The sequence below is a fragment of the Leptodactylus fuscus genome, chromosome 5 (genome assembly GCF_031893055.1).
Source record: "Leptodactylus fuscus isolate aLepFus1 chromosome 5, aLepFus1.hap2, whole genome shotgun sequence".
Taxonomy (NCBI): Eukaryota; Metazoa; Chordata; class Amphibia; order Anura; family Leptodactylidae; genus Leptodactylus; species Leptodactylus fuscus.
In genome coordinates, this window is record NC_134269.1 from 48,247,223 (window position 1) to 48,319,311 (window position 72,089).

Below are 72,089 nucleotides of genomic sequence, written 5' to 3' on the forward strand. Positions count from 1 at the left end.
GTCTGAAGGCAATATACCTGGATAAATATACAGTATATTGCACATTACATGTAGTACATGTGATCAAATGAGATTCACGTCTTTCATAACACATCCAAAGTATTTTTCTATGTTTTATAGTAGGTGAGCTAAAAATGATGACCCCCCAAGACAGAGTTTTTCTGCTTTATTATAGCCATTACACCCCTAGTCCAGTGAGAAGTCGAGAGATAAACAAGGCAAAGAATACAGAAGGGACAGGTGTGGATTGCAGTGTAGGATTTCATGGAAAGAAGCTAGAATCCATTAACAAAGTATATTACAAAATGTATTATTTTATTAAATATGTTATTATTTATTATGTTCAAAAGTTTAGTTCTGTAAGGAGATGAAGAGTTTGTACCAATTCAAGTCTCTCATGTCGGCAATATTTTTGGTACTGGCTCGTGATAACATTCCCAGCCTCTTGAGCAAAGATCTGGAATGCTTTTATGGGATGACAAGAAGATACATCAAAATTGTGTTCCCTGCAGTTTCCTTGCAGTAGTACCTGCCAACCACCTTCTTTGTTCTTCTGTCACTGGATACTGTTAGAGCAAGAAAAGTAATATGTGATTCATCAGAGGGAAAAATAGACTTTAAAACCGACGGTGTTGCCACCTGCCCACACAATACGGGGGCGGTCTATGCGGTGTCCATTATAGATCACAGACACTATAAGGGTTAATCTACAGTATGTCTCAATTATTATATGTTGCTTAACATTTATCCAGACCTTGTGATCAAATGCAAGACTTATGGTTGACCAAATGTAGTTTTAAGATCACCTGACTGTAACCATGTGCATGCTATGACTTAGAGATACTTGAAACGCGTAAGCAATCATGCTTCCCAATTCCGGTGGATTTTATGAATATAAAATAAAGTTGATGATTTTTATGGATACTCAATTTTCCTTACTATTATCTATTTCTCCAATGTTTCCTACACTTCCATATCAGGTGAGTTGTCTACGAAGTATAATGCTTCCCTAATGCCGACATATAGTATAATGCTCTCACAAAGTAATACCAAGCCCCATTCCCATGACATCAATATTACATCTCTCGACGTCCGACAGCCGGGACCCCATGCAGATCAGTTGTTCGTGAACAGCGCAGATGCCAGTAATGTTTGGTGCTCACTCAATGTACAAAGTGTAGCAGTGGGTTTAGGTGCTGCATCGCTGTCCCATAGACTTCAATAGGACAGTGCTGCAATATCTAAACCTGTGTTGCAAGTATGCAGCACAGCTCTCAGCATGTAAATATAATCTGGGGTCTGGGCTGTCCCCCGCAGATCTAATATTGATTGATAACTATTGTGAAGGATATTTTTAAATGAGATCATCAGTATTACAGGTGGATAATTCCTTTAAGTCTACATAGGCCAGCTGAAGATGCTAGAGTTGAAATTGGGACCTGGATGGCAGGATGGTGCCAGAGATCTATGACTTTCCTACTGGATCCAATAGGTCCATATCTTCCCAATGATTGCTACTTTACTACTGACACATCTCTCAGTGTGAGAGCCTCCAATACTATTTACATGCATGGATTGCTATTATATTAGAAGCTGTTTTCAGACGCTATGCTTTTATAGACCCAATCACATTTCCATGCTTGTTTTTCAATGATATGTGACCATAATGTATTCTCTTTCTTGCCTAGCATTCCTAATCTGTCCCTCGTCTATTCTAATCTGTAATTACACGCTTGGAAGCAATTCGTCCTTATAACAATTGCTGTTGGCTCAATGTTACCTCTAAATTGTATTTTTTCCCACTGGGCAGAATCATCTTTTCAAGATGGAAGACAAACTACCTCTAATATGACTGTAAAATCCATTTAGATACAATTTGATGCAATTTAACATAATGGCTTGAGCTGGAATGAAGTTCAATTGGTGATGTAAATAATGATTTTTTACGTGGAGACGACGGCGAGCTCAAACGTGATTATGTCGAGAAACTGGAACATCACAGGTTTCAGGTGAGATTTACTAGTAATTGGGTATTTTATAGGCAATAATGTAAAAAAATGTATTCTTATTTTGAGTAGTCAGTGACATCTGACAGTTAGCAGGGTCCTGTGTATGGACTTCATTTTCTATATGCTTGAGAATTTCCTTTATATTAAACACAAAGTGGACACAAGAGTTGATAATATAGATTCAGTCTATTGAGTTGTATTGGAGCCCAAGGAGAAGTGCTCCAGCTCTTTACAGAACCTGCAAAATGGTGATTGGAGAACTAGAAAGAAGTTCTTGCTTCACTTCTCTGCTACAAAAGATTCAAAAGGTAAAGCATCATATTGGAATTGACTTTTCTTGGATGGAGAATTGTGATGTAGAATAAAAGGTTAGATGATGCCAGGTGACTGTTGTAGAGAGAAATAAGGAATGTGAGTAGTAGTAGTAGTAGTAGTAGTAGTAGTAGTAGTAGTAGTAGTAGTAGCTGTGATGTCACTGATAGGCCAAGGACACTCAATCGACTCCTCCCGTCAACCTTCCAAGTAGGGCATTCTTAAGGTGGCCTGGTGTGTATCTGATGTCCCCCGGGGGACTTCTAGTTGGAGAGTGGACTTCTCCTTTACTGAGACTATGATAGTGTTTGGAAGGGCCCTGATGATAAGCACAGAATGACTCAGGAGGCGGCAATAAAGTTGATCCAATAATGAAGCTATTGAGGTAACCAATGCATCTTCCTGATGGAACTAGTAGTTCAAAGTTTCACTGTGGATACTGGTACTGGATTTGGTATGATGGGTATCCTGGATTAGATGTTAATTTAGTGTATTGTATCTCTAATCCAGTAAATTTAGACTGTGCTTCATCCATTATATCTATGGGGCTGATACAATGGCTGATACAATGAAGTCCCAAGCATCATCATCTACCTGTATTCAGCAGGATCCTTGCTGGGAGTCGCTGATAACCTCAAGTTCTCCTCCAAAATGTTTTTTTTTTCCTACAGGGAGCTTGACAGCAAATCTTCCCTGACTCAGATCTGTAGTGGGCACCTGTTCTGAAAAGAGCACAAAACTTTTCCATCTGGGGATGCATGGTCTCTCAGGATAGATCTGTTCTGAACTACTCTGAATTGATGGTCTCTGGAGACTTCCAGCCTCCGTGCCAAAGTCCTGATGATGCTGAGCTATGAGAAATGTTCTTCTGACAGTGTTGAGACTAATGGAACCAATATCTCCACCATTGGGGCACATACAGGAAAATCAACAGTGCGCTGAATTCAGGTATGTACCCTGGTGGTGGAGGTACCGGTGCCGGTGCAGCATCATTGCTGGGCTGTAAGGAACGTCCCACCAGACAGCACAAGACTATGTTAGAGTACAGTCAGGAGGCATTCCTCACAGTCCACGCATTTCTCATGCTGAGCTATGAAGAAAACCCTTCTGACAGTGGGGAGATATTGGTGCCGTAAATAACGGCACCAATATCTCCACCACCAGGGCACATACCGGGAAAGCTGACAGTGAGCTGAATTTAGCGCACTGTTGGCTTTCTAGCAGTGTATAAAACAGCAGTTTCTTGAGGACATGAAACATCCTCTTTAAGTACACTTTCACTCTTTCGTATTTTTGTCGGTTTTTCAACAGCCAAACCGGGGGAAAAGAATGATGGATAAACATACTCTCCTGCTGTGTATCTGAGCATGCTAATGGTTTTAGCCAATGGTAAATTACAATGTGGAATGGCTCACGGTGTCCAGTTATTTGCTGCACATTGAGGTTGTATTACTATGATGTGCATTAGTCCCAAAAGTATGTAGGATCTGTTACTAGAGGACATGATCAGAAAAGGGAAGATGATTAAATGAGCCGGTCTTGTTACTGTCGAAAGAACCGCAAGTCTTCATACTGTATAAGGACCTGCACAGATAACGTCACATGATCTTGTGTTTGCAGGTCCTGAAATGAAAGGACAAAACTGCAGGAATACAAAGTGTTTGTTTAGAGAGCTAGGCAGGATTATGGAACTGCCCAATGCCCACTGGTTTTTAGTCACAAATTTATTGAATAAAATACTGTCATGTGATTCTATGATGTTACAGATAAGAACAGAGCCTCATAATAATTGAGATGTAGTTAGTGAAAGTGGGGGAATGGATTAAGACAGGTGTCCAGAATGCCATCATATTCCCTCTTAATAAGTTCCAGTGTTACTTGTAAACAAACTTCTAGGAGGGGGTTAATAGCGGGACCTGGACATGAAGGTTACTGGAATAAATTAAAAAAATTTTAATCCAAGAAATATAAAAGTCACAATTTATGGCACGCGAATAACTTCGCACCATAGATTTCAAATTTTGGTCTTTTTGCTCCCTGCATGCCACTTTACTAAGTGTGTTGAGGATGAGGACAATTGCATTCACATTAGCACAGTGTAAATTAAATATATATATATATATATATATATATATATATATATATATATATACATATATATATATTGACAGCAGTGGAATCACAATTTTAGTAGAAAATTTGTCTGACACTTAGTTCACAACTGTGTTGCGATTTCCGCTCTTCGAGTCTAATTGGGGGCCTGAAAAATGGAAACCCAGTCCTCTTAAAAAAGGGTTACACATAGAAAACCGTGGACCAAATAGACTATCATGGGGTCTGCCGGGTTTCTCCCCCATCAGTATGTCTTTGGGAGGAAACCCACACAAACACGGGGAGAACATACAGACTCCTTGCAGATGATGTCCTTGGCAAGATTAGAACCCAGGACTCCAGTAATGCAAGGCTGCAGTGCTAACCACTGAGACAAAGTGCTGTCCATGTATTCTGCTGGGTTTGCGACCAAAAAATCCAGATAATTTCTTTCTTTATTTTTCAAGTGGAATTGGGGATGGAATATCCGAATGGGGATCGAGCATAAGTGTGCACCTAGATCAGAGGTTCTCAAACTTATTTTGTCTACCGCCCACTTCGAGAATTAATTATTTTCTAGCGCCCCCCCAATTTTTTTTACTTTACTACATCTTAAGAATCACAATCGCAGTCATTATGTTAATAATTAAATTATGTGTGTCATGAAAATAAGACCTTCTGATGAGGGTAATGTAAAGAATCGAGTATTTAAAAACTTGCTAATGACACCACTCACAGTATTCACCACTGCACGTACAGCACTTTACCTAGTCGCTAAATTCACTTGTTTTCGTAATATCGTCGAATGACATGACTGGCTGTGACATGATGGCGCGTGCGCTTTTATATGAGGCAGCGGGTGGGCCTAGTACTTTCAAGAATGGACTAGAAACTTCTCGCTTTGCATTGGAGCTTACCGCCATCTATGGTACAGTTTGACAACTTTTGGACAGGAAATAGTTACTGTCTAGTCCCCTAGATGGCGTTACACGAAGAAACACGCGTTAAGCGTAAAGAAGCGGTAAAGTTTGTGTTAAAAGCAAAAAAACAATTTTAAAGGGGTAGCCTCATGAAGCTTGATCTGCCTTCTAAGCTGCCTAAAAATCTTCTTTCTTCCTGTTTGCTCGCGTCAATTAGCCCCACCCCCAAATTAGTGTGTAGCTCCGCCCACCACATAGCGTGATCCTATGGGATGACTGAAGGGCCTGTGATGTCATCAAAAGGTCCTGTAGACTTGGATTTACCTTGTACGGAGTTTCCTAAAGGACCTGGCTCCTCTGCCCACTAGCAGCCTGCTCTATATAATAAAGCTTTATCCTAGTGAACAGAGAGACCAGGTCCTTTAGCCCAGTAGGATTTAGACTGCTTTATATAAGAAAGCAGCACTTATTCCACACCCCCCCCCCTCTATCTCACAGCAGGGAGCTAGGTGATGTGTATGTGATGTGTATGTGTGGTGCAGACACAGGCTGGCTCTGTACACTCAGCCCCCACACAGCAGGGAGCTACGTCATGTGGCTCCCTCAGCAATGAGCAGGGGGCCAGGTGCTAGTTTCCACAATGAAGTGAATAAAGTAAGATAGTGGACAAACAAAGCAGTTTTGCTGAAGCAGTGTATTTAGGAAAAGTCTTAAATCCACATTAACAAGCAGTATAGATAGAATCATTGTTATGATACCACCCCTTTAAATTAGCCATCACCCCCCTAAACCGCTTCAACGCCCCCCAATCTTCTCTGTGCCCTTTACTGCCCCCCTATAGGCCTCCAGCGCCCACAAGGGGGTGTTATCGCCCACTTTGAGAAAGACTGACCTAGATTAAGGCTCCTATTACACAGTATGATGATTGGCCGCACCAACCAATGATAAGCATCTCAATTGTCACCAACCTATTACATTGACCAATGCAAAGGACATAGGGATATGCTGCAGATACTGAATAAAACTGAACGGTGGTGGAATTATTGCAGTAGATAGTTGTATTTATTATGAGCCGCACATCCATCATATAATCATAGAATAAGCTGACCAAAGAGCGTTGCATGGCCTATGTGAATTAGGAGATTTTATATAGATTCAATTTAGAAAGACTCATTTATAATATCTCTCTATAAGTAAAATGGGAAGGATAGTTGCCAGTTCAAGACACATTATTACAGTACTTACGTTAGCTGGTTGTGAAGTGTTGTGGGGGTGTAAGTAGATTTTCTCAGCCACAATCCAAGTGACACTTTGACTGTATAATGTGCAATATTGTAACTAAAATGCTGCTTAGTATAGCATTAATAAATACTGTAAGTAGCACAATGTGGGTGGCATACTGGTGCAGTGCCAAGTACTGGTGGATTGCAATAATGGGAACATAGGCTTCTGAATCCAGAAAAACAACACATTGGAGAGTGCAAGTTCTCAAGATGTTCTGTTTCTTGTAGGGACTTCTCTCACAGTGTAAATTATAGTGTTCAATCAAGTGGCATAGAATGGAAGAATATGGCTTGTAGACTAGATACTGTCTATGGTGGAAACAATACCATTCATTCAAGGTTTCAAGGGTGGGATTCTTGAATTGAGGTTCTTTTTCGACCTACACAATCCCCCTCCCTTACAATGAATCCTGGTATTGTTGTCCTTCACTATAATGGGGTAGACCACATTCTAATAAATTACACCATATTCTTAACTCTGAAGGAAAAGTAAAATATTGCGATAAATTAATAAAACAAATTGCAACGTGAGTTGCGGAAAGACAATCGAGGACGTTATTGTGTTATTGACTATTTAACCTTTTATTTTTCCGTCATTTCTCATTAGCAAAGACAAACATTTCTTAACTTTTACATTCATTTACCAGGAATGGACGTATAATTGGTTCAGATTTGCAGCTAGAAAAGCAGTGACTTGTATGTTTCGGATGAGATAGACTGTCTAATGAATACTTGACATTTACAATCAATTTGCAGCAACTTTATACATGTTGACTGGCAGCAAGATGTCTACAAGAAGGGACAGCCCTTAAGACGTTAGTAAAGTCCTCTATAGTAAAAATAAACATCATGAAATGAAAGAATTGCAGCTGATGCACAATCTCTTAGAAGGCACATGTTTATCAATGTTACTCTCCTGTATTGTGAAGAGTCTACGGTCGCTGTGTTCCTTGTTGAAATGTTCATTGCAGTTGAAGCAAAAATGACCAGCAACCAGTTTTCAGTAGACCAGAACCACACTATTACTGGCATTGCTTGCCATATGTAGGGAGATCCATCTGTTCTACGACTCTCAGATTTCAAGGAAATACAATTTGGAGAAGTAACAAAGTTTCTTCTGTCAGCCTGGAGAAATATCCCACCGCAGAACGCTTGCACGATGACATGACTACTGAGTCTGCATATAGTGACTACGATAAGAATGCAACAATCAGACTGGCAGGTTAGTTTCATAGCAACTTTAAAAGCTATAGACACCCATGTAACCTTTTTATTATTAATTTACATGTATTTTGTGCTGCAGACATTTTTGTAATAGCTTTTGCACCTTCGACTTCTCTAGCTTTTATGTTTTATGATCCATTGAAAGCTGTAGAATGCCATTCTGGGATAAGTTATTCATACTTATAAGCTGATTTATGACCAAGCCATTTTTTTGGTTTTAACAAATCAGGCTATGGGGCATTCGGTATTCGTGCTTGTGCCCATGTCCACTGGGTTTCCATCCTCAACCCCGGTGAAACTGGACAGAGAATGGCACCTCCGTCGGTCAGCTTTGAAACCCATTCATTTGAATGTGTTTTTAAAGGTAACCGCCAGTGTCTGACTGCAGCCTCTCTGCTTGTAAACCGTTTTTTTTTGGCCGGACACAAAGTTGGACATGCAGAATCCATTCCCTGTCCAGGGCTGATAACAGAAACCCGGCGGAATGACACAGGCACAAGTGTGAAAGTACCCTTACATGTCTAAATAATAAACGTGGTTTTGGCCATGAATCCACTTATCAAATTTTTAAAGGGAGGAATGAAAGACTGGAGGATAGCCAGTTTGAAAGATTAACACAGACCGGCATCCTGCAGCTTGCCATGAATTGTAAAACAGAGTAGCTGCAGAAGCCAAAAATTTCTAATAGCCTATTACGTCAATGTATATTAGCTCAAAATACGTATAAATGGAGAATAAAAATGGCTCCAGACTTGTCCATAGGCTTTAGGGCTGGTTCACACGGAGTTAACGCGTGCACATTCTGGCACATATACACGTGTCAGAATGTGAGCGCTCGAAACAGATCCCATTCATTTCAATGTGTCGGCTTACGGGCGCTACACAATGAAATCAATGGGAGGCTTTTAGCCTTCACACAGAGTAACGTTCTGTGAATTTTGCGACAAATTACACGTGTAAAATGTAGTAAGTTAGTAACCATTGAGTTCAATGGGTTTTTTTTTTCGTGCAAAATTACGCACGTTATACGCCCATAAGCCGACACATTGAAATGAATGTGATCTGTTTTGAGCGCTCACATTCTGACACATGTATACGTGCCAGAATGCGCGCGCGTGAACTAGCCCTTAAAGTGTTAGGGTGTCTATGCTAGGAATGGTTCCCAGGATGACGTCTAGAGCATCACACTCACAGCCGCACAGTTGTTGGTTGGGATAATTTTCCTCTTAAAGGTGAACATCTTCTTCAGCTCACTGCGGAATCGGTCATGAAGCCAGGCATACAAGAAAGGGTTGCAGCACGAGGAACTCATGGCAAACCAATGACAGAGAAGTTGAATGAGAAGAAAATAGTGCTTATTGATGAGATTGATGTCAATATCCCGGATAATATTGAAAACATGGATAGGAAGCCAACATATTCCAAATGCTGTTACCACCAGCACAATGAGCCTGAATATCTTCCTCTTGCGGAGTCTATCAAATTCTGCTTGGCTTTGTGTTGGGTGGCCTGGGACCACTCTGTTCTTCAGCTTAACCGTAATGCAAATATAGGACAGTGACACTGCAGACAAAGGCAAGATGTATGTGATGATCAGGGTGCTATAGGCATAGGCCAACCTCTCTGTCTCTTTATCTATCCAAAATTCTTCACAGATGGCAAAGCCTTGCTGCTGGAACTCTATATGGTACGTGTGAGCAATGGCAGGACCAACCAAGGCGAAGGACAGGAGCCAAATTCCTCCCAGGACGTAGACACATGTGGTGACAGATATTCTTTTCTTCAAAGGATGTACAGTTGCATAGTACCTTGTGAGAGAGAGAAAAAAGGACAAATAATTAGAATTTCTCGGAATGGCGGCCATATTGCAATTAATCTGAAAACATCTCTAGACATTAATTACTTCGTACAGTTATTTAGCTTCAGAGAAAGAAGTCTGTGTAGTTACAGCGAAGCTTCATGTCATTCCTAGAGATGGCAAATAAATTATTTTGTCTAATTAATGTTTTATTCTAGCAAGTCTCAGAACGAGGATGGTTCTGCCTTGTGGGTGAAAATCACTTTCTGAGACATGAGATATCCTGATCTGTTAACAAGTGGCTGAATAGCTACACTGTCAGGGCAAATGTGGGGCAAAATGCACCAGATTGTACAGATTATGGCAAATTTCTACAAAAATCATACACACATCTGGGGTTGTTTCAGCAATGCTGGGCTCACACCTGCACTCGGGTTTCCATTTTTGGAAACGCAAACCCAATCTGCTTAGAAAACAGTTACACGCAGAAACCCACAGACAACCTAGACTGTAATGGGGTCTGCCGGGTCTCTGCTCGAAAAATACGAGGAGAAAGTACTCTTCTTTCCACATGAAATCCCCCAATGGAGACCGAGCGTAGGCCATGGGGAGGGTGGCATATTTGCTGATCTAAGCTGTCCTGGACTGGCTTAGGGTCACCGTCACTGAGTGGTGGATTGTGGAGACCGCTGGAGCAGCGCTGCTCCAGCGGCTGCCCCTCATGCTCAGGCAGAGAGCAGGTCCTCTCCGTGCCTCCTCTCTGCCTGTTAAAGACGATCGCTCCGCTTGGCCCCACCCCCTCCGCTCAACCCGCCCCGCCCCCTTCTGCTCAGCCCCAACCCCTCCTCCGGGGGGGGGGGGGTGTTGGGGGCGGTTTTCTGACGTCCGCTTCAGGCAGCAGAAAGCCATGTTTCACCCCTGGTCTTAGTGATTGAAGTTTGTGAAGTTTAGCAGTTGATAACGCCTGCACCAGATCTAAGGTGATAAAAGAAGAGGAGGAGGCAAGGATCCGCGCTCAATGGGTGACACCCATTATCCACTGTGGGAAGTATTTTATGCACTTGAAAAAGGGTCTGTTTTACCCGAAATGCGTTGTGCTCTTTCTGTACTTGATATAATTAAAAATCGACTCAACCTCCTCTGTCGATGGGTTTTCACTTTCCTGGCATGACCATTTGAGCGCGGATCCTTGCCTCCTCCTCTTCTATATTCATCCTCCCGGATAATCCAGTGTTCAGTCTCGGAACCGCTGCCACTCTCACCAGAAGTGACTACTGTCTTTTTGGAAGTTTAGGGTGTTGTGATCCTATCACAACCTCATCAGGTGAGAGGCCTACTGGTCATTTCTGTTTTTATAATTTTCATCATCACTATACTACTACTCTTAGTGCGCTCGGTGTCCCTCTTTCTTTCTTTTTTTGTTAAGGTGATAAAAGAGGCACTAAGTACTTTTTAAAAAATGGTCTCCCCCATCTAGTCACCCCCCCAGTATGTGTCCCTACATGATTAATATCACCACCTCTAGCTTCTGTGCTCCTCTTAATACTTTGTTTCCATTGGCCACTTACGCCGACACCATTCCACCTCTCATAACTGAAGTTCCAATTTCCTTGCATAGGCTCATTGGCCCCCTGGAAAAGCCTCCATCCTGGTCCATCCCACTGCCTTCCCTTGGCTATTGTCCTCTCAGTGACGTAACTGTAGTTTGCACTAGCCAAAAGTAATGGTAGAGCAGGGAGCACACAAAAATAATGGCAGATATTCTCTCTAGTCTGGTTATGCGGTGCCGTGAAGAGAGCACTCAGATAATAAATCCCAATTGCACATACACTGCTTATGGGATAGTTCCAAGTGTGGTCCTGGAAACCCCTTTAATGCTGGTCTTGGGCAGGAAAGTGTACCTGGAATTTAATGTTATATAACAAATAGAACCAAAAATCTTATAATGGTTTGGGTTCTGTTTTTTTTTCTTCTAAAGAGCACCAAGTCTCACGATTGTCCTCAAGTACCTGGACTATTACATGATTAAATTCCCTATTCCTGTAGAATGTAATTACTGGTGAAATAAAAAAACAATCATTAATACTACTAGTACAGGCAAGATGGTGAATAGGTGCGTTATACACATAAGACATCTTTTGTATAGTGTATATGTGGGTTATGCCACTATGGACTGACTCACTTTAGTGACTACCCATCCAGTCTGCAGCAACACACATGTCTTTATTAAACGCCTTCATATTTTCCAGAATAAGAAAAAGAATAATAAAGTTGACATATAGAAAATATCACTAGAGTATAACCCCTGCCTCTGTAATTCTGCCTTCCATTAATCACGATGGTAAGGTTACTGTACTGACTTATCTGGTACGTGCGGGAACAAGTGTTAGCTACATTGCAGTAAGTGAGTCAATGAAGAAATGCAATTCATTAACCATTTAAAAGATAAAACAAACATGGAATACTTCACGAGTGGTGCTAACTAGCTATTGAAGTCCCATAGACCTGTTTTAATATGCTAATAATAAAATAAGCATTTGTTATAGTATCATGTTGCTTTCATGGCATGGGTGTCACTACCAGTGTGGCAGACATAGCAGCGGCTATGGGGCCAACAACTAAGGGCCCCATTTTCACTGAGACCTACAGTGCAATTAGTGATAACTATGGGGATGATGGGACAGGATGTGGAAAACTGAATGTGTCTCCATGTGACATCATTATAATTACTTTCTTTCATATGCTGTGATGTCATAGTGTACACAGTGATCTTTTTGGGTGTGCTTATCCCTATGCTATGATGTCATAGTGAGCCTGCACAGTGATGTAACTGTGTGCAGTAATCGTTTGTGCGCAGCAAGCACATAGACTCCATTATAGTCTATGGGGCCCGTGCGCTTGAACTGCACAGCGCTTGCAGTTGCGCTTGTGTTCCGTCCGTAGGGGTCCTCATGTGGACTCTTATGGACGGAACACATCAGCATATGTGAACCAAGCCTTACATGGTTCATCTTAAAAGGGTTTTCCAGGACTCTTTAATTACTGTACTATCCCAAAGATAGGTCACTAATCTAAGAACCATATGGGTCCTACTGCAGCGTTCTGGATTGTGTTGTTATATGGCTCTTTTTTTGCATGACATAAGATACAGCTTTAATCTGCATTTGTAGATTGCATAAACTGTATTCATGGACAGTGATTTCTGGAAGTATTTCTGAACCCATCACCGATTCATGGCTGTTTTTTTTTAATGCACTGCCTTTTCTCTGAATTAGTACCCCAATCATTAGAGAGTGGTGAACCCCCTGAGAGACTTTGCCCCTCTAATATGCTATATTTTTATACACAGTCATGTGACTTTGCATTCTTGTTTTCTTTACATTTTACTCATCCCATCTTTTTTGGAATTGGATTTGTATTAGTAGCTGCAAACCGAGTTCATAATATTCAGAATAAATATATTCTACCTCATATGGAGGGTTGGGCAAGACCTGCAGACTCTGTTGCTAGAAAAAAGGGTTTCTAAAAACTAGGTGGGTGGTTGGATGTTTAAATTTAACTTAACCAGGCCATAATGTACTGGATAAATGATTATATTTTCCAGTATAATAAAATGGGTTCTAGGAAACAATTCCAGGGCATAATTTTAGTTACCAGGCTACTAAAAGCTCTACTATGACACAATGTAACTGGAAATGAGTTTGAACCCTGTGGTATAGATCTCCTGCGGGTCCATTCCGCCTCGCCAGTCCCGGTCAGCACTACAACACTCACAGCAGTATAAAAGAACTGACTTCTCAGATTAAAGAGGACCTTTCACCATTTTGCCCACAGGCAGTTCTATATACTGCCGGAAAGCTGACAGTGCGCTGAGTTCAGCGCACTGTCGCCTTTCCCGATGTGGGCCCGGTGTGAAGAGCTTACGGTCCGGTACCGTAGCTCTTCTATGGTCAGAAGGGCGTTTCTGACAGTTAGCCAGAGACGTCCTTCTTCACAGCACAGCCTATCGCGCTGTGCTATGAGAACCGGGAGGAACTCCCCCCTCCCTCTGCTCGCAGTACTAGTCCATAGACGAGCATTGTCAGGGAGGGAGGGGGGAGTTCCTCCCGGCTCTCACAGTACAGTGCGATTAGCTGTGCTGTGAAGAAGGACGTCTCTGGCTAACTGTCAGAAACGCCCTTCTGACCATAGAAGAGCTACGGTACCGGACCATAAGCTCTTCACACCGGGCCCACATCGGGAAAGCCGACAGTGCGCTGAACTCAGCGCACTGTCAGCTTTCCGGCAGTATATAAAACTGCCTATGGGCAAAATGGTGAAAGGTCCTCTTTAAGACCTAAGGCACATGACAAAACCATGTGCACAGAGGCTGTCTACAACTTCAGATACAAAATGTCCTATACTACATGTGCCGTCATACCATGGACATATGTAGAAATGTTGTTAGGGACACTACCTCTGTAATACAGGAACTGATGGAGCATGCTACGATTTGTATGTGTAAAGTGTCCCCCAAAAGAGACACTACTAAAGACTGAAATTTTATACACTGTCTACCAATAAGTATTTGGTCACCCTTGTAAATGATGATATCTGCGGTCGTAAAGTACGTCACACCTTCCGCCATTAAATAGGAAACAGCATTGGCATTAGTGCATTGGCATTAGTCACATGCAAGATGCCACAAAGTGCAGAGTTGCCCGATTTCAAGAAAGGGGTAATTGTGGGGTACCACAGAAATGGTCAATGCTTAAGGGACATAGCAAGCGAACTGAATTACCCAAAATTGACAGTGGCCTATGTGATTACAAAGTGGAAGGTGAATGGTGATTGTCGGAATGTGCCCCAAGTCGGCAGACCCCAAAAACTGGGAAATAGAGACCGACGAGTGCTGGCCAGAGAAACCGCACCCAACCGATGGCTCACATACACCAGGAGTTTCACCAGGCATCCGGGAGTATTGTGTCTATCAATACCATCCGTAAGGAAGCATCTGCTGGGTTCTACCAAGTATTGAATAGGAATAAATGTTGTTTTCTATTTTACCACAGTGTATTTCTGTATAGTTTGCAATGTTTTACATTGTTTGCATTGTTCTAGTACTGGTTATTTGCATCTTCCAGTTTATGCTGGTTACTCAAGAGTCAAATAGCCATTATTGTGCTGCTGTGCAAATAGGAGAGGACCCTGCTCTGGGTTTCTAGAAGGTGTGAGGAGTTTAATGGTTGCTGGGACCCCTTGGACTTTAGATTGTGTGCTACTTCCTGTACAGCTTAGTCTGTAGCTAGCCATAGAAGATGAATTTAGTTTGTGGAAGACCACCTTCACCTCTTCACCCTGGTTATTGTCAGATAGGGTTTAACAGGCACTTCCATGTCACTGGACCCCATGTAAGCACAACCAGGCTACCTTGCATTTATGCTAAACCAGTGAGGAAACTTGTCCACGGCCAACACATGGCCTGAATTTCCCCAAGTGTGGTTGGAAAGGAGAACAATGTCCCAGGGGTTATTGCAGATCACCATGGTCGAAACAGTTAGAGGAATGAGGAAGGGGTGGAGAGCAATAGCCACCTGATGCAGTAGTGCAGGGGTAGGCAATCTTTTTTTGTTTGGCGTGCCAATTTTAATTAAAAAATTAAAGATAACTTTTATAATATTCCAAGTTTCACTGCTCATTAGCTATTATTATACTGTGAGGTCTTTTCAGACCCTAGACCTTAGCGTATAATAAGCAGTTTTATTTCAGCCATGTTTGGTCCAATCAAAACTGATGATCGAGGACTCGAGCTGCCGTGCCACGGAAATAAGGCTCACATGCCACTCTTGGCACGTGTGCGGGGGTTGCTGATCCCTGCTGCAGTGAATTATGTGTATCCATGTTGTTCTGTAACTGGATGAATCTTGCTAAGTAAAATGAGCCACGAGAAACATGATTTTCAACTATCACCATGCCTCCTACACCCTTATGTGTACCTAACACCAATGGCACCCCAAAATACCATCACACAGGAGATAATTAGCAGGGAGAGCCCCATCCATTACCTCTTCATTACTGGGCCATCTCAGGGACTATCAAAGTATTTGGCAATACAAGCCACCATGGCCATAGAAGCCTCCAACTTATACCATTCCGGATAGTGCGGGCTTATATTTGTAACTGGGCTATTCAGAGGTTCAGTAGAGCCAATAAGTTGTTCTCATGTAATATTTTTCTGTATCGAATCAAAGACATGTGGAAGTATGGTATAGGTATTTGTGGACCAGATTACAGATTTGCACAACATACAGTCATAATAATAGTAATAATAATAATAATAATAATAGTGCAGACAAACTAATTTCAGTTTTACAAGCCCCCCCCCCCCCCCACCTACAATGGCAGTCTGTAGTCTGAAGCACATTATCCATGAATATCAGCCCCGGTCTGTAGCCATCTTCTGAGCGCGGTTACAGCCGTACTTTATCAGTTTCAGCAATTCTAGGCTATTAGATAAATATCATCTAAGTAATTTCCTATGTACTTGTGAACAGCGTAACTTCATAGTGGTCCTGGAGACAAACAAAAATAGATAGCTCGTCTCTTATTAGCCATTTAAGGAATATGTGCAGCAACTTCCATTATTACACAAAATGAAGAACCTAGGATGATGGCTTCAAGTACCATTTAAATATCCGAAGAAGCATCTAAAAGCATATATCTATGGAGAATCTGATGGAAGAGGAAGTGGATGTAGACAGATAGAATGAAGGTTAATTTAGGTATACGTGTAACATTAAAATAAGTCTAATAATAATGAGAATTTATAATACTAATATAAACTGGATGATCATCGTATATACTATATATACAAGAACAAAAGCAAGGATGGGGCTATTCATTGGATCCCGCATTGATACGTTTTATCATTAAACTAGGAAACATACTAAAACCTGATTTCAATTGAAGAAATAAAACAATGTAATCTGTAATCATTACATATAAGATAAGATGTTCTACACCCCTAGGGGGATGTTTACACTAATGCTATGAACGTCCAATGATCTCATTCACCATAGAATAAGAGCAATAGAAATTAGTGATAGTAGAGTGACTGATACAGACGGAGCCCTCTCATTTTCCCATTGACTATAATTTAAATTGACTTTTTCTTCCATCAGAAAAGTAAAAAAGCACGATGAAAGAAACCAGGGTGCTGTGTCACCATCAGTGATTTAAAGGGGTTGTCCCACGTCGCATACTTACCAGTCTTCATTTCTGTGAATTCTTCTGTCTTCCGGCTTTGTCTCAGGGTGTCGGGTCTGTATTCATATTGTGAAGGCTAGACTGGTGTATGAGTGTGCACGCAGGGCCGGCGGCATCTCGCCGCTTGGCTTTGCATATGTGACCCCGGAGCGGAATAACAGCATCGCTTCTGCCGCTGCTTGCTTCATGCAGGGAAGAAGCATAGCGATGTTGCTGGCTTCACCTGTGCCGGCGTCTAACTGTCCCCGGCATCCGCCTCTCTATTACAGCAGATGCTGGGGAGTGTAGACGCCGGCACAGGTGAAGCCAGCAACATCGCTATGCTTCTGCCCTGCATGAAGCCAGCAGCGGCAGAAGCGATGCTGTTATTCCGCTCCTCCGTCCCCCGCCCCGGAATAGCAGCATCGCTTCTGCCGCTGCTTGCTTCATGCAGGGCAGAAGCATAGAGATGTTGCTGACTTCACTTGTGCCGGCGTCTAACCCTGTATTGGCGGCCCCTTCCCCCAAAGGGTAAACTACCCCCCCCCCTTCCAGGCTCGCTCCCTTGCACTTAGCCCCTCCTCCCTCCCCCTGAGAGCAGGCAGACACATCACTTGACTCAGGAGCAGCTAGGTCAGGGCTGTGGCCACAAAAAAATGAATAAAGTAAGATAGTGGACAAACAAAGCAGTTTTGCTGAAGCAATATATTTAGGAAAAGTCTTACATTCACATTAACAAGCATTATAGATAGGATCAACGAAGAAGAAGAGAAATGGGCGTCTTCACACCTTGACTTCCTTAAAACTTAGCTTTTATTCCATGTTGAATTTAAAAATACAGAAGACGGTGCAAAAAGATATGAAAATACATGGTGAAAAAGAGTTTAAAAACCGCAACTAACGCGTTTCAGGATATGGTATCCCTTAATCATAGCATTGCTGGAGGAATAATCTGCTCTAATACTCTATTTTCATATCTTTTTGCACCGTCTTCTGTATTTTTAAATTCAACATGGAATAAAAGCTAAGTTTTAAGGAAGTCAAGGTGTGAAGACGCCCATTTCTCTTCTTCTTCGTTGATTTATACAGCTTTGCAAGTCCCAAAGTCGGGATCTCACACTCTGTGATCTTCCATCAATACCTGGTGAGTCGTAACCTCAATAGCACATTTTGTTTTTTGATTATAGATAGGATCCTTGTGACGGGACAAACCCTTTAATGTCGGTTGCTCTCATCCTATGACGGATGAGAGCAACGGACATTAAAGGAAGTTTGTCAACAGAAACGCCAGATTGAAATTAATGACAGTACCTTGTAGGGTGGCCTTTACACTTTCCAAAGATGTCTTCTTTATTCTACATTGTAGCTCCATTTTAATGAAAATTAGCACTGCTATCCCTCAGCTCCTCCTCCCATTGCTTGGGTGACATCTCCCACTTTGTCTGTGGTAAGGGGCAGTGGTCTAGAGTGGAGTGTAAGCCCCAGTAGAAGAAGAAAAGCCCCCAAAGCTATTTTGAGCTAATTTATATCCGAATAAAACACAGATTTTTATGAAAATGGGGCTGCAATCCAGAATAAGAAAGACATCTTTGGAAAGTGTGGTCCTACAGCATAAATATTTACATGTTCTTAGTTTGATGATCAAGTTGGAATAGGTGTTGCAATTGGGACACCATAGTTACTTTGTTATACTGTTAACCTCTTATAAGCCTCCATCTTGAGGCCGGAGCACGATGTTGTGAAAAATCGGCGTTTTAGCTGCGGCTGAAGTGCCATGGCAAAAAACGCTGCATCTCACATTACCTGCAAAGTGGATGGTATTCTGGATAATTGCAATTGATCTTGTTACTGGAGCGCCAGAACCTGAGACCTATGGAGAGGACCAAAGTCTCGCTGCCAGGACGCCAGGGCTGAGTATCATTTATTTTTTTAGTTAAACCTACCACTGAGCTAAGTCTTTTTTTTCTATGTCAGGCAAGCGCCCCCTTTTGTGCATAGCTGTATTATGGCTTACTCTTTGATTTTACTTTATTCATCTAGTAAGAAAATGTTGGTATTTTTCATCACATCCCGTCCAGTATATATAGAGGTATTCTTCATATACATGGTACCATAGGACTCAGTACAACAGCACACAGAGCTGTATGATTTCTTTTATTTCCATATAGGTTCAAGCCCACAGCTGTGTGGTGTACATAAGCCCTAAGACAAATCTTTGTGCTACATTGTCTGAAATAACAAACCCCAACCGGCCAATGAAACATTTCCCTTGAGCCAACAATTGTCAATATGAATATTCTCTGAAATGTTCTTGGCACATAAGCGGATCCAGTGATCCACAGCGGTATTGACTGTATCCAGCTATCCTAGTCCTGGCCCTGAAGAGCAGATCTGTGAGCCATAGTCATAAGAGGGCGACATATGTGATGTGCAGGGAGCGCAAGACTACTTATTATAGGAGGCCGGTGGGAATTTCTCTTGAGACTTTCGCTGTCCTTTAAGCTAAATGTCTTGACCCTTTCCCATAGTGCAGAGCAATGGACCCATTAATACACATTGATTTGCTCCTTATTTCTTATTGGTATTGTTATATAAATACTATTTTGTACCCACTTGTACAACAGTAGTTTGTTCTAAGCAGGCTCTGGCTGACAAACTGCAGGGCAGATCCATTTGCACCTTACCCCGGTTCACATCTGCGTGTGGGATTCCATTCAGGGAGTCTGCTTGGGGACCCCCGAACAGAAACCTATATGTATAGAAAAGTGGTTACTTGGGAAAACATGCAGACCCCATAGACTATAATGGGGTCTGTGTGGGTTTCCGCTCAGTTTCCACATGAATCATGCGTAGAGAAAAGTGCTGCAAGCATAGAACTATTATGCCTAATAGCTTAGGCACTGTTCTGAACCAAAAAATTTAGAGGCTTGACATCAAAGACTCAACCCAGCCCCATGGATAGACCTGAATCAAATGTTTCCCCCTTGTGAATCGCTTCCTCCAAATCCAGTCCCCCCAATCCTCCAATTTGACGCAGAGGTTTAGATAAGTCAGAAGAATTGGCCAGAACTTCTCAGAACAGGACTAGCTTGTGAGTGTGAACAAGAGTATTATCATTCATTGACAGCAAATATTGACGATGGTGACAAATTAAGACATTAAAGGGGTTGTCCCATCACAAGGATCCTATCTATACTTCTTGTTAATGTGAATGTAAGACTTTGCAGCTCCTGCCTCCCCATGCCAAGAAATCCCGGTGAGTACCCTTCTTTTTCTACCTATGAAATATTGGAATGTTTGTATTTATTTGGATGTAACTATATAATGTGGGCACCACATGGGGATCTGAGCTACCTATATTTGGATGTGTCACCCCTCTCCCCCCAATCTGATATAGAAGACTTATCCTAATGAAAAACCCCTTTAAGCAGAAAAATATGGAGTGAAAAAATAAAAAATAAGTTTGTTAGCTGGGGAGGAAGAAGCATTCTTCATCTCAATATAATGGAGGGTTTTAGGGGACTTTATGTCACTTGTCAATATTCTATGATTTTGAAAAGCTGAGAATAGTGCGGACAAGTACACTCGCACCTAGAGGAGAAGCGGCAGTAATGTTACCGCTCATCACATGATCTCTGACTAGGGGGTAATGAGATTTGATCAGAGAATCTGCTGCAGTTTTTCAGTACTTAATGGACAGAATTTCAGTCTGGAAAGCTAAGTAAAATATGTCATACCTCGAGCCTGCCCCGACCTTACCCAGCTATTAGTTCATTTATGATTTATTCTTAACATTGGTGAATGTATTTACGGATTAAGCAAAACATTATCTAATAGCTACAGATGTAGCAGAACTGAACTGGACAGTTACCGATACAGCAAAGACTCAAGTACAGTGTTTGGTGCAAGTATAAAGGCAATGATGGATTATGATATGGGTAATTTGGATGAGTATTTGGGGCCTAAGACTCCTGGGTGGGGGTCCATGGCCACCAAACTACTCACCAACTTGAAAGACTTCATGTCATAGAAAGAGGGCATGCTGTGGTGCGTTGCTTTAATAAATTAGAGGGGGTGTGTGGAGTGGGGCAGGACGTGTTCCCAGCAACCCTCCAAGAAGCCATCTCTCTTTGGCTTCTTCTTTATCATCATCTGGTTGCTGCCAAAAAAACGTCCTTGCTTTAGAGTCGTGATGTTATATGTCTAAGAGTATCACTGTGGGTAGATAAAAGTGTGCATATGTATGTAAAGCTGTAACCATTGTAAACATGTCTGCAGTCATGGTAGTTGTTTAAAATGGTACCACTGCAGCACTAGGGACATGAAGTCTATTGTTTAGCCTTTGACTATTAGAAAACAACATAAAGGTAAGTTTTCTGGTGCAATAAACTTAATATCTCCCCCCCATTGGGGCACAGACCCTTTCCCATCAAGTCTATTCTATATAAGCCCTGGTGACCTAGTTGCATGGACACTATCCCTTATGAGGGCTAACATGGCCGTGAAGAAGCAGCACCATGCATGAATTAGATAAGACAAACTCCGCAGTTCACATAAGGATTCAGAAGCAAAGCCAAGTTTTCCTTTCTAGCTGAAAGAGAATTTTAATTATTCAGTACAAAATCTCTATCAAGCTTCCATTAGGAACCTTGAAATATAAGTTATTAATATATTACTGTACATGTATTATTTTTTAACAGAAGAGGTTTCTGCCTTTTGTTATAATGAATGCTTTTTACACTTAGAAGTGTCAACGTAGCTGAGATGTTAAGCTTATAATGTTTGTTTTAATTGCCTAATGTGTGAATATTCAATCTAGCTCCCTGCAACGCCTCCATGTGATCCCCAAGAGTACGCCTTAGGTGACTTAGTAGTGAGAAAGGATGAGACGTGACAGGGGTTAATGAGAAGATTCAAGCTTGTTGACCTTACTTTTTCCGAAAACCTTGTCAAACTCCTCATTAACTTAAGCAAGTGAGTCTAGCGTACTTGGTGGCAATATCGTGTCAGCACATTTTCAAGTCCACTTTGAAGTCTAATGCAGAGAGAGGACAGACTTCATGACGTGTGCAGAAAGTTTATTGGATTTGTCGAATCAAACACTTCTGCAGCGTCAATCTGACACTTCCATTGAAGCTGCTAAGAGCTATCTGTCGTCCATTCAACTATACCTATATCATCCACATATTGATGACTGACACAGTTTGGAGCACAATTCTAGTACTGATAGACAGATGGATAAGTGTTGGACAGAGGACACTAGACGTCTATACTTTCGGAACAGCTTGAGAGCTACAGGAGGAATAGAGGATTGCTTAGACTTTACCTCTTCCTCCAAGCATATTTACCACTACCACTGTGCTATAGAGGTGTACTAGGGGGGGTGACCTTCACTAATTAAAATTATACAAACACACCTTCTGTATGGAGACCCCAAACAGGGCTGTGCAGTTGGAGTCAGAATTGGGGCTAGTTTTGGATGGAGTAGGGAAAATGTCAACTCTGTCGACTCTGATTTCAAAATATAATGAATTATTATTAATTCTAGCCTCTGCCCGCGAGTTCGCCTGCATGTTGTTGGCATGGATGATCCGCCTATATTCAGCAAATTGCTGCTGTCGGTGGCTCAGCCTCAGCATGTGGTCCTAGGCCCCATGCTCTTATCTCTCTACACAGCCCCCATTGGACTAACCATCACGAAATTTGGCTTCCGGTACCATCTTTATGCTGATGACACCCAATTATACACATCTTCCCGTGACGTCACCCCTGCACTAATACAGAGTACTAGTGACTGCATTGCAGTCTCAGTCTCTTGGCTCAGACCTTTCCTTCACCCCCCATATCCAATCACTAGCACGCTCATGTCACCTCCGCCTCAAAAACATCTCCAGAATACGCCCTTTCCTCACCAGATACACTAAAGACACTTATTGTCTCTTTGATTCATTCTCGCCTTGACTACTGTAATTCCTTACTAATCGGTCTTCCCCTCACTAAACTCTCCCCTCTACAATCTATTCTGAATGCAGCGGCCAGGCTCATCTATCAGGCGAGACGCTACAGCGATGCCTCTGGTCTGTGCCAGTCACTACATTGGCTGCCTATTCATTATAGAATAAAATATAAAGTTATCCCCCTCATCCACAAGGCTCTCCATAATACTGCACCTCCCTACATTTCCTCTCTCATCTCTGTCTACCGCCCAACCAGTGCTCTCCATTCACTCAATTACCTAAGACTAACATTGACTTCTCCCGAATTGCACCACTTCTCTGGAATGCTCTACCCCGGACAATCAGCATAACTCCCAATTTCTACAGCTTCAAGTGTAAACTAAAGACACATCTCTTCAGACAGGCCTATTACAACTCCCAATGTAAACCCTTCCGTACAGTAATTAGAATCCCTAAAATTAACCCTCCTCTGTTCCAGCTCCCACATTACCCCACATGATATGATGCCGTTTCAGGCTAACTTTATCTGTCCAAGCTCCATCCACATGTTAAAGGACACGACTGGTGATGGCTCATACAGTTTTATGTTTGTGTAATGACAGTCACCTCTATTACAAAATTGAATACTGTATAAGCAATGCCGCCCCTGCTACCTCTTGTGTCACTCCTTCTACCTCATAGATTGTAAGCTCTTGCAAGCAGGGCCCTCAGTCCCATTGTGTGAAATAACTATTTCTTTGTAATGTACCTTTCTGTCTGTATTTGAACCCTAAAAATTGTACATTGCTGCTGAATGTGTTGGTGCTATATGAATAAAATGTATTATTATTATTATTTTCCCTGCTCCAGTGTTTTGGCAGCTCTTAAGCTGTCCTGCTGCTGAACTTGTTCCTCATGCTGTGCCTGTGATTGTTCCGGCATCTCAGCAGCTCGCTGGGACGCCATATAATGAGTGTGTTCAGTGGCGTAACTAGGAATGGCGGGGCCCCGTGGCGAACTTTTGACATGGGGCCCCCCCCCATCCCAACTGACGCCGAAGACCTCGACCGACCCCCTCCTCCGCACTCTATTATGTCCCTTACTGGCCCCTGCACACAGTATTAACCCCAATAGTGTCCCCTGCACACAGTATTATAACCCATAGTGGCCCCTGCACACAGTATTAACCCCAATAGTGTCCCCTGCACACAGTATTAACCCCAATAGTGGCCCCTGCACACAGTATTAACCCCAATAGTGTCCCCTGCACACAGTATTAACCCCAATAGTGGCCCCTGCACACAGTATTAACCCCAATAGTGGCCCCTGCACACAGTATTATGTCCCATAGTGTCCCCTGCACACAGTATTAACCCCAATAGTGGCCCCTGCACACAGTATTAACCCCAATAGTGGCCCCTGCACACAGTATTATGTCCCATAGTGGCCCCTGCACACAGTATTAACCCCAATAGTGGCCCCTGCACACAGTATTAACCCCAATAGTGGCCCTCTGTGGACACCCATAAACAATTATTATACTCTGGGGTCTTTTCAGACCCCAGTGTATAATAATCGGAGACCCGGGGAATAAAAACATTAAAAAAAAACCCCCACTGTTGCTTCTTACCTGTTCCCCGGCTCCTGTGCTGTGCTGTCCTCCTGTGCTGACCATCGCTCGCGTCCTTCGTTAATGACGTCGGACGTCACATGACCCGGGAAGCATGCCGGGTTCATGTGACGTCAGAGACGTCAGACAACAGTAGGACGGAGGCCTGGCAGGATCGCGGAGAGGTAAGTAACAGTTTTTTATGTTCCTTTACCTCTCCCGATCCGCCGGTCATTATACTCGGGGGTCTGCAAAGACCCCCGAGTATAATGATAGCCCCTGTGGGGCCCACGGTGTCACTTGCTGATCCCGGCCCAGCCAGGATCGGCAAGTGAATAGGGCCCGTAACAGCCTATTTAAAAAAAACTGCAGCGGTAGCGGCTGTCACCGGGCCCCCTAATGGCCCGGGCCCTGTGGCAGCTGCTACTGCTGCTACCACGGTAGTTATGCCACTGAGTGTGTTGTTGGCTTTGATGATCCCCCTGAGCTCCACTTGAGGAGAAGTCTGTTGACTTCTGGCTTCCTTCATAGGTAGAATTTAGTGACAAAATAGATTTTCTTTTTTACCGCCATGTTTTAAATTGGCAAACTGCCAATTTGGATTAAAGGTGTTTTCCCATCCATTGTGTCAGCACTGCCTGGAGCAGATCAGATAATATACAAATGCATATACACAATGGACTGAGAGTTAGCTGTGTGTTTACAAAGAGAGATAACAGCCCTGGCTGAGATAAGGCTGCTGCAAGAGCAGTGTAATATAGTATATGAACATAAATTCACAACAGTTGTGAAGCCATATCATTTACCCAGATAAAAAGTAGCCTATGTGTTAATCAAGGTTACAATCTATCTATGTGCCAAATTTAATCTAAGTCCGTTTATCCGTTTTTTGCGTGATCGAGGAACAAACATTCAAACACACAAACATCCAAACTTTCACATTTATAATATAGTAGGATTATATAATTAATTAGATTTATAGTATGTTGCATATTTGTTTATCTGGGTACAGGCTCACTGGCTTCTTTCCTGAATTAGGGGCGTCTTAATGCTTTAGTCTGACCATGGCTGGCAGCCATTTATGGAAGAGTTGGAGCAGGAGTCAGAGCCTGTTGTTTGGTCTTCCAATTCCCCAGGCTTGCCCTCAAAGGAAAGTCAAAGGAACAACTGTCTGACACAAGTTTTCTACATAATCCATAATCTTTCTAGAGCTTAGTACTACTACTACTACATTTACTACATTTTATTTATATAGCGCCAACATATTCCGCAGCGCTGTACAATTTATAGGGTTCAGATACAGACATACATAACAAAGAACGTCATTTCACACAATGGGACTGAGGGCCCTGCTCAAAAGAGCTTACAATCTATGAGGTAGAGAGGGTGACACAAGAGGTAGCAGGGGCGGCATTGCTTATACAGTGTTCAGACAATTTTGTGCATTAGGAATTGTGATAGGCTTGTCTGAAAAGATGCGTCTTTAGTTTGCGTTTGAAACTGTAGAAGTTGGGAGTTAATCTGATTGTCCGGGGTAGAGCATTCCAGAGAAGTGGTGCAGCTCGGGAGAAGTCTTGTATACGAGCATGGGAGGTTCTGATAATAGAGGATGTAAGTGTTAGGTCATTGAGTGAGCGGAGAGCACGGGTTGGGCGGTAGACAGAGATGAGGGAAGAAATGTAGGGAGGTGCGGCATTATGGAGAGCCTTGTGGATGAGAGTAATAACTTTATATTTTATTCTATAATGAATAGGCAGCCAATGTAGCGACTGGCACAGACCGGAGGCATCGCTGTAGCGTCTAGCCTGATAGATGAGCCTGGCCGCTGCATTCAGAATAGATTGTAGAGGAGAGAGTTTAGTGAGGGGAAGACCGATTAGTAAGGAATTACAGTAGTCAAGGCGAGAATGAATCAGAGAGACAATAAGTGTCTTTAGTGTATCTCTGGTAAGGAAAGGGCGTATTCTGGAGATGTTTTTGAGGTGGAGGTGACATGAACGTGCGAGTGATTCAATATGAGGGGTGAAGGAAAGGTCTGCGTCAAATATGACCCCAAGGCAGCGGGCATGCTGCCTAGGAGTTATAGTAAGGCCTGAGACTGCAATGGATATATCAGGGACAGATCTGTTAGATGGTGGAAACAGTAGTAGTTCAGTCTTAGAGAGATTTAGTTTCAGATAGAGCGAGGACATGATATTAGAGACAGCAGAGAGACAGTCACTGGTGTTCTGAATGAGTGCAGGGGTGATGTCACGGGAAGATGTGTATAATTGGGTGTCATCAGCATAAAGATGGTACCTGAAGCCAAATCTGGCGATGGTTTGTCCAATGGGGGCTGTGTAGAGAGAAAAGAGCAGGGGGCCGAGGACCGAGCCCTGAGGAACCCCAACAGCAAGGGAAAGAGGGGAGGAAACAGAGCCCGCAAATGATACACTGAAAGTGCGGTCTGAGAGATAAGAGGAGAACCAGGAGAGCGCAGTGTCATTGAGGCCAACTGAGCGGAGCATAGTGAGGAGAAGTTGATGGTCAACAGTGTCAAAAGCTGCAGAGAGGTCCAGAAGAATAAGAAGAGAGAAGTCACCATTGGATTTAGCCTTTAGTAGATCATTAGAGACTTTTGTGAGAGCTGTTTCAGTAGAGTGCAGAGCGCGGAAACCAGATTGTAAGGGGTCAAGCAGAGAGTTAGCAGAGAGATAACGGATTAACCGAGAATAAACCAGGCGTTCCAAAAGTTTAGAGATGAAGGGGAGGTTAGAGACGGGTCGATAGTTAGCAGCACAGGATGGGTCCAGGGAGGGTTTTTTCAGTAGCGGGATTATAACAGCATGCTTGAAGGAGGATGGGAAGATTCCAGAAGAGAGAGAGAGGTTAAATATTTTAGTAAGGTAAGTAGTGACAGCAGGGGACAGAGATTGGAGAAGGTGTGAGGGGAAGGGGTCACTACTGCAGGTTGTGGGGCGAGATGAAGAAAGTAGCTGGGAAACTTCCTCTTCTGTGACAGGTTCAAAAGATGAGAATGGACAGTCTAAAGTGCGGCTGGTGAGGGGATCAGTACTATCGTAGGTGTGGGAGTCAATGCCACCTGGGGCTTGGGCAGTAATTTCCTGACGGATCTTATCAATTTTATCATGGAAATACATGGCCAGGTCATCAGCACTAAGGTCTGTGAATGGCGTCTGCACCTTGGGTGTGAGTAAGGAGTGAAAGGTTTCAAAAAGCCTTTTAGGGTTGCTGGAGAGAGAAGAGATGAGGGCGGTGAAATAGTCTTGTTTGGCAAGGTAAAGGGCAGAGCTATATGTTTTAAGCATAAACTTGAAGTGGAGGAAATCTGCAGGTGAGCGTGATTTTCTCCATAGACGTTCGGCACACCTAGAGCAGCGCTGAAGAAATCGTGTCTGTGGCGTGTGCCAGGGCTGATGCCTCCTATGTGGGACTTTACGAGTGGAGGGGGGAGCAACCTCATCCAATGCATTTTTGAGGGTATCATTATAGTGACTGGTGGCCAGATTGGGACAGGAGATTGAAGAGATGGGGGACAGGGAGGACTGTAGAGTATCTGAGAGGTGCTGGGTGTCAATAGCACGCAAGTTCCTATATGTGTGATGGGTAGGGGCGTCTTGTGAAGGGGAGAGAGCACTGATGGTGAGAGATAGAAGATTGTGGTCAGAAAGCGGCAGAGAAGAGTTAGAAAATTTAGAGACTGTGAGGAGTCGATGGAAGACTAGATCAATCGTGTTACCGTCTATATGTGTGGCGGAAGAAGAACATTGTGAGAGACCAAGAGAAGTGGTTAATGAGAGAAACTGTGAGGCAGCCGGGGAGTGAGGGGGGGCAATAGGGATGTTAAAGTCACCCATGATGAGGGTAGGAATGTCACTGGATAAAAAGTGGGGAAGCCAAGAAGCAAAGTGGTCCAAAAATTGGTAGGGTGAGCCAGGTGGGCGGTAGATCACAGCTACACGTAAGGAGAGTGGCCGGAAAAGTCTGATAGCATGGACTTCAAATGAGGAGAATGTGAGTGAGGGGACCGGGGGAATGGACTGAAAAATGCACTGCGGTGACAGCAGTAATCCTACCCCACCACCCTGCCTGTTGTCAGGCCTAGAGGTATGTGAGAACTGTAGGCCACCATGACACAGAGCAGCAGGGGAGGCAGTGTCTGCCTGCTGGATCCAAGTTTCAGTAAAGGCGAGCAGGCCGAGGGATTTACTAAGGAATAAGTCATTAATATATTCTAGTTTGTTACACACTGAGCGGGCGTTCCAGAGAGCGCAGCTAAAAGAGACAGGGGAGAGATGAGGGGAAGGAACACGGTAAATATTGATGAGGTTTGTAGGCCTTCTATGTGTGCAGGAAGAAGAGTTAGTGAAGGAAGGAGGGCCGGGGTTAGGAGAGATGTCCCCAGCAGCGAGGAGGAGTAACATGGACAGAGACAGAAGGTGGTTCAGGGATTTATGTGGGCGCTTCTGTTTGGTGTCACTGCTAAAAGAAATAAAGGGATGATTAAAGAGTGTGAAAAGTGTGTGAGAGCTGTACATGGGAGAAGGAAGAAAAGAGGGACTGATATGGATGGTGTGTACTGGTGGTAGAGATGGAGGAGAGATCTGCAGGAAGACAATGGCTAAGATAGTAAGAGACAGTGCAGCTACAGGATACCATGAGGTAAAACTTGTTGTTTTAGGTTGAAATTTACCTGGTGTTCTGCCATGGTTAGCCTGTTTCGTGCCCTGTTTAAGTGCCATGTATAAGTGCACTTTGGTTAATCTGCACTTCGGTTAAGATGCAATTTGGTTAAGATGCATGCTGCAGATGAGATGCCCCCGCATATGAGATGCACCCCATAAGCTATATCTTCTTATATAGGAAAGCACAGCTTCAGACTAGCACTAATTTAAGTCGTTAACTAATTAATCTACAAACTGTGACACATGAGGAGACTGGCAGTGTGGATCCAAGTAAACACTTGGCCAGAAACACCAATAAAATCAGTGAAGATCAAAAGACTGACACTAGTGCAGATAAGAAGACATGGAAGTGCAAAAAATATACAGCCTGGATGAAATGTACTAAACTATGTACTATATCTACAGTATAGCAAATTTGCCAATGGAACATTATACCGGCAGAGAAACATTTTAGCCCATTGATTGTAAATTATGTAAAAAAACACTATAACCTCATTGACCTGAAATTAATCCAGTGAAACCGATTTAAGACCACCCAAAATTCCCTTGGAAAATGACCTTCTACAGTAGAATGGGTGTTCTACCTAAGACGTATACATTATATATGTTAGAACTAGGGTTGAGCCGATCTTGACTTTTCAGGATCGATTTTAAAATCTGATTTCCGATCATTTTTCATTTGAGATCGGATTTTAAAAGCAATCCTATTCACTATACAGCATGGAATCTAACAATTGAATGCTTTAATTGTTAGAATCCAGGCTGTGTAGTGAATCACTAAGTAGCCAGAGGATTTTTTTTAATCCTCTGGCTACTTAGTCCCCCCTGGTGTCCACTTACCTCCAGAGATGGCTGCTCCGCTGCTCCGGTGTCCTTCTCACTGCCACTCCATGCTGCAGTCTTCTTTGCCTTGCTGCTCCCTGCCTCCCAGGTTAGGAGAATGTGGGCGGGTACTGGGAGGGGAGATGTCATGTCTCCCCACCCTGTACCCACCCACACTCTCCTAAGCCCCAAGCCCCGCCTACCTAGCTCTTTAAACACTATCCTGGGAGGCGGGGCAGTGAGGCAAAGAAGACTGCAGCGTGGAGTGGCAGCGAGAAGAACACCAGAGCAGCGGAGCAGCCATCTCTGGAGGTAAGTAACTACGAGACATGTTAGTTTAGTCTCCCTTTAGAATGAATGAAGGCAGTTGGCGCGCAGGGGGTTAAGGCTGTGTGCGGGCTGCTTTCATTCATTTCTATGGAACCGCAGCGGAGCCTTCACACTGAGTATACACTATATACTCAGTGTGAAGGCTAAGGGGAAATAGTGGGGAAATAATCCTCGATCTCGATCCCACCTAAATATATCGTGTTCGGAATTCCGATCGCGATCGTGAAATTTTCTCAATCGCCGATCGGAATCCGATCTTTTCCAAACACAATCGCTCAACCCTAGTTAGAACTGAAACTCTACCACTGGAGATCTAGTCTAGATAAGGAAGTAGTCGTCTGAAAGTGGTGGTCTTTTGGAGGGTTCCAAATCAGAAATGAGTGATTCAACAAAAGTCTGTTAGAAATATTTAATAACTTCTAAAAATAAAAAAAATAAAAATCCAAAAACTTGAAAAAAAAAAAATCAGTTCTCCAGGTTTAAGTGCATGGAGATTTAATAGTGACAGATACAAGTATCTGGCTCTGGTCTTCAAATTGCTTTTTTACAGGCCAATCGATATATTTATGTCATTGCTGAGAAAACATCTGGTAGTGGTGCCCGAGCAGACTGTCTGAAGCAGATCAATAGACAGGCGTCTGTGAACCCAATGTTCCAGACATGATAACAAGACAAATAGCCTCCTGCTAATTAAAACCAAGGGGGTTATTTATCATTAAAGCTCAAAACTATAGTAACCTATAGGCACTAATAAACCTTCATTAATTTAGAAGAGGTAGGCTTGACCATACAGGAAACCATCTTGCTACTTATCTTGAGAAATAAACACATGGATGACCTTGCGGTTTGGATATGCATATGGAGGGATGCATGAGCTTACATCAGATTTTATGTCCATATACCAGCACCTAGGTATAAAAGTACATTCACGCGGAGGAAAATGGTGCTGAATTTGGTATGGAATCCACGTCAGATTTAGCGCTGAAAAAAGCCTCCCATTGACTTCATTTTCCTCCGTATGAGTACACCCTAAAGCAGGGGTAGGGAACGTATGGCTCTCCAGCTGTTGCAAAACTACAACTCCCAGCATGCATACTGGCTCTGCTGTTCTGGGAACTCCCATGGAAGTGAATGGAGCATGTTGAGAGTTGTAGTTTCACAGCAGCTGGAGAGCCAAAGGTTCCCTACCCCTGCCCTAAAGGGTATAATCTGTTTGCACATCAGTACACCGGTTATCTATCCGCCTCTGAATAGGGAACTGCTGCTACAAACCAGCTAGGACATTTGGCAATCTCTGTTTCGAGACAGAGCAGGTATTGTCTATGTGTCTTATTCTGAGTAAGGGGTTATTTCCATTATTAGCTTTTCCTTGAGGTGGTCAGGAGTTGTGGTGACAGTGAGATGTGAATTGTTCTATGCTATTTCGAAAAGGCCAGTTGCAGACGACCATGTGCTTCTGGTCATGAATTAAAGGCACGGGTGACACATTGGGGACATGCAGATGCCAAGTCACCCGTCTGCTGCCCATGCATGGGCCATACTTCTGTGGCCCCTTTCATTAAATAAATAGGAGCCACAGAATCAGGGTTATAAAATAGGATAGAAATAGGACCTGTTATATATTGTGCAACCCGGACTGTCGGCCCGCACATGTCACCTTGTAATTCACAGTCATGTGTATGGGTCCATAGAAATGAATGGCAACAGAATGGGGCTCTCAGGGTCTTGACCAGTTTGGTTAGGAGGAGTGGGGTGGAAGCGTGCAGAACCCAAAAATTCACAGAAATTCTTCAACAAATTTATTAGGTATCAAGCACAACGTACAATTGAACAAGGTTGGTAGCCTATCCGATAACCCCTACTGTTGATGTCCACGCTACCTTGGTTAGCGCAAGGGGAACGTTACTGCCACCATATTATTTGAGCCTATATGCTGTTGTGGGGTTGTGACATATCATATCTCTTTGGAAAAGTTGCTTTTCTTTACAGGTAGTGACCAAGATCTTATTCCCAAAGTCTAAATCTAGTAGAACAGTATATATACAGTTTGCTACATCTCTGACAGGCAGTATATCATAGCAGACTATACTTGGTACTGTACTCTTTATGTCCTGAATTTCGTTTCTGCAGTCAGGGACGTAGTAGATATTGATACTGTACAAATCATGTTAGTTTCTATGGAGACTTACATTACAGAAATAAACTTACGGCTATCTTAGTTTACTAAATTAATTTCTGAAGCAGACGTTGCCTTTGGTTCCCTTGAAATTTTATGTTTTTCACCGTGAGCTGAAATCAATGCTTTTTCATCTCACATTACAGATGATGGTTATATAATAGCACCAGGTCTGATTTACAGCAAAACAGAATTTATTAGATTTTTGCTTTGATGGCTGGAAGAATGTTTGGATGTTTGTCTCATAAGTATCTCAATGGAGAAAATCTGATGAAAACTATGATTTGTCTCAAAACTGTGAAAACACTGTAACCAGATTATTGTCAGGTCACCTTTCTAATATATCAAATTAATGCTAGGTCTTTGTCATTCTGGTCCCAAATAAAACAGCAGCCACACATAGACCCCATTGACTAAAATGAGGTCCGCTAGGGGTCCACTGGGGTCCATCATTTCAAAACTGTCTCAGACAAACATGCTAAAGGGGTTGTTTAGGACTATTTTGACAAGTAGCTGTGAATAGGCCCAGCCCCTGCACCAATCAGTTGTTCACGACTGCTGTCTGCTCTAGTACTATACAGTCTACAGAGCCAAAAACAGATAGCTCCATTCATTATATAATGATTATTATAGCTCAGGTTCTGCTGTCTGCTCTAGTGCTATACAGTCTACAGAGCCACAAACAGATAGCTCCGTTCATTTTAAAAAGGTTTATTACAGCTAAGATTCTGCTGTCTGCTGTAGTATTATACAGTCTACAGAGCCAGAAACAGATAGTTCTGTTCATTTTATAATGGTTATTACAGCTCAGGTTCTGCTGTCTGCTCTAGTACTATACAGTCTACAGAGCCACAAACAGATAGCTCCATTCATTGTATAATAGTTATTACAGCTCAGGTTCTGCTGTCTGTTCTAGTACTATACAGTCTACAGAGCCACAAACAGATAGCTGTGTTCATTATATAATGATTATCATAGCTCAGGTTCTTGTCTGCTCTAGTACTATACAGTCTACAGAGCCACAAACAGATAGCTCTGTTCATTTTAAAAAGGTTTATTACAGCTAATGGATAATGGCTTTAGCAGCTCAAGTTCTTGTAATTTTGCATGAACAATATATACTGTAGGGAGTCCTCCATACACTGCTTAGTAACAGTCCCAGCAACAATCCCAAGCAGTTCATTGGTGTAGAGTCTGTTTCTTGACTCCCCACCGATGACATATTCATGACATATCGTAACAATAGGCCATCAAAAATCCTGAAAAACTCCTTTAAACATTTGGAACACATCCTCATAATCACCTTATGTGTAAGGGTGCATTCACACGATGTAACGTGCCACATGATATGGCACGTATACGGCTTGTGAGAGTTTGCACGCCGTAAACGCTCCCATTGATTTCAATGGGAGTTAAGATCGTATACGCCGCGTTATTTTGCGGCCGTGATTTTGCAACAAACGTTTAATGACTTTTACAATAAACCATAATTTTAACCGACCAATGACACTTGGTCAACATCTGGAAGATACCCCATTGTTTCGGTTTTTTTTTAATATCTAAAATAATATTTTCAGAATATTTTCAGATTTTTTGTCGTACACCCGGTGTCATTGAACATACAGTCCTATGAAAAAGTTTGGGCACCCCTATTAATCTTAATCATTTTTAGTTCTAAATATATTGGTGTTTATAACAGCCATTTCAGTTTGATATATCTAATAACTGATGGACACAGTAATATTTCAGGATTGAAATGAGGTTTATTGTACTAACAGAAAATGTGCAATATGCATTAAACCAAAATTTGACCGGTGCAAAAGTATGGGCACCTCAACAGAAAAGTGACATTAATATTTAGTAGATCCTCCTTTTGCAAAGATAACAGCCTCTAGTCGCTTCCTGTAGCTTTTAATCAGTTCCTGGATCCTGGATAAAGGTATTTTGGACAAACAATTCAAGTTCAGTTAAGTTAGATGGTCGCCGAGCATGGACAGCCCGCTTCAAATCATCCCACAGATGTTCAATGATATTCAGGTCTGGGGACTGGGATGGCCATTCCAGAACATTGTAATTGTTCCTCTGCATGAATGCCTGAGGATTTGGAGCGGTGTTTTGGATCATTGTCTTGCTGAAATATCCATCCCTGGCGTAACTTCAACTTCGTCACTGATTCTTGAACATTATTCTCAAGAATCTGCTGATACTGAGTGGAATCCATGCGACTCTCAACTTTAACAAGATTCCCGATGCCGGCATTGGCCTTGCGCTGTATAGTTGACCGATGCACAGTGACACCATCTGCAGCAAGATGATGCTGCAGCTCTTTGGAGGTGGTCTGTGGATTGTCCTTGACTGTTCTCACCATTCTTCTTCTCTGCCTTTCTGATATTATTCTTGGCCTGCCACTTCTGGGCTTAACAAGAACTGTCCCTGTGGTCTTCCATTTCCTTATTATGTTCCTCACAGTGGAAACTGACAGGTTAAATCTCTGAGACAACTTTTTGTATCCTTCCCTGAACAACTATGTTGAACAATCTTTGTTTTCAGATCATTTGAGAGTTGTTTTGAGTAGCCCATGATGCCACTCTTCAGAGGAGATTCAAATAGGAGAACAACTTGCAATTGGCCACCTTAAATACCTTTTCTTATGATTGGATACATCTGGCTATGAAGTTTAAAGCTCACTGAGGTTACAAAACCAATTTTGTGCTTCAGTAAGTCAGTAAAAAGTAGTTAGGGGAATTCAAATCAATAAAATGATAAGGGTGCCCATACTTTTGCACCGGTCAAATTTTGGTTTAATGCATATTGCACATTTTCTGTTAGTACAATAAACCTCATTTCAATCCTGAAATATTACTGTGTCCATCAGTTATTAGATATATCAAACTGAAATGGCTGTTGCAAACACCAAAATATTTAGAACAAAAAATGATTAAGATTAATAGGGGTGCCTAAACTTTTTCATAGGACTGTATGTTATTGTAATGGTCAACATGGACTAAAAATTGTCTCCAAAACAATTGTTCACCAGTCATTTCATTGGCCACCAACCTACTTATATGATATGGCCACATTAAGGGCCCCTTCACACGGTGTTTATGTTCCGTGTATTCTGTTCATTTTAGGGTGCGTTCACACGATGTAACGTTGCGCGTGATCTGGCACGTATACACGTGCAGGTAGATTACGCGCTCAAAATGCTCCCATTCATTTCAATGGGAGTTAGGAGCGTATATGCTGCATTATTTTGCGCCCGTGATTTTGCAGCCACAAAAGACGCGTGCATTAAGACGCGCGTTATACGAACATGCCATTGAACTCAATGGCTAACTACATTTTACACATGTATTTTTACACGTGTAAAATGAACAAAATGAGCGGAGTGTATACAGAATACACGGAGCGTAAACTCTGTGTGAAGGGGCTCTTAGATGTTTTTGTAAAACAGAGCTTCTGAAAGGGGTGCTTCACTCTGATTTTCATGGTGCACATATCCTTTTTGTGTGCCGCTGTGCACTTTGGTTTTCTATGTGCCTTGTAATCTGATTGCAACCAATAAACCTAGCAAAATGAACTGCTTTCATGCCATAGACCACACATCATGAACATACACTTGCTGACTCAATGGTATACAGTATCTCCAAGTGCTATACATTATCTAATTCTACATACCATATAAACTCTACATTATTCAACAATTGCTCCTATCACAAGATGTTTTCATACACCGAGGACTATGCTCAGACTCCTTACTGCATGTGTGAATTGGATCATCACATTCCAGGATAAACATATTACTGTCTGTGACGGTTTCTGGAAATAACTATATGTATTACGTATCTTCTCAGGAGGCTTTTCATGCTGCAAATTATTCATGTTATATATTTTTACCTTGTCTATCATATATAAAATATATAAGTCTATACTTGTACTTAAAGGGGTTGTGCCACAAAAAGTATTTTCTGAGAAATTGTAAACTGTCCAAATCCAGGCTGAATATATACAGTCCAGCCACATTAATGTGACCACCTGTCAAAATCCAGAATAACCACCTTTGGCAGAGCGGACCGCTGCGAGACGTGCAGGAAGGGAGGGGGTGTTGTGATGATGATCACTTGGATGTTGAGCCATGCCAACTCCAGTGCCGTGGCCAGCTGTGCTATGTTACGCGGTTGAGCATCCATGGCGCAAACAACCCAATCAAGGTGGTCTAACAGATTCTCGATTGGGTTCAAGTACGGGGAATTTGCTAGCCAAGGGAGTACAGTAAACTCATCCTGGTGCTCCTCAAACCACACACGTACACTGCAACTTTTATGACATGTCACTGCCATCATCCTGAGGAAAAACATTTCGCATGTAGGGGCGAACATGGTCCACAAAGATAGATGCATCCTTGTGTTGATCCATCGTGCCTTCCACAATGATGAGTGCACCCAGATGGTGATGAAACGTGTCTTCTGCGATTGGTTATTTAACGTTGACGTCAAAAGTAGGCGGTGGTCACATTAATATGACTGGGCTGTGTAGGTATACCCATGTATGAGGTGACCCATTCACACTCCTATTCACTCCAATGGATGCGCAGGAAGATAGCCGAAGTACAGCATTCAGATATCTCATCGGGAGTATAGAGATGTCCTGTCTACATATCTACATTCAACCTGACTGTGATCAGGCTTAATTCACAATGGAGGAAAACACCCCTGTTCTTACATTGGTGGGAGTCTCAGAAGTCAAACCAATCTGCTGGATGCTGGATGACTCTGACACGGATTCTGCGTTAAAATCTTGCCCAAAACCCCCCCCTCTGAACCCAGCCTAAGTGAACTGAGTCTTAGGGGTTCTGTGTCAAGACTAACTATGCCATATGCACCCGACAAAGGTCTACCTAGGAATATCAGAGAAAAACAACTATTGAAGGTGTATGGTCACTTTAAGTTGTTATACCAAGCTTTTACCATTCATCTATCCGCAGCTCTCAAGCTGGCCTGCCGCTGAACTTGTTTGTGGCACTTTGCCTAGGATTGTTCTGGCATCTCAGCACCTCGCTGGAACATCATATAATGAACGTGTTGGTGTTGATGATCTGCATGCTTTGGCGTTTCGGCAGCTGTCAAGCTGACCTGCTGCTGATCTCGTTCCTGGCTCTGTGCCCGTGATTGTTCTGGCATCTCAGCAGCTCACTGGGATGCCATATAATGAGCATGTTGTTGGCATTGATGATCTGCATGCTCCGGCGTTTAGGCAGCATTTAAGCTGGCCTGCCGCTCAACTTGGTTCTTGCACTGTGCCTGGGATTGTTCTGGCATCTCAGCAGCTCACTGGGAAGCCATATAATGAGCATGTTGTTAATGTCGATGATCCCCCTCAGCCGCGCTTCAGAAGAACTCTGTGACTTCTGGCTACCTTCATAGCTGTTGTTGTTTGTGACAAATTAGATTCTCTTTTTCCAGGCATGTTAAAATTGGTAAACTGCAAATTTGGATGAAAGGTGTTTGCTCATGTTTGTATGTACTGAAGCAGATCAGATAATGTGCAAACGTGTCTCCACACTGAGGGTTAGCTGAATTTTTACACAGAGAGATAACAGCCCTGGCTGAGATAAGGCTGCTGCTAAGAGCTGTGTAATATAGTATGTGAACCTAAATTCATAACAGTCATGAAGCCATGTCATTTATCGGGATAAAAAGTAGCCTATATTTTAATCGAGGTTACAATCTATCTATGTGCCACATTTCATTCAAATCCGTTCAGCCATTTTTGTGTAATTGAGGAACACCCAAACATACAAACTTTCACATTTATAATATTAGTAGGATATTCACAGCGTGAAAAATTACCCTGGATTTGCCATCAATTGTTTTCAGTAGAAGGAAGAGATTGAAGTAGAACACTGAAAAAGCAAGTGTCCTGCTTGATTTTGCCACAGAGAATTCTGTGACATGAACCCATGACCCACTCGGCTTATAAAGCCCATTCATCTTGCCCTAATCAGTGGGAAAAAGTTGTGGTGTAAAGCTGAAGCTCTGATCTGGCTTCCCACAGCGGGAGACCGGAGGGGCAAAAATGAAACAGGAATTTGAAGTTCATCTCAAATTCTTCATCTATTTCCACGATGGGAACATACCCTAAATCAAATCAATATTTGGTGTGATAACCATTTTCCTTCAAAACAGCATCACTTTTCCTTACACACAGTTTTTGAAGGAATTCGGCAAGGAGGTTGTCCCAACCATCTTGGAGAACTAAGCACAGGTCTTCTGTGGATGTAGGCTCGCTCAAATCCTTCTGTCCCTTCATGTAATCCTAGACAGACTGGACAATGTTGAGATCAGGGCTTTGTGGGGCTGTATCATCACTTCCAGGACTCCTCCTTTAAAGGGAGGTCACACTAAATATTGATGTGATTTTGATTTTTCTTTTCATTTTGTTTGACAACAATAAACTTATAACACTTCTACTTTAGTGTTGAGTAATATTTGGGCAAACTATTGGTCAATGGAAGATGTTGTGCCTAATATTCTCTCCATGATCAGATGAGCCACTGTCCACCATTGTGTGTTTCAGCTGTTAGTCCTCCTATGCCAACTGAAAGTGCGAAAACTCTTTTCTTCCTTTATTTCCACCATGTTACAGAAGTATTCTGTATTCTTAAAGTGTCTGTAATGTGTCCTTGATTTTGATTTCATCCTTTAAGTGACTGATAATTTCCTATTTGTTTACTATATTGCTCCATTGAATGTTCATTGGGTAGGTAGAGCATCCACAAATACAGTAACAAACTTGGGGGCATGGAAAGTTCACTAGCATGAGTTCGGGGAAGAGTGGGAGATGTATTATGCGGTGTAAATTATTGAATCTATTCAGCTAAACACTCGATAAGTTGTAAAGAAGCAGAATAATTACTACAAGCCTTCTGGCTAATAGAACAAAATTACTGACATTATGCACGCTTCATTGTGAATAGCCGGTACTCATGTGGCGTTCTGTTTCCAGGATATCCTAATTGGATTACACATCTTACCTATTCAATCCGATATAGGAGCGGGTGACCGGGACTGATAAATGAGAAAACAGTCTATCTATAGTACAAAGAACATAGACATAATTACTCTTCATTTAGGTGTTCTCGGGAGGATGTACGTTTCTTAATGTCCAAGATCATAAGTTTGTTTTTTCATTGGGGGAGGTTTTTAGCATTGACTACAGTGCAGATTAACCCCATTTGCATTGGAATGTGCAGCTATCTTACCTATAGAGATCTCCTTCCTTACCATTAATCGTGGTTGAACATGTACAGATATGTGTGTCACAGGATGACCAGCTTTTCTAAAGAATATGAATAAGTCACAAGATGTCTGGCATGCAAGCAGGACTTTTCTCTCTGCATTTTTCAGGTGGAAACAGGGCAGAAAACCAGCAGACCCCATTATAGTCTATGGGGTCTGCAGGTTTCTGTGGGTAACTGCTTTGTAAGTGGATTGGGTTTCCGTTTTTCGAGTCCCCAAGTGGACCTTGACAATGGAAACCTGAGCTCAAGTATGAACCTAGAGTGAGGGCCCCTTCACACGGAGTAAACGCGCCGCGCATTGTGGCGCGTTTACGGCGCGTGTACGCCGCGTTTTTTTACGGTGCGCGATTACGCCGCGTTAACGCGGCGTAATCGCGCACCGTAAAAAAACGCAGCGTACACGCGCCGTAAACGCACCACAATGCGCGGCGCGTTTACTCCGTGTGAAGGGGCCCTAACACGTTTGTATATTATAGTAACTAAAACCAGTCAGTTAGAAGGGATTGCTCTAATGTCACTTTATACAGTCATTTCTATAGTTTTGTAAAGAGTCTCTTCAGATCTACATATCTCTGTTAAATCTATAGGGAAAATGCTTTTGATTCCGCAGCTAAAATTAGCATGTTGCATAATTCAAAAAGGACATGTTTTAGAAAATAAACTTTTCTGCAGCTCTTCTTTTTCCACAATGTTTTAATGACATTATCCAAAATCTCATTCACTTTGCTGGTACTGTAAAATGCAGCATTTTTTCCACTGCATTTCCCCAGCAGATGAACATTCTGCACTTCTGCAATGTGGGGCCTTAGGGTGGGTTCACGCTACTGTTGTTAATGTCCGTTGCTGTCATCAGTCTTAGGATGACAGCAACGGACATTAACTGTGGCAGATTAACAGACAAAGACTGAGTCAATGTTCGCTCCCATTGATACTAAGGTAAACAACATGACAGGCACTGTCTTCCGTCATGTTTGTGTAACGTCTCTGCCTGTTTGGGTCACTGCACCACCCTCTGCTCGTGTGCTGCGTCGCAGGAGGCGGGTGCAGTTTGGTTCTTGGCTTAAAGTTTTTGGTCGCAGTGTGTGAACTCGGCTCTAGTTCTGTGATTGTATTTGCACCACACCCGTCTTCTGCCCTTGCTGCCTCTGTCCATTAAGTGGTTAATTTTGTCTTGTCTGTGATTGACAGCCTGCCTTCCTATCAACTCCAGGGGCGGATTCTTCCCCCCCTATTTTATCGTGGCTCTCATTCACACAAGTGCTTGCTATTGCCTTGTGCATACTCGCTCCGTACTGTCACTATTTTGCTTGCTTTCTTATCCTTGACCTTTGGCTTCCTCGCTGACTATTCTTTGGACTCTGATTTGGCACTGCATCGCTCAACTGTTACTGACCCTTGGCTAGCTGACCTCTCTTTTTTGTTGTCCGTCTTGTCTGTGTTTTGTGTCTCACCTATACAGGAAGGGACTGTCTTCGTGGTTGCCGCCTATTACGTAGGATAGAGCCTGGCAATAGGAAGGGAAAGTTGGGGGCTTCAGCTTAGGGCTCACTGTGTCTTGTGTCCCATTCCAGGGTTCAAACAGTTAATGGGGAATTGCTGTCCTAGCAATTACCTAACAGTTTGGTTACTTTTGTAACAAAAGAAAAACTCCTGCATGCATAACTTTGTCTTTCATCAGTCTGCTACAAATCATAGCAATGGGCATTAACACCGGTAGTGTGAACCCACCCTTAGCTTTAGGCTGGTGTTGGACATTAAACAGTGAGAACTAGAAAATGTTTAAATCAAAATGAATGTATAACAACAGAGAAGCGACTCATCTGTATTCCTCTACAGGAAGCTAAGTTCATTATACTTTTATTAGAATTTCAAACATTAAAATGATAAACTCTTTGTTCTCTTGAATTTATTTGACTCAGTTCCCAAATGTTATCTTTATTCAAGAGCTTTGTTAGCATGCACATTGAGCACTTGGACTTGGAGACCTTAGACCTTGGATCTTACTGTGCTTGTCTCCTGGGATGACTACCTGAGCATTATAGGAAACCAATTGACCATAAGTATTCTTTGTCCTTAGCAGAAGCAGCGAGTTCTTTCTGCTGCTATATTTGATATATTTCTTATTTTATATTTTTGGATATTGTTTCCATTCTCAACAAAATATTATTAAATCATGGAATATAAAGTACAGTTTAAAGTAGTTTCCATTCACATTGGAGAACATCCATTGAACTATAATACAATTACTGCTCGATACTTCGGTTATCTATACTTATAATATTCAGGTTTACACAGATTCTATACCCAGATTTATATGGTATCATTATCACAAGGGTATCAAAGGACAAAGCTTATTGATTATTAAAGTCCTTAAAATGATATACCGGTATATGAAAACTCTTGATAAAACTTGCTTATACATAAAGTCCTTCAAATTCTGTTGAAGTGTTTCCTAAATACATCTGTTTTATTTCCACAATGCGTTCAAAAGTAACAAAAATGAAATGGCAGTCACTACAATTCCTATAAGAGTTTTTAAAGTTCATTTCATACAACACAATACACTTTAGCTGTGAGTGATCAGCAAAGATGGCAAAAGTGCACCGAGTGTGAGTGTGTAAAGGTATGGTGAATGCCTACAGTAAAGAAATAATTGTAGACAGACATGATATAGATAGATAGATAGATAGATAGATAGATGATAGAAAGATAGATAGATAGATAGATAGATAGATAGATAGATAGATAGGAGATAGATAGATGATAGATGGATGGATGGATAGATAGATAGATAGATAGATAGATAGATAGATAGATGGATGGATGGATGGATGGATGGATGGATGGATAGATAGATAGATAGATAGATAGATGATAGATAGAAAATTAAATAGATAGATAGATAGATAGATCAATAGATAAATAGCAGATGGATAGATAGATAGATAGATAGATAGATAGATAGATAGATAGATAGATAGATAGATAGAAAGATGGATAGGTAGATAGATAGATAGATAGATAGATAGATAGATAGATAGATAGATAGATAGATAGATACATAGATAGAAAATTAAATAGATAGATAAATAGATAGGAGATGGACAGATAGATAGATAGAAAGATAGATAGGAGATGGATAGATAGATAGATAGATAGATAGATAGATAGATAGATAGATAGGAGATAGATACATGTGTTACTTCTCCCCCTTATCCCGGATCATTGTACTGTCTGTAATTTCAGAAACTCTGCACTCGCTGAAAAGCAACTTCTAAAGCTTTGCTCACATCTGTGCCGGAGTCCTCATTAAACACTCTGTCGCATTGTCTGCCAAAAATCAGCAGAAGCAAAAAGTCCTGCATGGAGAACTTGTTCCTCTGATGGTTTCAGTTTAAAAGCAACAGACACCTGATGGACCCTATTATATTTTATGGGGTCTGCTGGAGTGTATGTGTTCCCACTTTTTTAGGGGTCTGCAGCATCCCAGAGCAATGCTGCTATATGTTTAGTGTTTGTTCCATGTACCCCGGGGTTATCTTGTGTGTCTTGTCTGTGTATGTGTATAATATGTCTGCCATTTTATCGTACATACGCACTTATCTTTGCACCTTCTTGCTGTTTGATGCATACTACCTCTTGACCAATCACAGGCCATAGGGCGGGGGTTCATGGAAAGGGTTTATATTCTACAATACCTGTAGCAAAGTTAGTCTAGTGGTTGGAAAGTTTAGCGGATAACAGCCCAGTGGTACAGAAGTATAGAAGTTCAGATCTGGTTGCACCGTTTCAGCACCAGACCACTTACTGAGTAAGACAGCAGGAGAACTCATCCTGGAAGCCAAAGATAAAAGCCATCTTATTCCAAGGTACAACCGGAGGCTGCTCCAGAGTTAGTGAAAGAACATTGGGGGTTCCCGAAAGACATTGGTGTCCGTGCCATTAGGAGCTACAGAGGTACCTTACAGCAGTGTTCCGAATCAGGACCCATAGCCCCTTACAGACCCCTATCTGCTGAGTTAGGGAGTGGTAGAGGAGAGGAGAACAGTACATCAAGTACTGCACAGTGTCTATATTACCATGGCTAAACTCTTTAAGTCTTGGACTTTGTGCACTGAACTGTATGCTGTAACCATTTTGCAAAGCTGCTGGAGCATCTGTTGGCGTTGTTCAATAAAAGTTATTTGGTGTACCCCTACAACGGCTTGGACTCCTGAGTCATTGTCTGCATCACCATCAGGGCATCTCCTGAACAACATCCACACAGCTCAGTATCGAGAGGTCCTCTCTCCTACAAGGAGTGATCCGGGGAAAGACAAGAATTGCAGGTATCCCCTTTTTCTGCACAGCATCGTGGAGGATACGGAGTGTGTGAGTAGTGCACCAGGCCTAGCAGGCGGCAAAGCCCGTGTCGCCTCATTCCACACTCTATCCATTCTCCTCCGCAGGTCTACCTCACCGTTGTTCAAGCTCCCTGACAGGTCTGAACAATGGAGAGGCAACACTAGTGTGAACCTAGCATAAGCATGAAAATGTCTAGGCATTCAGACTCTCTGAATGATCTTATTACATAGAGCAGAGCTGTAGAGACTACGCGAAAGAGGATACGGGAATATTTACCCTGTAAGCATAGGTCTCTTTTGGAGGATTGCAAAAAATTCAGATATCCAGCACAAAAGAATATTCCAATAGTATTAAAACTTAACTTTTAATGATGATAAAAAAAATCATCCAAAGAAAAATTCACAAGATACTGAATAAAACAATGAAAAATCAGGCGAAAAAAACAAGACATGATAAACCGCTGACGCGTTTCAGGGCGTATAGCGATCGCCATACACTGCATAGATACATAGCTCAGCTTTGATAAGACAAGAGACAGAGTCAAACAGTGTTCTTGTAGTACATTAGTGCCCAGTGCCATATAGAACCATATAGTGTCATTTTGTGCCCACTTACTGGCATCTAAAACCTACATTTTTCTAAGACCTGTTCTTACATCTTGTATCATGCTCCCCCAGCGACACTATAGTGAAGGTCCCAGGAGCTGAATAGAAGATGCAAACATCCTATGTGCAAGAACAGGTCCCATGAGCTGCATTAGTAACTAGGTAAGAGGAAAGTGATATGTAGGTGTAGCTACAGCAGATCAATCTCAAAAATGGCTCCTTTGGACACTTACCGGGTATTGGACGATGCTCGTATGCTGCAGATTACAGACAGCATAGGTGCACCAGCTGACACCTAGACCTAGTGGCCTACAAAGGTCCTCATGACCGGGCAGTCCGGTACTGGTCCGTAGCCTGATCAATGGACTTCTACAATAGACTCGGTTATGCTAAGTTCACACCTGCGTTCTGGTCTCTGTTCTGTGCTTTCCGTCTTCTGCATGCAAGAAGACGGAAACCACAGACCGGGTCCGGCCGTGAGCGGAGGCAGGAGACGGAAACTTGCAGGACTCTTTCTCACCCATTCATTTGAATGGGTTTGAAAGCTGTCCGGTCGTGAGTGGCGGTGAGCGTTTTAGGCTCTCCGCCGCAAAACCGGTTTTTTAAATCCGGACACAGAGTACTGCATATCCGACTCTGTGTCCGCATTAAAAAACCCAGTTTTGCGGCGTAGAGCATAAAACGCTCACCGCCGCTCACGACCGGACAGCTTTCAAAGCCATTCAAATGAATGGGTGAGAAAGAGTCCTGCAAGTTTCCGTCTCCTGCCTCTGTTTTATGCAGGAAACGGAAACCTGCATAACGGAGAGGACAACGCAGATGTGAACGAGCCCTTAGTGACCAACTGCTACAGTGGGACAGAGGAGTGTATCCCCAAGGGCTAACAATCTATTGGGGAAGGGTGCTAGTGACAGTAGGTATGATATGTAGCTATTTTTACAAATGTGCAGAGATATTTTTGTTATTCTTACACATCTCATTTACTTTCAGGTATCATCTTATGTTATTCTGCTGTCAAAACTGGGAAAAGCAAAAGATAGAAGAAACCCAAATATAAAATTAGCAAGAGAAAATAACACTTTATGCAGACCTAAAGACCAGCACAGAGAGATGATGTCCACATGATTTAATTACATAGTATATATAACATCTCAGTGGTTCACATTCATTATATGATGAGAAATGTACCAAATCAGATCCTCAAGACATTCATTTATTTTCTATATACACTCAGTATGGAGACGGCAGCTGAAGAAGTGGAACAAATGAAATGAATAAGTAAACAAGCACAATTCCAGGCTATTCAGTTTCCTACTGCTAAGTATTTATGTGGCAGTAATCACTACATCTACAAATAAAACACATGGATATATTCCATAATGGAACGAAAAATAACAGGGATTTTGACTTTGTATTAACAACAGTACCTTCCATTCCTGTTTAAAGTCAACAGTTCTAAAGTACTTACATACTACATTTTCCTATAAGGCTAAGCCCCATATTGCGGAAATGCTGTTGCAGATTTTGTTGCGTTTTTTTGAGCCAAAGCCAGGAGTGGATTGAGCAAAGGGTAGAAGTATAAGAGCTTCCTATATATTTTCCATTCCTTTTGTAGCCATGCGTTTCTGCAATGTGGCACTTCAGCCTAGCAGTGGTTTGCTTCTTTTGTATCAGGTTTTATGTTCAGGTTTAATACCTAAAACTTTAAGGGGGATGTCCAAGACATGATATTGATGAACTATTTTTAAATCGATCAGTGATCGTCCTGATTATCTATGATCAGCTGCTGTTGCTGATAGATTTGCACTATATACGTAGCCAGAGAATAATAGTTCCGTATACTGTATAGTGGCTATGCTGAGCACAGTATCCTTATGCAACCACTACAGTTTGTACAGAACTACTTCCAGCTGTGAACACTGTGCAGATCCACTGGATATTGCAACTGATCTGTAGGGGTGTCAGGCGCCCGGAGCACTAATCTGATATTCTCGACTCTCCTGGATAACGCTGGAAGTACCCAAGGAAGCTAAAACTTTATAATAGTGATCAGATGGCCCCCCCTTGCTGAATTTTACATGCTCAGGTCCGATCAGGGCTGCTCAAGCAGGGTGTTAACTGTAAGTTAGTGGACATTCACACTACCGCTGGTGTCCGCTCTGCAGTGTCCGTGGCTATTGTCCGTTCTAGACTTTAGCAAAGGGCACTCACTTAACTGTCAGAAGTCCATTAAAATTTCCATTCATTTCAATGAGATTTTATCTTGTGTCCATTTATATCCTTTAGTGTTTCTGTTTGTGTCGGTTTACACCCATGTCCATTTTTTTCCAGTGGACAAAAAAATTCCTACATGCAGGACTTTTCTGCACGTGTCTGTTTTTTTTAACATTGAAGTCTATGGGAAACGGATATATATTGGACAGTAACTGATAGCCATCAGTTACTGTCCGTTCTTTGTCCATTATGATAGGTGTCCGTTTTTGTTTTTTTTTGTAAATGGAAATTTTCATAACGGACTCCAACGGTAGTGTAAACCCTACCTTACAGCTGACACCAGCTCCAGCACAGCCTGTTCAGTGACTGAGCAGGCAGGAGGCTTCCACTGTAATGGTACGCTGGTTTGCCTTTAGACCTGGATGGCCACGCCGTCTGGAGCTATATAACTACTGCTCGACTGATTTCATAACAGTTGGAATTTTTTATTTCACCCCCACCATTTCCAAGCAACTCATGCAGTAAATTTTGGTGCCTAATATGCCAATTAGGCTCTCTACTATCAATCAGGCAGTGTCAGTCAGAGGCAGGAAAGGAGGACATGATTCAGGGATCACATTTCATTAGACTGTTTCAGATAGCTTAGAATCACGCCCCCTTAACACCACCTGCTTGACATTAGAAGCCAAATTAGTATATTAGACACCAAAACTATCAGCACTTATTGCTCAGGAATGGTGGGTGAACTAGAATAAATTCCAAATGTGGAGTGTAGAGCAGTAGTTATTGAACAATGTAAAGAATGGACATGAGTGAAGGTAATAAAAGGTCTTCTTTAAAGGTAGTCTGTCGCCCGAGTGATGCAAATGTACTACTATAATATGTGCAGGACATACTAAATTAGACACGGTAGTATTTTTGATTACTGGATGTATGCTGTAATGTAAAACATGTGAGATGAAAGTATAACTACTGCCGAGCCTGTAATATCAATTATTAAAGGTGTGAAGATATTATCACAGCAAGGGAGCAATTCAAGCAATTCCCATAATAGATATTAAAGAACTCTTCACCTTATCTAATCCTAAATCCTTGTGTATTCTCGTAGGTTTAATAAGATGCCTTTTTATGGTAACTATCGTAGGTAAAGAGCAAGGACGGTGCAGTCTGTAAAAAGTACATTGTAAAAGTGACATTGTGACATTTAACAACGCAGCCAAAACTCCATAGAATGGCAAGTAGTAAAAAAAGACAGCGGAGGCTTCATCTTGTAAGACAAAAACATAAATCTTCCACCTTTCCATTATCTGATGCTCTTAAGTAATTTAGCATTTCCGTAGCTCAGGAGATTTACGCAGTTGGCGGTTTAGGGCAGCAGCCGGCCATAACTATTATGATTTTACAATACATTGGGTAAGAGGCCACTGCTTACAATTGCAGCATTTACGTCAAGTGTCTATGGTTTGCGGCTCAGCAGAGGGCATACGTTTGCCCCCTATTTTCTACAATTTGTAAAGGTAAAGTACTAAATGTGTCTGCTTCACCGCGTTGATTTCCCCTGACGCATAGTCAAACAAGAGGACTCATCTTCTCTCGGGCTCATGATTTATTTTTATAGTTATTGTTCTCTTCTTCTGACCTGATGGCTTGTTCTGCTCCGAGCATGATATAGGCATAATGCTCCATACATCGGGATACAAATACTGGGTCAGAGAGGGGGAAGTTCCTTCGTATAAGAACAGTCTAAAAGGGATGTCGAGCCATTGTTGTTGTAAATGTATATTAGTAAGTTATTCATAAGTTGTATCAATATAGATTTCAAGCACATTTACACAACTTTTTGTCTGGTTGGTCGATGACTTTGAAGAGTAACTCCAGGGGGAGTGCACGAGAATAAGGCTCTAATGAAAATGAAATGAGTGACCTGTTATTTTCACCAAATCTGACAGGGAGCAGAGATCACCATGACAAAGTTACATCTTATCATCAAAAGTAGCCCCTAAATCATATACAGTGAAACCTCTCCAGATAATTCCTTAGAGAAGACCCTACTCATAGAGGACAACGCTATAGAAGCTGTGCTTCTATAAACAGACACCCCCCCCCCCCCTTATTCAACCAAAGACCATTTATTTAAGCAAAGTTTTTAGTGGTAAACCCTTTGAAAGCAAAACTATTTGGACTTACATATTTTGGGAGACCAGTATGGACCTAGCGCTATACTGGCTGCATCACTGGACTGCAGCTAACATGAACAAGGGACTTGCAAGGGTCATCAAGGAGGAAAGTCACCAGCATCACCAAAAGAGAGTCCATGTTATAGGCCATGCAATCTATGTAACATGCTGATGAGATTCCTAGTTCTATGTAACATACTGATGTGATACCTAGTTATGTATGATAAACCAATGTGATACCTGAAATCTTGACTGACGATGACTGCCTTGTCAAGGAGAGCTTTAGCTGTATACTTCCTTTATGTCTGATAATGCCCCAGAGTGGGGCATTTACAGTGTTGGCCAAAAGTATTCGTACCCCTGCAATTCTGTCAGATAATACTCAGTTTCTTCCAGAAAATGATTGCAAGCACAAACTCTTTGGTATTATTATCTTCATTTACAAGGCTCTGCTGGAATTTTAGACCATTCTTCTTTGGCAAACTGCTCCAGGTCCCTGAGATGTGAAGGGGGCCTTCTCCAAACTGCCATCAAGAGATCTCTCCCCCACAGGTGTTCTATGGGATTCAGATCTGGACTCATTGCTGCCACTTTACAAGTCTCCAGTGCTTTCTCTCAAACCATTTTCTAGTGCTGACCTGAAGTGTGTTTTGGGTCATTGTCCTGCTGGAAGACCTATGACCTCTGAGGGAGACCCAGCTTTCTCACACTGGGCCCTACATTATGCTGCAAAATTTGTTGTTAGTCTTCAGACTTCATAATGCCATGCACACGATCAAGCAGTCCAGTGCCAGAGGCAGGAAAGCAACCCCAAAACATCAGGGAACCTCCGCCATGTTTGACTGTAGGGACCGTGTTCTTTTCTTTGAAGGCTTTTTTTTTTTCCCTGTAAACTCTATGTTGATGCCTTTTCCCATAAAGCTCTACTTTTGTCTCATCTGACCAGAGAACATTCTTCCAAAATGTTTTTGGCTTTCTCGGGTAAGTTTTGGCAAACTCCAGCCTGGCTTTTTTTTATGTCTCTGGGTAAGAAGTGGGGTCTTCCTGGGTATTCTACCATACAGTCCCTTTTCATTCAGACGCGGACGGATAGTACGGGTTGACACTGTTGTACCCTCGGACTGCAGGGCAGCTTGAACTTGTTTGGATATTAGTCGAGGTTCTTTATCCACCATCCGCACAATCTTGCATTGAAATCTCTCGTTAATTTTTCTTTTCAGTCCACATCTAGGGAGGTTAGCCACAGTGCCATGGGCTTTAAACTTCTTGATGACACTGTGCACGGTAGACACAGGAACATTCAGGTCTTTGGAGATGGACTTGTAGCCTTGAGATTGTTCGTGCTTCCTTACAATTTTGCTTCTCAAGTCCTGAGACAGTTCTTTAGTCTTCTTTCTTTTCTCCATGCTCAATGTGGTAAACACAAGGACACAGGACAGAGGTTGAGTCAACTTTAATCCATTTCAACTGGCTGCAAGTGTGATTTAGTTATTGCCACCACCTGTTAGGTGCCTCAGGTAAGTAACAGGTGCTGTTAATGACACAAATTAAAGAAGCATCACACGATTTTTCAAACAGTGCCAATACTTTTGTCCACCCCCTTTTCTATGTTTGGTGTGGAATGATATCCAATTTGGCTTTTTGACAATTCTTTTTGTTGTTTTCCATTGAAGACAAATTAAATGAAGATAATAATACCAAAGAATTTGTGATTGCAATCATTTTCTGGAAGAAAATGAGTATTATCTGACAGAATTGCAGGGGTGCCAATACTTTTGGCCAATATTGTACTTTCATTATGAATGAGAATGATCCACTCCGTGGTAGAATTTGGTTACGGTCCTTAAACTTTGGCTCTCACCTAATAGGGACAATCTGACATGTATTATATAATGTACTTTAAAAAGTACCAAAGAAGTGGACTTATGTTTACCCTTATATACAGAAGTCTTCAAACTACCTTATCAGAGAAGATATCCTTCCTTTACAAACAATGGTCCTCTTGGGTCCGGGAAACTATTTCTTTTTTTGGGGGGTGAGAATGCCCTTTATTGGGCGAATGGGGCTCGTAATCATATTGGGCAATGGCTCTTTGGGTAAAGATGGGGAATAAATTGAAAAAAGGATGCAATGGCAATGAAAATAGTGCAACATACCACCTGCTTTACACTCATTGACAAGTTTGCAATGCACCTAGACTAAGTAGAAGCTGTTTCTTCCCACCAGTTGGCATCTTGGTGAGTGTTTATAGAGAATGCTGCAGATGATTCCATTAACCGCTATGCCAAGTGTTCTTACGGCAAGCCCTGCACAGAAGCTGGTACCTAATGTGAACACCATTAGCAGAATGTAATGCAGACTGCTCGAATGAATCAAATATAAGATAATTGGCGGATAAGACAAGCTTTCAGCACATTACACAAAGAGGAAGAGCTCTGGGACCGCACAAAATATTGGCTTTCTTTTAACTAATGGCCAATTACCTCTCTAAGAACCATTTTTTTGAATTTACCTATCAAGTGCTGTGGCTTTCAGTATGTTGTACATTTAAATGGGCTTGTACACTGTCTATCATGGACAAAGTAAACGCGCAATTTTTTCTCTTAGATTGATGCAGACACAGGGTGAATTGGATCGCCTTTAAAGGGTTAATAGCATCGTTTCATTGCAGCACTATGGATGGTCTGGTGTACTTTTTGGAATCGGAGTGGGACTGTCTCAACATTAACCCTTTAAGAACACAGTGTGGTTTGTATGTTAATGCTTCCAAAATTCAGGGCTTGTTCTTTGTGTGATGAGTTGGACTTTTATTTGGTACCATTGGGGTACGTATAATGTTTTTTTTATCTTTTTTGTGGGGTCCTTGTGAAAAATCCATAATTCTATCGTTACTTTTTTGCTTTTTTCTCCTACAGTGTTCACTGCACTAAAAATGACATGGCAGCTTTGTCAGGGGGTTATTGCGATTTTGGCGTCGTCATATTTTTATTGGTTTTATTATGTTTTACCACTTATACTAATAAAATCTAGTTTTTGTAAAAATGAACAATTTTCCTGAGGTCCTGGGTTATCCTGATGACTATAACTTTTTTTTACTGTTTAGTTGATGGAGATATACAGGGTGGGGCAGAAAGGATGTACGCTTTTTCATTCACACAGAGTCTTTTGGCGAGGATTTTGGTGCTGAATCTGTGTCACAACGTACATGGAAAAAAACACCTCCCCATAGAGTTCTATGGGTTCCACTAGCTTTTTTTTCCTGCTAGCGGAAAAAACGTATCTGTATACGAGCACAAGCCCTGTACATTGGAAGAACTAAAGAAAGCTATTCGCGTGGAAGTCGCCCAAATTGCTAGCGGAAAAAAACTTCCTTCAGGTGTATTCCGCCTGCAAAAACCAATTCAGTCAATGGGAGGCAGAAAATACATTTGGAATTAGCAAAAACTGCATGGAAAAAACCACTAGCGTTTTTTTTTTTTTCAAGGTCCATACACTGTGCTGGAGGAAACAACCATTTTCTAATTCCTGAAGCTGATTTTTTTCCTCGCCAAAAAACTCTGCGTGAATGGACCCTAAATGGATGGAACTCCCCACCAGGTGGAATGACAAATGTGTGGCAGGTGGTATTAGGTTCATGAAGTCTTAGCATTTTTATTTCTTTTCATTTTATGCCTAAGCCATGGAGCTGTGGTCGATAGAACACCGCATTTTTGTGTATGAGAGTTTTGTCACGAATACCGAGTCTATCATGGCAGTTCAGCATGAATTTCATCGCCATATCAATATCCACAGAAATCAAGCTGTTCCCACGCATAAAACTATCCTATGTGTGGTTAAAGCACTTTGTACATGAGGTACACTAATGAATAAAAGACCTCTGGGAGCTACATGAGCGGCACGTACCCCTGAAAATGTGAAAAGCGCCAGACAAGCCCTCCAGCGCAGTCTGAGACGATCTGCTCGGAAGCATTCCCCTGTTACTGTGAACTCAGAGCGCTATATCGAGATGATAAATAACTTCTTTTTACCTGAACTACAACGAACACATATTCCCATCTGACAACAGGATGGGGCAATGGCCCACACAGCTAGAGAATAATTGGACGTTATTCGTCTTCTCTTCCCTGGTCACTTCATTTCCAGGTTTGGCTACATTCATTGGCCTCGGTCCCCTGACTTATCCATTTGCGATTATTTCTTGTGGGGTCATTTCAAAGTATATGTATACGAGCACAAGCCCCGTACGTTGGAAGAACTGAAGAAAGCCATTCGCGTGGAAGTCGTCCAAATCAACAGAGCAAAGTTGGCAAGACTGGATGCAAACTTCTGAGAATGCATTCAGAAAATTTTTTTTCCTGTCCCACAATGGGAAATGAAGCTATGATTTGCTGATCTCCAGTACAATGTACTGCAATACATTGCATTGCAATACATCACACACAGGAGAGGGGTCTAGGGGGTGGTGGTAGGGGGAAGGCAATGTTTCCTCTGTACCACCCAGATGCTCAGGTGGGTGGGTTTCCGAATCCGGCAGCTAAACCCAGAAGTAATGCTGAAGGCACAGTTTCTAATATGGAGAAGGAAGAGGTTAAATGAGTTGCCTTATGAAATCAAACTCTGTTCTTAGGTCCTATTATTGAAGACCACTGTCTCTATACACTAAAATTGAGGGACATTCAGATCCAAATAGTGTACCAAGAAAAGTGACTTCTGTTCTGACAGTCTCGGACCATTCATGTATTACATGGACAGCTATTCATGAATGTCCATCATATCATGCAACATGAATAATATAGATGACTGTGGGGTGTTGGTAAAGCAAGACAACCCATTTGGGTCATGCCCTTAAAGAGAACCTGTCACCACCTTCACCAACTCCGTCAATAGACTCCACTGATCCTGGCTCAGGTAAAAAATAAATTCTAGTCCCCACCATTCCTGAGAAATTGATGCTATTAGTTTCAGCATCCAATATGCTAATAAAACTATCTACTGTCAGGTCGGTGATTCAAGACTATCTGCTCCAGTTCAGGACTTGACAGTAGTTAGTATGCTAGTAAGCATAATGGGTGCCAAAACTAACAGCACCAATTGCTCAGAAATGGTGGGTGCTAGGGAAATAAAAATCCAATTGTGTTGGAATCAGTGGAGTGGAGTTTATTGACAAATGCCAAGAGTTGGAATTATTGGAGGTTGGGAAAGATCTACCTCAAATAACATACTTTATAGGAACTAGGGACAAAAAGAATCCATAACGCCCAGTAACTTTGGTAAAATGGTTACACAATATGTTGCCAGTAAGCGGTGATCATACTCATTATAGTAATGTAGCTAGGTGACTTCTATCTTCATAATGCATTATTTCCTTTGGACATTTTTCTATTTCTTCATTAAATTGGTGAATGGATGGATGCCACCATTGTACTTGTGTTATAGAAATCGACAAAACTATAATTTCTAATTAACAAAATGAAATCCAAATGAAATTCTAGGGTCAGCACTTAGAGGAAAGTATCACAAAGATGACTCAGAATTATCATTATAAGTCTGTCTGCATCTAAAGGTGACCGTCCATCATAAATTGAGCAAGATACAGTATTTTAGCATTTGGAAGACTGAAAAGTGTGACTGAATACAAATGCTATGCGATATGACACTTGCAAGATAAAAGGAAATCAGTAGCCTGTTAACTAGTCGTAATAAAATAGAGGTAAAGGTGTGTTACCTGTCCACAGCAATGGCCGTCAAGGTGAAGACAGAGACGTACACCGTTACTGGCTGTATCAGGAACACAAAGTAACACATAAACTTGCCAAATATCCAGCCCTGGGAGTTGAAGGCATAGGCGAGAGTGAAGGGCACGCACGTGGCACACATGAGCATATCCGAAAAGGCCAGATTTCCGATAAAGAAATTGGTGACATTGTGCATTTTCTTGGTTCTCCAGATGACATACAGAAGCAGGTAGTTCCCAAATATACCTATCAATACTACTAAAGTGTAGCAAGGTATGATCAGGGGCTTGTAGGACTGTATGAGCTGGACACCAGTGAACTCCGAGCTTGAGTTGGAGCTGTTGAGTTTGACCCTGTAGATGGTGAGATTGGCAGGTCCATAGCTCCTGCCACTGGTGCTTTCCATAATTTCAGCCAGTTTCTATAATAAATCCATATTACCGTTACGTAGCATATCCGTCACTGGGGGTATTTGCACATCTGACAAACTTGTTCTTGGTGTTCAATTTACTGATCTCAAACACCAGTAAATTTAGATCTCACTTCCTTTCTACGTAACTTTAAATATCTGCTCTATCAATGGTGACAGATAACATTGTATGATAAAACAGCAATATCATTCAATATAGAATTAGTATAGAAGGTTACTTCCACGACTAGAAATTTATTGAAGAGCATGTCCAACATTTTGGGTATTTGGAAATATAGCAGAAGAGTGTTTCCTCCAAGAAAAAGTGTAGTGCAACATCTGTCTCCTTCATGACATATACATTATGAGACAAGTGTTTCTCCGAAAAACAGATTTCACTGCTTCAGTTGTTTTGACGTGGAATTTCAATTCCTAGAAAGAACGTAAAGATATGTGTTAGAACTTATCTATAGTTACAACACTTAGAAGATCAGCAGTGACATTTTTTTCAGAGGACCTTTCAGCACTTCTACCAATTAGAGTTCTTGTAATAATCTAATGGGCTCTTCTCTAGGCCCCACCGTTCCTGAGCAATCAGTGTTAGTTTCTGTGCCTCATTTACAAACTAATTTCACTTATGTCAAGTGGGTGTGACTCAGAGCTCCAATCAGAGGCAGACAGTAACAGCGCTCTAATTCGTGCCTCCTGCCAGAACCTTTAATGGCTGAAAGAAGCTCAAGATGGTTGAGATGGTGAAAGGTTCTCTTTAAAGATAGACCCATTTAGATTATGTTTCTTTCTTGATAGAGTTCAGTGGACACTTTATGCTGGCTCAACCATTAGGCTAAGGCCCAACGTAGTGAGTTGCAATCAAAAAGCATTGCGGCGAAATCCACGGTGGAAACGCATCACATGGCTTTTCACAGTAAGTCAGCAGAGTTTTCCTCCCATAGGGAACCGCCAGCATTTCTGTAGGATTAATTGAAATGCTGTGATTTAGCAATTTTGAAATTGCAACATTTGCACTATGGATTTTTTTAATGCAATGTGTTTAGCTAGAATACCATCCACTTTGCAGGTACTGTAAAATCTGACAAATTGCAGCATTTATGGTATGTGGGGCCCCGACTTTAAAGAGGTCAACCATAGTGATTAAAACTATAGTCCTTAGGACAGGCCATCAATGTCAGGATAGTACCTGAAATGCAGAAGGTGTGAACCCACTGTCACATATCTGGTTTGGAGGGCACTGTATAAGTGTTCCCCTGGTTTTACCCTTTAATCCCTTTAAAGGGATCTGAACTTTGCTGCAGACGACCACCAGATCACTATCTCGAGTAGGTGATGGCTGATGTACATATTTCAAGGGACAGCCAGGAAAGTAAAGTACTGACTCCAGGTCAGGTCTGGCAGAGAATGTATACAGTCACTGATCAGGTAACATGTCAGGCAACATCAGATTTAGGTAACCAGAAGATTAGGAATCTTCAGGAACAGAGCCAGATAACAGCCAAGCTCAAATACAGGTATTTAGACAGAGCAAAAGTAAAACAACCCTTTGCAAAACTAGAAAGCTAGAAACCTATTCTGCTCAGGCACCTTCCTTTGGGAGAATCTGCCTTAAATAGTTCACAAGTGCAAGAGATTGGCTGGGGGCAGCCTGCAAGGTACAAAGTCACTGACCGAAGCCAGCAAACCCTACAAGAACTTCCCCGACACTACACAGTGTGTGAAGCTGTATGATGGCTGACCAGCAGGGGTGCTATGGGGTTTAACCACTATCACACTGATATTGATGACCTGTCCTAAATTGTAAAGTTGTGGACAACCCTTTGAACTATATTGGAGAAATCTCTGTTAGTACCGATTTAGCATATTTTATCCGAACACAAACAAAATCCTGCAACAATTCAAAAACAATTTCCATCCAAATTATATGATCATTGAAGCTGCCATAGATGATATATCACAGTAAATCTTATGAAGGAGCTTTGGTGTTTTATCCAACAATGTGCATGTCAGTGACTCAGGATGTTTGTAGAGCTAGAGATAGTGGAGGTAAAATAGAGATCCTTGACATCTATTACTGTCAGTCATTACTATCCTGAAATAATAGCATACCGGCACCGTCAATTGTGTTCAATCTGTCACCTTTGTGCTGTAGATTTCTCTTGTCTTCAGCTCTTTTGAAGAGTATATCTCAGGAAGTGTAAGTAAGATAATATATACAATATACATATTGTGGGAAAGTTAGCTCGGTAGAAGCAGTGGTGCGGACCCAAACAGTCAAAACAGGGACACAAAATAGGCAGCAAACTGGTTTATTTAGAAAAAAAACTGGAACATAAATAAACCTTGACTTCAGGCACAAAATGAGCAAAACAAAATACAGCCTTAACTTCAGGCAAAAACAAAATAAAAACCTGCTCGTCTGAACCATTAGCTAACAGAACGGATAACTTAACTATACATGTGGCTTACTACCAGTCACACGAACAGAACAGGAGCAATATAGTCTCACCGGACTCAGGGTTACAGGACAGAACCATACACCTCTATTCACCTTATGGAACTGCCATGAACTGCAGGATCTGCATTCTTTTATGGGTCAGGAATGAACCAAGGATCTACACCTGGGCTGAGGCCTACTCCAGATCCAGCCTAGACTATATATATGTCAGCAACCTGGGGCTGATATATCTGGCCCTGAGTTCTGTCATACTCACCGCCACCTATATTAGTAGTGCATGCGCAGTACATGTGACTTGGAACAAGAAGCCTAACAACAATACTCACACTCGACAAATTAAATAGCGTTGAATAATTTTACAGTGAACATATGAAGTAGTAAAAGAAGTGAAATCAGATAAAACAAACCACCAGTGCCCGCTCCATCCTGGGGCCTTGTTCCTTGTAGTCCTGAGACTTATTTGTCCGCTGAGACCAAGGAGGTCTCATATACATGACTAATTCCTTACCAGCAACTACTGATTGGTCTTAGCAATGGAAAAAGTCCTGGAAAGGGCACTGGCAAAAAGTTTGTATTTTTTTTTTTTTTTGCACACCTCTCCCAGTGGCCCCAAAAAATTGCTCTAACGGACAACCCCTATACCACCAAAGTCACATGTTCACCAGGACCAATGAAGATCTCCATTATATACATACCTCTCATTTTTATTATCGTTTCTGCATACCCTTGGAGATGTCAGGTCATTGTTGCCTAAGATTAGCAAAGGCGGTAGCAAAAAAAATAGCAATGGATTACCGTTTCAAAGGGTTAACACTCAGCAGGAAAAAAAAATCACTTATGTTTGGTTCAGTGAGTGATCATTGACTTTTCTATTTTAGTGTTTATGCGTTGTATTGATTTAATGTAGCATTTTATTAATATGTGTATCATATAGTAGAGTGATTGTTTATATGGGGCCGATCAATGCTATTAGATTCGAGAACTTCTTTCATATTTCTCATCCTGGGGCCAGTTTGAGTTCTTGAACAAAATACTTATTTATTCAGGGAAGTATAGATTTTTGACACCCGCAAATTCACTTTTAAGTAATTCTCACATCACGGTTATTGGTACAATAAGTACTGTCTGTTCTTCCACAAGGAAAGGATCGCAGCCTGATTTCCCACTAGGCGTGTGGAGAAGTGTAATGAGCAACAAAAAGCAAGATCAGACAAATGTTACTGCTTTAATGTTATGTATCCATATGAGATCAAAGCCGGGGCTGCAGCTTACGTGCAGATAGGTAGATAAAAAGATATAAATGAGACAGGTCTGAAACAAATGCGAATATGGAAAGGGGTCAAAGAAATGTATGCTGCATAACAGCAACAGTTTTTTTTTCAAGGTCTTTTCTAGTGGATCTTGAATAGAGACTGTTCGAACGGGTTTCAAACCCCATTATAGTCTATGGGGGGAAATGCTCGTTTCAGGGGTACGCAACATTCGATCAAATTCTACTTACCAAGTCCATAAGTGAGGGTCAGGCTGGATTCTTCTCCCTGCGCAGCGTCCCCGCATCGTCTTCCGGCCTTGAATTCACTCTGCTAGTAGAGATGAGCGAACACTGTTCGGATCAGCCGATCCGAACAGCACGCACCCATAGAAATGAATGGAAGCACCTGTGACGTCACAGGCATCGGGCACCTGTGACGTCACAGGCATCAGGCCTGGGCAGAGCCGACTGCGCGTGCCTGCACTACAAGCGGACATGCGCAGTCAGCTCTGCCCAGGCCCAATGCCTGGCAGAGTGAATTCAGAGCCGGAAGAGGACGCGGGGACGCTGCACAGGGAGAAGACTTCTAAAGGTAAGAGAAGAACCAGCATTGATTGGCAATGTATAGCATTCTGCCAATCAACGCTGGTTCTGCATCGAATCTTAACTTCGAACAGCTAGTAGTACTCGATTGAGTACGAGTATTTTGAATACCGTAGTATTCGATCAAATACCTACTCGATCGAGTACTACTCGCTCATCTCTAATCTTGAACAGTCATATTGCTTGTTCTTACGGAAGTGGCCAAACATTCACAGTCAATAGTAAGTAAGGTGGCTCAGTGGTTAGCACTGCAGCCTTGTAGCGCTGGAGTCCTAGGTTCGATCGCTACCAGGAACAACAACTGCAAGGAGTTTGTCTGTTCTCCCTGTGTTTGTGTGCATTTCCTCCCATTCTACAAAAAACATACTGATAGGTAAAATTGTGCATTGTGGTCCCTATATGGGGCTCACGATCTACATAAAAACGTGTTTTTTTTTAAAGGCATTGCAGCTGGATTTCCATGATACCTATCCAGCAGTGTTCCTACCTCATGTGACCCCAGCCTACATGTGGCCATCTCACCAAGCTGGAATGGGAATGTTTTCTGCGGATCACAATAGAAAACACATAAGCAAATTTTTGGGTGGGTTTATAACCCAAAATGTTACCTAGCGGTTGCAGAATGATTCGGACCCTGGGTTATGTGATGGAAACCAGCATCCCGCCTCCTCCTTGTGTTTAATGCTTGTTACCTATATCTGCACCATCCAAATTGACACTGCAACTTTGATAGTGTACTGTTTATACTGTGTTTGGCACATTGCTTTGCAATTTGTATATGGGTTTGCATATGGGTGTGTTTTGACCTTTTGTTGCATTGGTCCACTGGGGATAAGGAAAACTGAGTTTGGGGATTCCATCTAGTGGGTTTTGGAGTAGACAAAAAAGTCTTCATATATCTTTCTCCAAGACTAGTTTTCCTATCCTGTCTCACAAGAAATCTGGCCTGACTGGCAAAGCTATTTGCACTTGAGAAAGGGCTGTGGAGAGCCCGAAACGCGTTGTGCAGTTGTATCAATAAAGAGTCTCAGTGTAACCCTTTGGTTGTCTCCTTGAGTCTGGACCAGTGAGCGCGTTTTTTCCCTCTTAGCCCTTGTGACTCCCCCCTCAATTCATTTCACAAGAGAAAGCTGGGTAAGTTAGAGATGAACCTCTGCAAGTTTGCTGGAGTCACATCACCAAGCTAACCCTACACCTTCATTGGACCTCTATGTAAGACCTGTACCTCCATCTATTGTGCAGGCTGTTTGGCATCGGTTATTCAGTAGAGTTTTGTGAACTGTTTCCCCTGACTCATTTGACTGCACTACCATCATGGGCACTCCAGCCCCCATCTGTCTCAGCAGGGCTGAAGATTGTGAAGATATGTTTCAGAATAAAACTACCAGTACCATGAGACCCCCTTAGCACTACACCAGCCCCACAGAACACCTTAAGATTGTGCTGGTTTTTGGATGTCTTTCAATTGGTTGCTATATATCTCAGACAGGCTGTATACATCATTGTAGTAGTAAAGCTAGAGCAAATGATAGAGGTAACCAGTGCACACAAGAGTAGAGAGAGGAGGTGGAGAGACTTGAGAGATAGGTGTTTGTTCCAATCATGTGACCTTGGGTTGGAACCAGAGCAAACCCTTTGGTATGTCACATATAAAGCCTTGGAGATAATAGAAACACATAAAAAAAAAATCACATGACTCATCAACAGTGCCCTGACATTGTCACCATTTTATCCTAAGGTAGACGTGCTTATCCCAGGTATGGTTACATTCACTTATTGCAGATTTCCCAACCATATCTTAGAAATGTATTCCAATCCTCAACCACTTTTTCAATTAAATAATATTTCCTAACATGACTTCTGATCTTCCTCCAACTAATTTCAGATTGTGCCCCATTATTCTTATGCTCAAGTAATGATAGACTCCCTGGAGAACCCCTTTAATTTTATTTTTTGCATTGGCCAAATGTATGTGCAGCAGTATACTTTCCCTGGCGGCTGCCAACTTTGTTTGTAGAGTCTATGTATCTATACAGTATGTACTATATATGTTTCTCCTGTCATGTGTGTTGAACATGTACATACACTGATTATAACTGGATTTATTCATATGATAGTCATTTAGCAATTTTTGTTCCGTTTTTCCATTTGTAGTCTTCATTGTAATCCTCCTACTTTTATGCCCCCTATTCCTGATGATCAGCATTTTCTGCTCAGGTAAAACATTGCCTTAACAATCTTTGGCCATGTAAATGATGCGACTTGACTCCTACGCTGAGAAATGCTCATTGCTACAGGCTTGGTCTTTGTAAGCGCACAACTTTAGACAGCTGGCATCTCAGAAGTGAGCAAGGAGTGAGATAAGAACGCCTGGTTTAGGAAGGTTGAAGCATGAATATATGCCCATGGCATCATCGTGACAGCAGGGGGATAATTAGGATGGTTATACACTAAAAAATTATTCAGAGATACTTAGAAAACAGAAACAGAAGCCTTGGGGAAGCGTCTTCACTGCATAATATTATAAAGAGGGAGCTGGAGAGGTCATCTTATAATAAGCCACGGAAAAAAAGAACTTGTGCAGTGCTACATGAAAACTACGGTTATCTTAATCTAGTCCAAGGTGACTACCAAACTTAAACTAGGAATACATTCCAATAGATTTAATTTTAGATATGGGATGATTTTTTTTTTCCCTGAAGAAACTGCCCTAGCTGTTCATTATCTATCATTTTTCGTTATTATTTGTCTGTAATTTGTAGCTGACAGCCCAGAAATAGAGTCCTAGCCCTGGAAATCTATAGCATAACTATTACACCAAGTTTTAAGCATTTGCAATTTTTGGAGCCCACCAGGGATTTTGCATAAAAATTGCATCATTTTATCTTTTTTTGTGTGTAGAGCAGGTAAGTGCGGGCCAGGGGTGCCTTGACCTAACAGCAAAGCTCCTGGGACCCAATGCTAAAGCTGTAAAGGGGCCCCTACCTACCTTGTACCATTTAGAATACTGGTATACGATGGTGTAAGTTACAGGTAACATCTATGCCAGCCTATGCTTGTGTATGTTTCATTTGAGGACCACCGAGACATACCAGAATTATTTATAGTGGGACCACACGGTGGCTCAGTGGTTAGCACTGCAGCCTTGCAATGCTGGAGTCCTGGTGTTCAAATCCCACCAAGGACAAAAAACCATCTGCAAGGAGTTTGTATGTTCTCCCCATGTTTGCATGGATTTCCATCCCATATTCCAAAGACATACCAATAGGGAAAAAATGTACATTGTGATCTCTATGTGGGGCTCACAATCTACATTTAAAAAAAAAAAAAAAGACTTATTTATAGTCACCCTGCTGCATTTCTCACGGCACACAAAGCTCTGGTCTTAATAAATCACCCCCGATGCCTGTTACTTGATGGGAAGCTGTTATGTTATACAAGCTGTTGTAGCAGCAGGCATCTTGGAGAGAGCAGAAGGAACTGAGCAGAGTGAGACTTAGTTCATCAACAGACTAAACACTGCATTTTTGGCGGGTGCGGAAACACAGCAGAATAAACACTGTGTTTTGCAGCACCAGCAAAGTAAGGCCAGTTGGAGACGAGCATGCTGTGGGTCAGTGCGCTATCCAAGTATTTTACGGAGAGCATACTGACCCATTCTTTTCTATAGGCCCATACACACTACCGTGATTTTCATGGCTCCGTCTACGGGCCGACATTCCTGGCCACATCAGATAGAACATGTCCACATGTGCACATGTGCCCCATGCTTTTAAAGGTGTTGTCACATTTCAAGGATCCTATCTATACTGGTAGCGTATGTAAATTAAAGACTTTTCCTAACTATATTGCTTTAGAAATTCTGCTTTGTTCTCCTGTAATGTGACCTTATTCCTCCCATTGTTTACACTGTGTTTCTATAACCACGGCCTGGGAGATAGGACAAGCGACATCACTTACTCAGTGCTGGCAGGACAATCGTTCAGCTAATTGCAATTTGCTGATAAAGCCCGATTTGTTATGTCTGTATGTAATCACACAGATAACACTGAGTCCATTCTGCATATTATCTGATCTGCAGAAGTGTCTGTGTCCTGTTCAGTCAGATGGAGGGGGGGGGGGAGAAATACAGGAAGTGAGAAGAAGACCCTGCAGGCAGCCTGCTGAGACACTGAGATGGGAAAACCCCTTTAAACCACGGCAGGCCGGTTGCAGCACAGTCGTCTGCAACTGGCCTGAATGAGATTTTGTTTAGTCTCATCCAGACATTGCATTTTAAGAAATACAGCATGTTAAAGTTGGTTGGGGAATTGCAAGTGGGAGCAGGACTAGGTATAAAAGGAGTTGCAGGCCATGCCTATAAAGTACAGTGGGGGGAATTTATTAACATTGCTATGCCAAAAAACAGGTGTAGCCTCTTAGGCACATGGCCATGATTTGCTCCTATAGTGCACCATAATAGCTATTTTACCAAAGTTGGCAGGAACCTAAGGGGACAGGGGTAACATAAGCAGGGTAATGGATTAAAAAAAACCTCAGCATGACTCAAAGTAAAACCTAAGGCACATTGAGGCTTATACAGGACATTATTCAAGATCCACGTTCACTTGTGACCATATGCATGGCTCTTTAGTATCTGGAGACAACTTTATATTTGGATCTTTTTATCTTTGGAATTTTTGTCATCTCATATTCATTTTTATCTTTCAACAAAGTAAAGTCTCTGACTTAGGGCTCTTTGGCTTTTTTTCTGTGACCTGTTAGACTATCAGATTTTTTTTTCTAATATATGAATATATATTCAGAAACAAGTTGTGCACTTTTTTTAGTATTCGGCTGGGGCCACACGTGGTGTAAGTGCTGCAGTAAAAAACACTGTGTTTTAAGTCACTACAAGGTGGAAATTTCAGACACGCGATTCCAAAACTGTTACGGTAATTATACCTATGGAGATGTCAGCAGTTTCCCTATAGGTACAATGGAAGCAAAAAAATCTGGAGAGGAAACCTCTGCACATTTTCTGTGAAAACACTGCAGGAAAAACCACGATGCGTTGTCGCTGTGGTTTTTCTCGCAGCGCTTTTTTGCTGTTGCCTGCAATGAGCAGAATTTTTAGCACTTATAACTTGCAAAAGAGCACAGTGTGAAAGTGCAAGACTGTCACATATAGTGTAGATGCGGAACATGAAGCTTCTGGGTGTAATGCAAAATTTGTAAGGCCTCATTCGCATCTGCATTGGTATTCTGTCCGGGGGAGTCTGCATGAGGATCCCCCAGAACGGAATACCAAATGCAATTGCAAACGCTGTGCGGTAAAAGTAGTTCTATTCTTTGGGGTCAGTGTGCTTGCCGTGCACTGCCCACACGAATCATGCGGACAGGAAAGTAGATTGTGAACTACTTTCTTGTCCGCATGATCCCTGCTGAGATTGGGTGGCAAGCACACGGACCCCATTATAGTCTATGGGGTCCATGTGCTTTAACTGGCACACCGCTTGCAGTTGCGTTTGGTATTCCATGCAGACTCCCCCGGACGGAATACCAATGCAGATATGAATGAGGCCTAAGGGAGTTACTGTTACCACTTAGCATGCGCTATTTTTAAAATCGGGCAGAGGGTCGCAGAGCCTCCTTTGTCACCAGGACCCAACTGTAATTGCTTCATTATATTTATTACAAAAAAGTTTGTAGCTGTAATTTCTGAGTTTAGAAAGCACATCTGGAGGTCACTGAGAAAAATCTGGATATTTACATTTAGAACACTCTAATAGACTGTTGTTATAAATGGTACCAATGCTCTTACATATGACGGATGAGTGACCTTACATCTGGTTGTACATTTAGTCCATTTTCTGCTAGTAATACAATACATCAAAATATGGAAACATATTGTAACCTATTCATACTTTTGAAGAGTTCTGGTAAGCACAGGAAAAAGAGCTCAGGGACACTCAGCACTGGAAATAATGAAGTGGATCTTTTGTCCGCCCTTCCCCCTTATTCTGCCAATGACCGTATACTGTAACTGTAGACTTAATGGCTCTTGACAGTGCACTGTATTCCTCGGCAAAGATTTAGTCATGAGTATGAACCTATGATACTATATATATATATATATATATATATATATATATATATACACACAGTATGTCCTAATTCCCTAGACAGTTATCGTAGGATTCAATCTCACACTTTATTTTAAAATGTCAATTTCCAATCCTGCTTACTACAATATAAGCCTGTGTTGTCTTTTCATTATATAGCTATAATAAAAATAAATTATGGGATTTATAATACTACATATATTTTATGATATATTATCTTACACACTTATGCAAGGTTCACACTAGTGTTCAATCATACCACCACTGAATCCACATAGATTCGGCAGAGAAAGTTTTCTCTTATGGTTTTCTTATAAAATTGGTGGAAACTGGATGGAAATCTGACAGACCCCATTATAGTCTATAGCAGAGGTGGGCAATTAATTTTCCCATGGGGCCGCATAAGAAATTGAACCTATGCTAGAGGGCCGTGACATGGCAAATTTAGCTCCACCTACTTCTACGTTGACTCCGCCCATTCCCAATCATCTTTCCATGTGCCCCCACAAAGTATAATCCTCCTACAGTCACCGATACACTATATGCCCCCACATTGTAATGTTCCCTTCCAACTGCCCCAGAGTATTAAGTCCCTCACCTGGTGCCTCAGTATAAACTGGGGGAAACTAGAGGGGACATGAAACTGGAGCAGATGGAGGGGGACATTAAACAGTGGGGGTAGTTGGAGGGGGGCAATAAATTGACAGCTGGAGTGGGACATGAAACTGGGGGCAACTAGAGGGGGACATTAAAATCGGGAAGCAGACATTAAACCATAGGGGTAGCTGGAGGGTGACATTAAACTGGGGGTAACTAGAGGCAGACAGGTCCCCCTACAGCTTCCTCCACGGTTTAATGTCCCCCCAGTCTAAGTGCCCTCTTCATCTACCCCCAGTTTCATGTCCCTCTCCCCCTCCATTTCTCCCTCAGTTTCATATCCCCCTTTATTTTCCCCATTTCATGTCCCCCCCTCCATCTCTCCCCCAGTTTCATGTCCCCCCTCCATCTGACATCTCTGCCCCAGTATAACATTCCCCTTCCATCTCTGCCCCTAGGTTACTGAGACACACACATACAGACAGACAGACAGACAGACACATATAGACAGACACACACACATATATAGACAGACACATAGACAGACAGACACACACACACACATATAGACACACACACATATATAGACAGACACATAGACAGACAGACATAGACAGACACACATATAGACACACACACACACATATATAGACAGGCACGCACATATATAGACAGGCACATAGACAGACAGACAGACAGACAGACACACATATAGACACACACACACACATATATAGACAGACACATAGACAGACACACATATAGACAGACACACATATATAGACAGACACAGACAGACAGACACACATATAGACACACACACATATAGACACACACACATATAGACACACATACATATAGACACACACACACACTCTCACACTCTCTCCACCCTGCAGCTCACCTTACATCTCTCAGTACTTTATGACACGCTCCACATCTCCATCTTCGGCCGGCACTAAGACACGCCCCCTAGACACGCCCCCTAGACACACCTCCCTAGTCAAAGCTGTGCGGGCCGGACTGAATCAGTCAGAGGGCCGGATGTGGCCCGGGGGCCGGACTTTGCCCAGGTCTGGTCTATAGGGTCAGCAGGTGTCTGTATGTAACTGCTATTTGGGTGGACAAGATTTCCGTTTTTCGGATCCCCATGCAGACCCGAAGGATGATAACCATTATGCTAATTTGAACCTAGCATTAGAATACGCCATAGGATGCGCCATAGTTCAGGACCAAATAGAATAATAAATTGGCCCCATGAAGCCACGAGTGACAAAGAATTTCTTGGTATTTCAAGGGAATGTTTCCAAATGGAGTGTTTTCCTATGGTGGTAGGGATGATTGATTGATTGTTTCCAGCTGGAGAAAAAGATAGGATACAAGACTCTATGGCATGCATGAAGTCTTCTGAATAACTTCACAATAATATATATATATATATATATATATATATATATATATATATATATATAGTAACTGATCTTATTATTTAAAAATAGGTTTCATCCAATGAGATTAATGCCTTTAGGCTCTCACTACCATCCAGAATTACCATAACATATGATACATGCATACATTAAATGTATAATGCCATGTATGAAACACTTTGAACAGACAAAATGACTATTTTGTTCCATGAGTAGACTGGGGCTAAAGGGGGACATCTGAAATCTGTTAGACACTGATCAGCATAGTACCACAGATGTGAAATTATGTTTTAACTCTTATATTTTCAACCACCTTATCAGTGTTTGACAGAAGAGAGAGGATTAATCTGTCAGCTGCTCCAGAGATGCCATAAGAATCTGACTATTAAACCATCCTTGAGGCTTGTCCTAATAGATTGCAGTATAATGCTTTGACTTACTGCATTTCAAGTGATCAAAGGATTAATATTTTGCATGGGTGCAAAAATGAGTGCAATAAAGCTTAATAAAGAATGCAATAAAAGTATCCAATCATTATAAACATTTTAATTTAAATGCTAATGTAAACGGTGAGCCTCTACTTATTTGTACCGATATACAGAACAAACTAAAGGGGTACTCTGATCTCAAGTATCCTATCTATACAGGACTATTCCTAAATACCTTGCTTTAGAAATGCTAATTTGTTTGCCTGCTATGTTAGACTATTCCTCCCATTGCTACCATAGTTTTTCCGTCACCGTCCTTTCCTGAGTTCTCTTACTGCTCTGCTCAAGACAATCAGGTATGTTTGCTATATATATATTTACTTTGCATATTATTTGATCTGCATTTATATTAGATTTCTAGTAATCATAATAAATAATCACTCATGGTAAAGGCAATGTCAATATCTGGTGAAGTACTTTATAATGTCCTGTTCATCAAACCGTCAAAGCCCACCCACCAGCTTGCTGAATAATACAGGAAGTAAGAATAAGAGACTGAAAGTAAATTGGTGAGAAAGGGAGATGGAAAACCTCTTGAACTTGTCATTTTTACTGCATTGTGAAAACTTAAATATACCCTTAAATGGGGCTATTAAAAATAAGACTAGTCCTACAAAAAAACAAACCCTCATGCAGCTATATCAATGAAAAATACATAATTCTACATGTATATGGAAGGATCAGAAGTAATATTGGAGAATGAGCAATCATGTAACAACTATTAATGGACAACTTTATCGATCTGCTGTGCATCGTATATATACATCGTATCTCCTGTCTAGCATCAGATAAGGCATTGGATTGGATTTGACCAGCTAATGGATTAGGAGTACTCAGCTCTGATTTACTATATTGCTCTATTGATGTGTCACTTCATCTGGTATTGCCTTCTTCCGTGTCAGTGTTGTGACTGCGTTATTTACCACTTTGTTATTTTTACTTCCTGTTGGTGTAATTATTCTACTTCATCAAGGAAATGCGATCCTGACATTTTAATTGTTTAATTATAAAAACACATAGAACAATATTCCCGCTTTGCTTACATCTTCCTTTTAATTATCGTCAATGTCTCTGCCTGCTCTGCCATTGAATTCTGTAAAATGGTCTCATTAAAATGGATACATGGACATGGATACGTGCTGGAGGTTGTCTGCAGATAATTGATGCTGGGATGAGATGGATATTTACAAGCTTTTTAATTAGAAATTCGTCCAAGTAGCTGAAAAACAAGATGGCAAATCATGGGTGACATACTGGAGGGATCATGGTATTCCACTTCAGGTACTGGACTTGCATATTGGAATAAAACATAAAGTTAGTGGTGTTGGCTTCAGTTCACTTTATGCAAACCTACTTCCCGGTGGTCAAAAAGGGTCGCATCATCATCTTAATTCAGCATCATCTTCAGCTGTGTAGGTATTTGCACATACACTAAGGAAGTATTACATATTGAATTCAATGGGAAGCTGTTTGTGTTTTTCAAATATATTTTGGCTTACATGCACAGTACATACGACTTTACAGTTACATTGAGGGCCCGGTCACTTGTCCAATCAGAACATCCAGATGACCAACCAATCAGAGGGCCCAGTCAGTGGGCCAATCCAATCACTAGGCGCTATATTTAAACTTCTCAATGTTATTGTATTATACACCCGGTGTTATACCTACTAGTTTTTGGATTCAGACCCTTGCTTACCCTGGATTAACCCTCTGTTTGCCACCTGTGTTTTGACCTGAAATGCCCCGACTACTCTCCCGCTTATTTTAGCACTTGTAATGCTTCTCTGATCTTGACCCTGGCCTGGCCCTGACTCAGTCTAGTATTTTTCCCTTTGATTCTACATTTCTTTTTGAATAACTGATGCTGCTAGTTTTATATATTACTTTTCACCTGTCTGTTTTGCTGATCAGCCACCAGTCCATAGAAATATCAATCTACTTGAGTTATAGAAACAGGCAAACACTGGAATACTGTAGTCATATTCTGAGGATATATCATGTGGATATGCCATAAGTAGGTGGTAATACCCCTTTAACCACTTTCCGACTTCCTATTGACTTTATATGTCCAGGTTTTCTGCAATTAACTCTGTAAGGGTACATTCACATGGAGAAAAAGGTTGCGGAAACCGTTTCTGCCTTGTGAACATTCGCATGGCTAGTAGCGACGGAATGCCAATGCAGCATCGCGGCATCCCGCTCCTGATTAGGCCCGAATGAATAGGCTTAAACTGGAGCGTGTCTCAAGCCGCAGACACCGCTACTGACTCACATAGGTCATATCGCTTATTTTTTCTGCTACTACCTAGCGGAAAAAAAGCAAGCAGCTCCCATTGAAGTCAATGGGAGCCATTTTTGCAGGTGGATTTTGAGGCGGATTCCAAATCAAAATCCGCCTGCAAAAAACACTGTATAAACATACCCTAAGGTTGTATGAGCAAGAGTGTGCAGCTGCACTGTGGGAAGCTGGCTGGCAGTGATAGTCCAAGTTGGTTTATTACTAGAGATGAGCGAACAGTAAAATGTCCGAGGTTCGATATTCGTTTCGAGTAGCCCCTCAATATTCGACTACTCGAATTGAATATCGAACCCTATTATAGTCTATGGGGGGGAAATGCTCGTTTGAGGGGTAGGCAACGTTCGATCAAATTATACTTACCAAGTCCACGAGTGAGGGTCGGGCTGGATCCTCCAGGCAGTCTTCTCCTTGCAGCGTCTTCTGGCTCTTCCGGCTCTTCATTCACTCTGCCAGGCATCGGGCCTGGGCAGAGCCGACTGCGCACTACAAGCGGACATGCGCAGTCGGCTCTGCCCAGGTCCGATGCCTGGCAGAGTGAATTCAGAGCCAGAAGACGCCGCGGGGAAGCTGCACGGAGAAGACTTCTAAAGGTAGGAGAAGAACCAGCGTTGATTGGCCGACTGTATAGCATTCGGCCAATCAATGCTGGTTTTGCATCGAACTTTTACATTCGAACAGCGAGTGGTACTCGATCGAGTATGAGTATTTCGAATACCGTAGTATTCGATCGAATACCTACTCGATCGAGTACTACTCGCTCATCTCTGTTTATTACCATTTGTGCCTTCTTGATGCTGTATACACAGCACTCACAATGAGCTACCATGATGTGACTTTCTCCTGGCCCCACGTTCATGTCACCCACCGGTGCTGGGGAACTTCCTGAGCTGCTGGGTCTTATAATAGTAAGGACACTGTATTTCTTCCAAAACTGGAGCTAATGTATCAGCCCCAATTAAAGGGAAATTCCGCAAATTAAAAAAATGTAATGTTAAAATGTCACCCACAATGCTTAACAATAAAATAATTAAGACAAAAATATAGAAAAAAAGAATGTCACTGCCATGCCCGTATCACAGGCTGTAGTCTATGTTATATGGGGAAGAAAAAAATTGAAAATATGAAAATACACAAGCTCTACTCTCCTTTTTTTTTTTTTTTTTTTACATTTTCTTGAAAAAATAAGGAAAAATACAGATGAGATAAAAAATAAAGCCCTATGTATGACCAAAAAATAAATAATTTTTTTTTTTTTTTTGGAATAATGCAAGGAAATAAAAATTTTATAGCTGAAGTGCATTTACCAAAAAAAGAAAAAATTGAAAATGTCTCAGGTTGTTGTGTAGGTAAGTAAAAAAAAAAACCTGAAAAATAACAGTCGTGGTTAAACCAGACACATAGTGTAGAAGACCTAGAATATAGTAGCATCTTCCACAATCATCTACCAATATGTCACTTAATGGCTGACTTAATCTCATTTAGCTAGCGAGCACTTTACGGTGTTAATGATCATTTAAGTCCTTCTGAATCATCCTGTCAATTTTAAGCTCATTTATCGCCCGCGTGAATTAATCACACTGCTCTCTGTATTAGTCATTGACCTCCATGCTAATATGCCACTGAGATCACCGCGCTATCCAGCG

At 41.9% G+C, this 72,089-nt stretch overlaps 1 protein-coding gene across 1 annotated transcript; it reads right to left on the minus strand.

The window, feature by feature from the left end:
- Window positions 1-8,983: 8,983 nt before the first annotated feature.
- Window positions 8,984-55,282, minus strand: PRLHR (prolactin releasing hormone receptor). Its single transcript, XM_075276158.1, has 2 exons — window positions 54,785-55,282; window positions 8,984-9,647 (listed from the first exon to the last, which is right to left on the minus strand). Exons 1-2 carry the CDS (start codon window positions 55,198-55,200, stop codon window positions 9,014-9,016), a joined length of 1,050 nt encoding a protein of 349 aa, XP_075132259.1. The 5' UTR covers window positions 55,201-55,282; the 3' UTR covers window positions 8,984-9,013.
- Window positions 55,283-72,089: the final 16,807 nt, after the last annotated feature.

Bases quoted from the DNA above. Each gene is read 5' to 3' on its own strand.
- PRLHR (XM_075276158.1), bottom strand. From the start codon at position 55,200: ATGGAAAGCACCAGTGGCAGGAGCTATGGACCTGCCAATCTCACCATC. The intron at 9,648-54,784 runs GTAACACACCTT...CTCTCTCACAAG, and splicing joins ACGGCCATTGCTGTGGACAG to GTACTATGCAACTGTACATC.